The sequence below is a fragment of the Anomalospiza imberbis genome, chromosome 1 (genome assembly GCF_031753505.1).
Source record: "Anomalospiza imberbis isolate Cuckoo-Finch-1a 21T00152 chromosome 1, ASM3175350v1, whole genome shotgun sequence".
NCBI classification, from domain to species: Eukaryota; Metazoa; Chordata; class Aves; order Passeriformes; family Viduidae; genus Anomalospiza; species Anomalospiza imberbis.
The window spans coordinates 44,006,704-44,067,651 of NC_089681.1; the positions used below are offsets into that span (position 1 = coordinate 44,006,704).

The 60,948-nt window shown below is 37.1% G+C and overlaps 3 protein-coding genes across 3 annotated transcripts; 1 reads left to right on the forward strand and 2 right to left on the reverse strand.

Annotated features, from left to right (window-relative positions):
• The first annotated feature begins 10,713 nt into the window (after window positions 1-10,713).
• B4GALT6 (beta-1,4-galactosyltransferase 6) lies at window positions 10,714-40,776 on the forward strand. The gene is made up of 9 exons (XM_068189939.1): window positions 10,714-11,224; window positions 26,298-26,414; window positions 26,768-26,881; window positions 30,973-31,097; window positions 31,632-31,748; window positions 32,532-32,719; window positions 34,890-35,012; window positions 35,814-35,915; window positions 37,178-40,776. The coding sequence occupies exons 1-9, from the start codon at window positions 11,110-11,112 to the stop codon at window positions 37,323-37,325; spliced, it is 1,149 nt and encodes a 382-aa protein (XP_068046040.1). The 5' UTR covers window positions 10,714-11,109; the 3' UTR covers window positions 37,326-40,776.
• A 1,039-nt stretch (window positions 40,777-41,815) lies between these two features.
• LOC137473878 (transthyretin-like) lies at window positions 41,816-48,504 on the reverse strand. The gene is made up of 4 exons (XM_068189949.1): window positions 48,349-48,504; window positions 46,499-46,629; window positions 43,801-43,936; window positions 41,816-42,137 (listed from the first exon to the last, which is right to left on the reverse strand). Exons 1-4 carry the CDS (start codon window positions 48,415-48,417, stop codon window positions 42,030-42,032), a joined length of 444 nt encoding a protein of 147 aa, XP_068046050.1. The 5' UTR covers window positions 48,418-48,504; the 3' UTR covers window positions 41,816-42,029.
• A 1,949-nt stretch (window positions 48,505-50,453) lies between these two features.
• On the reverse strand, window positions 50,454-58,392 carry LOC137473887 (transthyretin). Its single transcript, XM_068189960.1, has 4 exons — window positions 58,218-58,392; window positions 57,304-57,443; window positions 52,602-52,737; window positions 50,454-50,744 (listed from the first exon to the last, which is right to left on the reverse strand). The coding sequence occupies exons 1-4, from the start codon at window positions 58,284-58,286 to the stop codon at window positions 50,637-50,639; spliced, it is 453 nt and encodes a 150-aa protein (XP_068046061.1). The 5' UTR covers window positions 58,287-58,392; the 3' UTR covers window positions 50,454-50,636.
• Window positions 58,393-60,948: the final 2,556 nt, after the last annotated feature.

Below are 60,948 nucleotides of genomic sequence, written 5' to 3' on the forward strand. Positions count from 1 at the left end.
GTAAAACTGAATGTAAAATCTCCATGACTCAATTTTGGCAAGCAGCAGACTGGGAGTTACTATAACCAGAAATTCAGACCAAAACATTGGATATATCAGTAATTATTAAATGTATCTCCTCTGGCTCTCATTACTTTTTCTTAATGTTTAATTTTTCAGTGCATGAAAATATACTTCTTTTTGTGTGCTTTAAACCTGCAGTCTGATCATTTGTTTGGAGGATTCCCAGTTTCTGCATTTGGAGGAAAAAAACAAAAAGGAATAATCACACACTAACTGCCTTCTCCTAGCTGTTAGTTTCCAAAATGAAGTAATCTGACCCATTTAGTTTCCTTCATACAAAAGCCACCCACAGAGCTGCCTATCTTTATTTCACTTCTTGTACTTTTTCAAACTATACCTTTTGAAGGTGCAATTATCAGAACTGCAACCATGAATTTATCTATTAAAAAAGGGAAGCCTTTTCATAAAATACTTAAAAAATATATTTCTGACTTAATTCCTGATCAAGGAAACCTGTGTGCACACAAATGACATAAATTCACTGCAGGACTGCAATAGGAATGCAAATATATTTTCTGGATATTTTCGTCTCCCCCTTTCTGCAAATCTCCTGTGCCTCTAGGATAAAGAGAACAGCCCTGGAAAATTGATAGTTTAGTGTTGACTCAAAGCATTTGGACCATTTAAACTCTTTCTAGACTTAGTTGAAGCTCTAAAATCATCAGCTAGGAATTTTGAACTAACCTAAACCAAATGCAAGAATAACTAAAATGATCATATGATTTTCAGAAAATTAAAACAAGAAAGTATTTTCTGTTGAACCACAAACAATATAAATTAATTTTTTTTTTTTTTTTTTGTTACAGGACTATGTGGTTTCAAATGTTTTTTTTTTTGTTCATCTTTTTTAAACAACTGTCCATATTTGCTAAAAAGACAGTATAGGGAAAAGAAAGATGAAACAAAGAAAACAGAATGGAATAGAAATTTAAGTGACAAACTATGTAAATGTTGGGTAATTGTGTTGATATTGGTTGGTCATTTTGTGCACAGTTTCTCCAATATAAAATTTTTCATGTGAATTTTTGTTTGATTTCCACAGAAGCTGAGTTCCAATTTTTTTCCATTGTTACCTTTATTTTTGCTGTATTTCACTGACAAACTCTGGAAACTTTTGCTTAAGCAATAAGCTGGGAACTCTTGGAAGGGTACCCAAGGTTATAAAAGGGTAGCTGTAGAAATCCTCATGACAGAGAAAGAAAATGCTAACCCCAAAGTAAATAAAATAATAAATTTATCCCCAGTATAATAGAAAAAAGAAGACAAGGATGTTAGTCTTTCAGTGTAGTGCACAGTAACTTAATAAATCTTGCCCTCCTAGTCAAGTCCTATTCTCTACTATCACTAAAACTCAGATTTCTCTTCTAATACATGTTAGAAAATAGATGCTAAGTAAGCTAGAAAGAACACTTACTTACCTATATAGAAGATATTATGAATGAAAAAGCCTCTCCCTATCACAAAACTTATTTTCCAGATTGCCTGTATCTGACTTTATGGGCCTTTGATTCCATGTCACTAATCCTAAATTTAAATATAATTTCATACCTGTTTAATTCTCTCCAAAAGCATTCTGAAATGTAGAACCTATTTTCCTTGCATTTTTTCATTGTCTCTTCATTTCAGTTTGCATTAAATATTTACCATCTATTCTGTCAAAAGATCTTGGGGTAAAAAAGAAGACACTTGGTCAGAAAATGTTCAGATCCAAGGTGCTGTTGATGCTTTGGTGGAATTATTTTTGTTTGTTTGTTTGTGGTTTTGTTTTGGTTTTTGTTTTTTTTTTTTTTATATTTATTTCTAAGTAAATTTAAATATTTAAGACAGTGATTTTGTTATAATGAGATCACAAAAAATAATTTCATAATCACAGCCCATAAGACTTCAATATTTATTACTGGTTTTGCCACAGGCACTTGAAAAAATTACTCTTAACAAGTTTTCAGTTGTGAAAAACTCTCTGAGCAACAATACAGAATTAGAGCCCTTAATTAGATTTTGGCAGACTGATTTCCACAGCAGTTTTCTCTTGTTCTTATTAAGTATATGGAGCTCCATGAACTTCATTTTTGTCTCTGTGTTTCAGATCAAGATAAATTACCAGCATTGAGAAATAAATGAAAATAGTCACATTTTTGCAAGATGTTGACACACAAGCATGTGTCTACATCCCTACAATGGAATCAGCAGGTGCTAAATGTAAAACAGATGTAAATTCCTGATGTAGGGATTATGTTCATTTTTTCATTTATACAGACCATAGGATTTGGGTTCTCTTCTGTGACTGAGATCTTTAGGTACAAATACCAGTAATAAATAATGTGAATAGATGGCTAGCCTAAGGCTGCCTTAGGGAATTGTTCTTTGCTATCTTTGGGGTAGGAAGAGAACTAGCAGGAAAAACCAACTTGTTGGGCTTTGGGGGCCCTCAGATAGTACTACAAACAGTCTCAGTTTGCTGTAGGTTATGCCAAAGGCTATTTTTGCCTTTTTCAGCCTTAATTTTTGTAACTGATGCTATGGCCTGGAGACTGGAAAGAAGGTCTTGTGGCATAATGCATCACATCACCACTAATCCATAAACACACTTGGAAACGTGCTGCAAGGAATGGTACCCGCTGAAGGAAGAAGTTTTTTGCAAACTCTAACAGAGGTAGCCTAAAACTGTGCTTCAAAATCTACTTTAAATCTAGAACTTAATATGATTTTTAAAAACACAAAAAAAGCTAAACCAAGTAAGCAAAAAAATCCAACAACCCTTCAAGGTTAGTATTCATTTTATGCAATCTGGAAAATTCACTAGAATTTGTAACAATTTCTAGAATTTTAGTCTGGGTGTTTTTTGTATCTGGCACAATATAGAAAATATTTTTTCATGCCAGAACATCTTACTTCCCCAAGGAGTAATTGCAATACAGTTATAATATTTAATTTTTTTCTTTTTTTTTTTTTTTGGCCAAACATACATTTACTGTCTGTTCTTGAAATTCTGAGAGGCTGGCGAATTTTTGGTCAGGACAGAATCAGCTGCATTAGCAATAATTGGGAAAGTTTTCATGCCCATGATTGAGAAAACAGATAATATCAAAGGCCACTATTTCTGTTTCAAAATATAGGGAAATTCAGTTAGGACCAAATGGTCTTGCTTTTTTTCTCTCGAGGACAAAGAGAATTTTTTTTTTCCTAGAGAATTTTTTCCTAGGTTTGGGAAAAGCTTATCTTAGGAAAAAACACTTTACACAGAATTTTTTTTTAACTGATCAAATTAATGGTTACTTAAAGGATAGTCAAATAAATGGAAATTTTTGTTGCCAGAAATATAAGCAACAACAATTATGGCAGCATCACTATCTCTACACAGCTGTCACTACATGACCCTCTGCATAAGTAAGGTTGTATACATTAAAATACACTTACTAATTTTTAGCCCTCCCTTATTTTTTTTTTCATAGCATAAGCAGAAAAGTAGGAAGATGACTCAGGAAAACTTTAGATTATTATTTAGGTTTGCAAGACACTGAAGAGTTTTTCTGAGGACAGAAGCATTGCTTCAGCTCTCAAGAAAGTTCAAACTATTTAAACACTATCTCACAAACTAAACAAAGCTGTTACTGAGAACTGAACAAAACAGTGGAAATACAACAACTGTAACCTTTGCTAAAGTTATCTGTGACTTATGCAATTTAAATGAGGCTGTGACAGAAAGCTTAATCAGAAAACATCTGTCTTCTAAGACATAAGATTCTTCATTCTCTGAAGTCTGTTTAACAAACTCTGATTGCTTTTTTCCTAATTGCAGTAGAATGAGTGAGACCAGATTGTTTCTATTTATATATGCAAAGGAATTATCTCTGAGGATAAGATTTTAGCCACGAAAACAAAGCAAAGCAAAAGTCCTCAAGCCTTCCAGAAAATCTTCTATCAATTTATTCCCCCACTGAAGTGATTACCACCCAAACTGCATGATTTAGTTTTGTGCTCTGTTTTTTAAGACTTGAATGACATTTTTAAAAGTGAGGTTAGGGAAGGAGTCCAAGAGTGTAAGCTTATTCTGCAGTCCTCTCTTAGTATTTCTTAGTCACTCTCCATTTCCAAAAATGTTCTAAGGAATAGCTATTAATCCAAATGCAGCAAATAGAGGTTTCAGACTAGTTCTGATGTGAGTGGTTCAGGCCGTAAAAATTCTGATTTCTATAATAAAAGTATTTGATGTTAGTTAATGATGATTATGTCTCCTGCTGCATTTATTTTTCACCTGTACAAGTTACAGTGAAATAAATCCCATGGTTCCCAAAACTACTTTTTTATCAATCCTTTTTTATACTGGACTTACACAGCAATAAAAATAATTTTTACTTGCAACTTATCCTTGCTACGTAGATTCCAAACAACTGTGTGTGCACTGTCTTAAAGGAATAGGAACACAATCTAATGCAAGATATTGTCTTTTCCACATAAGATGCTTACAATAGTATGGTATAGCAAATAGTTATATTCATGACACAGAAAAAATTACAGATTGCCTAATCTCAATATGAGAATTATAGAACCATAGAATCATAGGTTATCCTGAGGTCAGAGGGATTCACAGGGAACACCGGAGCCCAACTTCTGGCCCTGCACATGACAGGCCCAAGAATCACACCATGTGCATGAGAGTGCAATAAATTTCAGATTTGAAGATGTAGTACAAAGGAAAATACCAAACTTTCTCAAAATACTTCCAATCTGACATTTGATTTAATAATGGGATTATAATGGATGTAATGAGGTTAGGTCACATGGCCCAAAACTCAAGTGTGGTGTTATATATTTCATTATTTACTGGTGTGGGTTTTATGTGTTTGTGCTACACACTGAAGAACACTAACTTTCCCAGGGTCTAGATCGCCCTGACAAAACTTGATTTAATCTTTAAACATAATTAATCTTAATCTTTAAAAATCTTACACAGACTGTGCATTTTCTTGGAATTGTCAGGCCCCTTCTCATGCTTCTTATCCTGAGCTTTTTAACTCCAGGGATTTTAACTCCTTGTTGAACTTACAAGAAGGGTTTCTTATAAGTTATTGTGCAGGATCCTGGAATGCTGCTGCCCTGTGTAACAAAGAGCGATTAATAAAAATCATGCTGCTAAATCCAAATAAATGAGAAACCAAAGGTATTTATGAAAAATACCAACAAAGTAATTGCTACACGTAGGATTAATAATGAAACCATGTAACGCTCACTTATCAATTTTTATTATTACAATTAAGGAAATCAGAAAAGGCAAGGAAGAGAGCTGAAGCAGTAATGGCAAAAGATTTAGGAAGCAAAACCACAGGGAATATTTAATGTAATTCTCTGTAGTGAAGAGAAAGCTGATCACAGAATTTTGCCTGTGGCTTCAAAAGACGTTGCTTGGAGCTAAGGGAGGTTTTGCCTTAACTGCAGCTCACTGGGTTTGTTTGGGGGACAGGTGGTGTGAGTAGGAAAGAGCTCTTGTAAAAAATGTGAAAGAATCATTCTGCTTCTTGGGCTGTCAATTACAGCCTAAATAAGGTAGTTGGGCTGGCTTAGCTAAAAGTGAAAATAAAGTGACAGTCAGCAACCAAAAAGCAAATAGACATGACTTGACAGTTCCAGAATGTAAAGGTAGGGTGTAAGAAAGACAGAATGATGTTGGTATTAGTGATTAAACTTGCAGTAAAAAAGAAAAAAATGCAAGATTTTCAAGACTGATATGGTACTTTAGTACTTTATTGCTGATAAAAACTGTTTAGACAGATAAATGACAAAAATTGTCACAAAAACAAGCAACCTTTCTGCCTGAAGGAGGCAGCCAGGTGAAATTTGGCAATGTGTGTAGGAGTACTGATTGGAGGAGAGAATCTTGAGACACATCATTATGGAAGAGATAAAACAACTAGTTAAACAAGAGTTTATGGCAGTTGATTCAAAGACTGGGTACAAGCAATAAAAAAATAATATGAACATGTTGCAGTAGATGACCTGGGGAACAAAATGTGATTTTTTAATTTAGTATTGCAGATTGCAAAACTGGATATTACATAGGCAGCACATTCATATGTGTATTCTTTTAACAGCCAGCTCTAACAAATGATCTAAGCAATGCACCACTCTCTACCTCCCTGAATAGTCTCTGACACAGCCTCAGTGATGCTGGCATCAGGCTCAGTTTTTTCACTTGATGACAGTAGTAGTGTAAGATACTTTTGCTTCCCGCAAGGTCTTCTGGCATTCCTTCCTGCCTGATGTCTTATAGCACTCTATGTCCACAATTATAAAGCTACAACAATGTGAGGTGTCACTCTTTCAAATGGGTTTCAGAAGCGAACCAGATAAAAAATCATTAAACCTCTCCCTCCTCCCCTATCCAAAAAAAAAAGTGCTGTTACTTTTCTTCAAAAGATCAGTTTTTTTAACAGAACATTGTCATGCCCAACTGTGCCCATGCAGTATGGGAAACCTGTTAATTCTGCATATGCAGTTTCTACGGCAGCATTTGTTGGATTTCAGGAAATATATGAACTTTTGAAATGACTGACAAATGTGTTTTTTATAGTAGCTTTGGAGACATTGATGGTTTTGCAGCTGTTGCTCTTATGAGATCTTGTTTGATTTTTTGCTTGCTGATCCATAGAAAATTCACTTTGGGATGCTTAGATTGAAAACAGGAATGAGGAAGGAGTCGTCATCTTCTTCCAAAATAACCTATAATTGTTTAAGAACCTACTGAAAAAATTCCATTGCAAGAGGAAACATAGCAGAGCAATACACATCCAATGGAATTTCCTCTTCTTACAATAATAAGTGAACTGTAATATTGTTGATTACTCAAAGAAGGGATCTACATATTGTGCACTAATCTTTTTACCAAAGAAAGTAATATTTAAAGAAGAGGCTTCAAGTATTATGATCAAAGCAGACACTTGCGCGAAGTCACCTACATAACTAAGTTATGCTGCTGCTTTTGCAGTGTCCTGCCGCCAGAGATTAAATTAAACATGACACTTCTATCTTCCAAAATTCAATTTTTTTATGCTTCCACAAACCGTTCTCATATATATGAGTTAATATACTACTCCACAGGTGGTCTCATGCTCATCATGGTAGTTTCTTAAACTCTTACAAAAGTGCACCTAACAGTCCAAGTGATCAAACCAAAATTCATGTTGAGCTGGAGACACGGCATTTGCCTCTACTTATGCAGAGACAGTGCTGTGCAGGGCACCACTTAATGTTCCTCCACACAAAAGTTAGGTCAGTCTTAAGATTTCTTGTGCCATGGATCTCAGTACTGTATCTGAGAAGATTCTGTGAGTTGTCATCTTCTAATGTCCTTCCCTATGTTTACAGCATAGAAACAGATCTAAAACTGTATCAAAAAGTCTAATAAAAGTGGAATGTGGGAGAAACATGAGCCAATTAATTTTCAGTTATTCCAGTTAGCAGAGTAAATCAATAGCTTTAATACATACAAATAAAGTAGCAATAATGCCACATTACATATAAAATAAATTTTACTTTAATGTGAGATATCAACAAGACATAAAGTATATTTTTACTCCATAAAGCCAAGACAATGTCCTATATTACTGTCAGCTTAAGCTTCAACTTTAAATAATATATGTAAATAACTAACTGTTCATTGTTGTATTCCTATGGCTAGTTTTGCATTCTGCTCAATAAAATAAATGACATATATCAAGTTACATAGCTGTTACTGGCAATTCAGAAACAATTTTGTGACAAAAATACATCACACAATCTATCCCTCTATCTGATACTGTAGCTGCTCAGTCATCTTCCCCACAGCGGGATCCGGGGAAGGAGGGGAGAATTGGAAGTGTGGAAGTCAGAAAATTCCTGGGCTGAGATAGACAGTTTAGTGGGGAAAGCAATTGCTGTGCATACACAATTAGAAAAAAAAAAGAATTGCTTCTGCTTACCCATCATGTAAATGTTACTGAGAAGACAAACACCATCACTCCAAATGTTCCTCACTTCCTTCTTCTTCCCTCAACTTTGTATACTGAGCTTGATGTCATGTGGTCTGGAATACCCCTTTGGTCTTTTGGGGCCACCTGTCCCAGCTGTCTCCTCCCTACCTCCCATATACACCCAGTCCCCTCACCATGGTGGCAGTATGAAAAGCAGAAAAGGCTTTGGCTCTGTGCAAGCCCTGCTCAGTATTAACAAATGTGTATCTGTATTATCAACCCTGTGTTCAGCCCAAATCCAAAACATATTCTCTATGGGCCACTGTGCAGAAGATTAACTCCACCCCAGCTAAAACCTGCACAGATACCCATTGCAATAGCATCCATCAAAATATAACTGACAAGTCTCTGTTTCAGAGCTGAAGGAACAGAATTTCTCTCCCTTCTATAAAAACTCTCACTGGGAAATCCTTGTCTATGCTCTGTCACAGTGATAATAAGGGAAGCCCATGATGTGGCTATAGATTGTTATTGAGTGTACTGTGTTCCACTGTGCAAATAAATATTTGTTTTGCTTTTTTTTTTACTATTGGTTATTTGCATCACTACTTCACTGATTAGCCAAACATTTTGTATTCCTAGCCCTGACGCTTACGTGTCAACTGACTCGAGGTTTTACAATTGTGGTTAAAAAATACTGATATGTTAGCCTGCAGAGTGTTTTGAAGCAGTTTGCCTGTGACTGAAGGAAGTTATACGGTTGCCCTGTCAGTATAAAGGAAAAACTCTACTTGACCATGAGCTGTGCTGGGTGAACAAAATAATTTCTCTGTTACTACTGAAACAAGATGAAGAGCATGTATTGAAAGGACAAGGGGGAATGACCTCAAACTGAAAGAGAACAGGTTTAGATTAGATATTAGAAATATCTAATATTTAATATAAGGGTGGTGAGGCACTGGAAGAGGTTGTGCAGTGAAGTTGTGAATGCTCTATCCCTGGAAGAGTTCAAGGCCAGGCTGGACGGGGCTCTGAGCAACCTGATCTGGTGAAAGATGTCCCTGCCCATGGCAGGACAGTCAAAACTAGATGGTCTTCAAGGTCCCTTCCAACCCAAAACACTCTATGATTTTTTGAAGATTATTGAAACAAGATGAAGCTATTAGTAATATCTATTGCTTAAAAGACATAGTGAAAGTATAGCGACTGAGACAAAATTGTATTGCAGGGAGTGGGGCAATTCTGCATCTCCATTCTTTTTGCCCTGTCTGATTAAACTCCACACACACTAACAACACAGATCTGGATTCTTGTGCAAATGGATCCTGCTGCCACATCAAGTGTGCCCAGACATGACGTGGCCTGCCGCCAATCCCTTGGCACACATCTATCCATGACAGCACTCTTCAGAGGAATAGAGCAATTACTGGCTTAACCCTATCACCCAGCAACTTGTGGCAGCCAAGTTCACTGCCAAAGCAAGAAAGAGCAGAGAATCGATATGGAGCTTCGGTTGCCAACTTTCAAAAAATACCTTTTTAAAGCAATGGCCAATTGGGAGTGAACTGGTAATGGAGTGCATAGATCATCACATTTAAATTCAGCAAATCCTAAAGCACAGGTGTAGCCAAACCTTCAGGCAATTCTTCCTATTCTGCTCTATGGAGAACTGTTGGGTGACAGAAAGACACAATCACATAATTGTTAGTGTTGGGAGGGACCATTTTCCAGGCCAGGGTCACCTAGAACAGGTTACACAAGTTTGCATCCAGGTGGGTTTTAAATCAGTCTCTGAAGAGGGAGACTCCATGACCTCCCTGGGCACCTGTTCCAGCGCTTGGCCACCCTCAATATAAAGAGGTTCTTCCTCTTTTACATGTTGTGGTGACACTTGTGTTTTAGTTTATGGCCATTACTCCTCCCCCTGTTGCTGGGCACCCCTGGGAAGAGGCAGGTACCGTTCTCTTGACAGCCACCCACTCATATGCATTAACGAGTTGCACGCTCAGACCTCTTCTCTAGACTAAGCAGGCCCAGCTCCTGTAGTCTCTCCTCATACGAGAGAAGCTGCCAGCCCTGACTCCCGTTTCCAGCTGTTCTGCATTAAAACAGCTGGAAGCACAACGACATCCACCCGTGGCACAGGGGCAGTGCCGTCTGAAGAAGGGAGGGGAAGGACAGGCACCAGAGCTCGAAAGTGGGCACGGGCAGGTCCAGAACCTGGCCCCGCCGTGTTATGCACGAGGCCGAGGTGCCTGGACACGGCAGAGGTATCCACGCCGACCGGCCGTACACAGCGGGAGCGCCGGGCGGGGCGGGGCGGGACGCGGGGCCCGGCCCAGGCGCCTCACCGCTCCCGCCCCCTCCCGCAACCCGCTGATACCAACGGTGCGCGCGCACCAGCCAATCGGCGGCCGCGGGCTCGCTTCTCCCTCGCCTCCCATTGGTCCGCGGGGGCGCGGGGGCGGGGCAGGCGCGCGCCCGCCCGCCCGCCCGCCGCAGTCCCGCAGTGCCGCCGCCGCGCCGGGGCTCGCGCGCGCCACAACCGCCGCAGCGGCCGCGCGGCTCCTCCCGGTGCGGGGCGACGCGGGAGCCGTGGGGCCGGGCCGGGCCGGGCGCAGCGCGGAGGTGACTCTGCTCGCCCGCAGCGGGGATGCTGCTGCTGCTGCGGCCGCCGCCGCCGCCGCTGCTAGTACGGGGACTGCAGGCGGGAGAGCGGGTGGCCGCGGCGCCCGGCGGCATGTGAGCAGCGACGGGAGCGTTCCCCGACCCCCGCGGCAGCGCTAAGGGGCCCCTCCCTCCGGCGGCGGTTCTGCCCGCCCGGAGGCGCAGCGCGGAGGCGGGCGGGCATCGCCGCTCCAGCCGCCCGCGAGGAGACAGCAGGACCGGCCACAAAGCTCTGCCGCCCGCCGTCCTCCGCACGCCGCGGCGCTGCCCCTGCCAGCCCCGCTCCCGGGGAGGGAGAGCGGGGGCTCCCCTCGCCCCCTCGTCACCTTCTCGCCGCCCGATCCATGGGAGCAGCGGGCCGCCTCCCCCTAGGAAGCGCCGCCGCGGCTCGCCGGGACTGAGCGGAGCGGCCGGCGGCCGGCGCGGCGGGAGGATGCCACTGCTGCGGAAGGCGCTGCGCGTCTCCAACCGCTCCATGCTCGCCTTCATCTTCTTCTTCTCATTTTCCTCGTCCTGCCTCTACTTCATCTATGTGGCCCCCGGGATCGGTGAGTCCGGAGCCGCCCCCTCGGGGAGCGGGGATGAGGGCGGTGGTGGGGGGCGCGCCCGCCTCCCCCGGGCTGTCACCGCGGCGGGGAGGGCACGGGCGGCGCCGGGCTCGGGGCGGCTCGGCTGTCGGAAAGGGATCCCGCCCGCCCGGGAAGGGTCGAGGCGGCCGGCGGGGGCGGTGGTAACGTGCGCGGATCCCGCATCTTTGTTCTGTTGCTTTCAAACGCTCTAGAAGGTTCATCTGCCATCGCGAGGTAGGTGGATGCTGCCCTTGCTTCTCCGGCTGGCAAAGAGGCACCAAAGCGGCTCGGCGTTTCGTCGTGTTACAGCGGTATGAATTGGGAAAGAACTGCAAAACTGCTGGAGTCACTTAAATGTATTAATCTTTCCGATTGTAGTAACTGCATTAATAATAAAGCCCGTGTGAACAAAAATGAAGAACCAGTTTGAATGTTTGTTTTTTACTTCTGTTTTTGGGATCTCTCTCTCTTCACAGGTTTTACAGTTTGGTAACTCTTCCACTTCTGAAGGAACCACTTCAGAGGGAGACAAACCGTTGATTTAGAAGAAGCTTCATAAAATAACTGTGCAAGTTTGTTTCTAAAACAAACCAAAAGAATATGCTGGTTTCCTTAGTTCACTCTTCTGCTGTTACTGGGAGACCATCAGGCTTTTTCTCAGTGGATGATCCTTTTAGAACTGGTTAGCATTACCCCAGAGCTAAGGCCAGTTGTATCCTGTATGGTGCTCTATGGGATTTCCTTGTGTTAGGTGTCCCTTGATAAGGGAATGTTTTCCTTTTTTTCCCCAGGGAACATTGCCACATTTTTCTGCATATCTCCTTGCTTATTGCGTGTTACCTAAATACTTGCAAAATCATCTTTCTCTTCATCCTTAGTGCTTAAAACGTCTCTCTGCAGTCATTACTACAAAATGTCCACACTGATGTGACCACAGAATCATCAGGAATTGTTTCCTGTTGATTGTGTCTTTATGCTGTTTGGCTCCCTCTTGTTCACTATCTTCTGTTTAACTTGTAAACCCTTTCAAGGTGCAGTTGTTGCTTCTATACTTAAATAGTTCTATATATTTCACCTATCATTTTGTGGTTCTCCTTTACTTATGTTCCCTCTTACAATATTGACAAGTCTGGCAATTATTCTTCTAGTTCAAATAAATACAAAAAATATTAGGAATTATATAATATTTATAGGGTTAGAGTTCTGAACTTTGTCTGCTAGTGTTTTCCTGCTGAAAGGGATCTGAAGTAGTCTTCCAAGTGAGAATGTTGCTGATATCCACTTAGACATCTTAGGTCTTTGAGATGCTGGTGAAGGACACATATATAAAGTAGACTTTAATTGCAAGTAATTGATACATGATTTAAATAGCAGAGTGCAGTTTCTACATCTTTATAAGTAAAACTTATAATATCTTATGTAATGTATGCAGCTGTAGTTTTACTTTGTTACTTAAATCTTGCCAATGGGTACTTTCTTAGGAAGAACATTGCCTCACTAAGCAAGGCTTATACAGTACTTTGTTCAGAATCAGAGCCTTTAGTGATGAGACATTTAATTTCTGACTTCATCTTTCTGCTCAGCTATTGGGAATGACATATGTGTTCAGTTTCCTTTGTACCAGGAATGAAATGAAATCGACAGTATGTACCAAAAGTGTTCTTGAGGTAGGTTAATTAGATCTGATCAACCCTGAGGAAAAAAAGAATCGTATTCAAACTAGTCTCTCTTGCTGTCTCAGACACAAATACTTTAGTTGGCTCTTTCAAGATGTGGTTTAACAATGCAAAAATCTTGGGTAGTTACATGAGTTTGTGAGATTACAGCTCTTTCCAGCTACCGATCAATGCTTTGCTGCCCTAACTGTATCCAGTTGTGTTGTGAACTCATCCAGCTTAAGTCAAAACCCTGATAATGAACTTATTCCTTGTCTGTGGCACTTCTTAGGTCCGTCTTGAAATGCTGCTGTGCTGTGCTGGTCTGAAGAATCCTGGGGAAGAGAATATAGAAAATGGTGAAGGGCAGGAGGAAAGTTTTACATCTCAGCCTATGAGCCTGCAGATGTAATGCTGACTTCCCAGGAATTTGCTCCTTAAAATGTTACTGTTTGGAATGGAGAGAAAGAAAGTCAGATATTTTCTAAAAAACCAACAAGCTTCCTGGCAGTATAGTGAAAATATAAGCTGTAAGAACAGAAGATTTTCAAAGCACTTAGGAACACCCAAGTTTACAGGCAGATGATTCATCTAATAATCTTATGTAGTATGCTCATGGCATTTACATATCATGATAGAATAGAATATTTCACTGTGCTTGCACCTTTTTACTGAGTGTAATGAAATAGATGCATCTAAGTCAAGGCTGATTGTGTGTGTGGAGAGGAGGAAGGCTAAAGGTTGCTTATTGAAGCTCAGCCACCTTACCTATTAGCAGCTTTTCATTAAATATATTCTGCACCTAAGTCATAAATGGTTGGAATCTGTTGTAATTTATGTGTGCAGATGTTTTACTGAAGATATTTTAGTTAACCAGAACATTTTGTTCCTCAACAAGCTACAAGGCACAATGTCAGAGAGGAAGAAAATTCTAATTGTGTTGAAGGGAACTGGAGCTCCTCCATGGTTGGTTTCTCTTTGTGGTAGTCAGAGGAACTGAAAAGAGAGGGAGAAGTTGGAGTCCCAAATATTTTATGGAGCAGCAGTGTACTGGAAGGTGGGAGAGGAAAAATGAGTGAGTAATGCAGCAGAATGGTTTTGTGAGATGTGAAAGTCAATTGAAATTTTGAATTCTTATGGGCTAATGAAGTGAGAGTCCCCCCTAGCAAGCAATTAATGGCTTATCAAAGGGAAAAGGCATCTGCATATGTAAGCCCTTATCACTGCAAGGGTTCTCAAAGAGGTCACTATGACATTCATTCTGTTCCTCAAACTATTTAGAAAATAAAGTTACTGCTTTTTTTTTTTTTTTTTAATGAAACTGCAAATTTTGTAACAAATAGAGTTTAGGTCAACTTCAAGTATTGACAATTTGTTTAGAGGAAAGAAATCTTAATTACTTATTTTAAGGTATATAATTATTTGTCTAATTTTTAAAAGTTTTAATTTGCACCATAATTACAGATATTGCCATATTACCATATTACAGATATTGCCAATTATTACCATAATTACATATGTTTTTGTTGTTTTGTTTGTTTTTTGAAGAGACCTCTCGGAATGTTAGTTCTTTGGGAAATAGAAGCTTTTATTATTCCATGTATTTCAGAATATGTGGGGAGGAAAACCACATTTTCATGTTTTCAGACATGGTTCTGTGTTTTGAGATGAAGACATATAGTACTGCAAATAATATAAAAAACTATAGGGTTTAAATGTTTGAGAAGTATTCATACACTATATTGGGATTGTTCATGTGCCTGCTTTTCCCTTTTCTGTAAGCACAGATTGGATTATGTAGAGGTGATTACAACTCTACCTCAGCACCCTGGTAGTTTTTGATAGTCAGAGGAGCTGAAACACAAGAGCAGATTGATTTCTAGCTATTAATTAGAGAAGACAACTATTTTTGCAATTTTAATTTTTCCTATTTAATTCAGTGGATGTTTCAGAGGAAAAACCTTAATGGATAGGATGGTAAGTAAAAATGGTCAAACACATTTCAAATATTTAAAATTTAAAAGTTTGATTTAAATGTTTAATGACACTTCTGTGTGATAGTCTCAAGTATTCAATGAAAGCAGATAAGAGGTGCTGCTTCTCCAGAATGACCACTTTTATGACAGTACTTCATTTTGTTCTCCTCTGGTAAAAGCAGAAACTGAAATTTTTATCTTGAATTTATAGCCTGTGATTCTGAAACTTCACTGAAAGTTGCAAATATTCATGTATTAGTTAAAAGCTGAAGAAGCTAGCCAAGAGCAGGAATATTTGGCACAAACATGGGGATTTTTTCAGTGTTATAGATAAAAGTAGTAATAAAAGGGACTCAAATAATCTATGTCTGGTCCTGACAGCTATCCTGAACCCATATGTAGGTTCGAGTTTACATCATGGAAAGGATCCAAAGATTAGGAGAATAAGACAAATTAACAAGGCAGTAGTGATCAAGGGAGAGCGTTTGCTGGTCTAATTTCACTGCCAAACCAATCTGAGTATTGCAGGAGAAAATTTTTTTCTTGTTTTCCTGTTTTTCCCATTTTTTCAGCATTATAACTGAAATTACATTGGACGACATAACGGATCTCAGAAAATCATCTCTTATTCATCCCTAGGTTATTCCTTTCTGTCTTGTTGCAGCAGAGAACCTTTGCCAGACTGGGAGGAAGAATATCTTAGAGCTCTCCGTATTGTAGTCAATTGCAGTCTAGTTTTTCAGCTAGAGAGTGCTTGAATACTGGAACAGGCTCTCCAGGGAAGAGGTCACAGCATCGGGCCTGACAGAATTCAAGAAGTGTTTGGATAACATTCTCAGGCACATGGTGACGTTCTTAGAGGGTCCTGTGCAGGGTCAGTAGTTGCACTCGATGATCCTGATGGATCCTTTCCAACTCAGCTTATTCTGTGACTCTAGCTTGTCTGCCTTGGATGTAATGACCTATGCAGTTCAAGTAAGAACTGGTTATGAAACAGTGCAGTGATCAAAGAAGATGCAGTCTGCTTTGACATCAGTAACTAAGAATCCTGAAGGGTGAAATGAGTTTGAAGAGGAAACAACAGCTAATGTTTTCTCTCTTGTGGTCTTCTGCTTCTTGCTACTTTTTTAACTTTTTGTCAGTCGTAACCAAAAGGTGGCTGTGCAACCTGCATGGAACTTGGAATCATCTCTATTGGTTTTAGCTCACAATTTTATGTAGATCTGTTTTTTGTTCTGTTACTAGTTTTCCTAATAGGAAGAATGATATCACTCCTTTTTGAACTTGTGCAGAAATAGAGAAGAGTGCTGAAAATGCGATCAGCAAGATAAATGCTTATCATTGCTTTCAGGAGGCCATAAATATGGGCACAACCTTTGTGCTGGTATTCTTTGTTCCTGGCATCTGTGGTAGTTGTGGCATTTCTAAAGACTTACCATTTGATTACAGAATAATTTAGATTGGCAGGGGCACTTGGAAGTCACTTGATCCAACCTCCTGCTGAAAGCAGATCCTACTGGATCGAGTTGCTCAGGGTCGTGTCCACTTGAGTTTTGAATAAATCCAGGGATGAAGATTTTGCTGTTTCTCTGAGAAATCTGTTCCAGTGTCAGACAACTGTGACAAAATTGTAAAATGTAAGCATAATATCCCACCTTATGTTCATCGCCTTGTGTCTTTTCACTGAGTACTTTCAAGTGTTCAATTTAGTCTTTGTACAAGAGTGCTATATTGCTGTAGACAGCAAAAAAAAAAGCATCCTCCTCTTAGCCATTTCTATTTAAGACTGAATAAACTCATTAATTTTAGTTTCTGCTTGTACATAATATGCTCAATTTTGGAAGGTTTCCTCTGGGCTTGTTCTGGTATTAATGTTTGGCTCTTACTGGGATGCCCAAACTGGGCATGGTACCTCAAATATGATTTCACAAGCTGCTGAAGAGACAACAGTTGCTTGTATGGAAGTGCTGGTTATGCTGTTACCAGTACAGGGCAGGATCCTGTTGACTGTGTTTGCCACAATGATAGGTGGCCGGTAATACCTTGTCTGAGGGTGTTGTAATAGAGCCTGTGTATAGGTTTACTGCAGCTCGAGGGCTGCAGTGAAATAGGACTAATACAACTTGCTTGTTTCTCATGCTGTGTGGAAGTATCTGAAAAAAGGCTGATGAGTTTGCAGGGTGTGGTAGATGCTCATGTTTGTATTTTTCTTTCCCTGTTGTTGTCTTCTTTTATTTCTTTCTAGGGAATTATTCTCATGGGTCTCTTACAAGTTTCTTGAGTAAATGAAACTTGTCTGTTCCATTGTTTCATAATTTCTGCAGGGAAATGCCTGTACTACAGAACTGGTTGTTGTTTGGGAGCTACTTTCAGCTATATTCCATTATTAAAGTTCACCTGTTATTAAAGGCTTCATTTGGAGCAGGAGTACTTTCATTAACTGCAGAGGTCTTCTTGCGTGCATTGTGGTTTTTCATGTCACTTCTACAAATTATCATCAAATCCTTTACCAATGAAATTGTAGTTTACTTTCTGATTAATAGGGACTTTCCTTTTTCTCTTGTGCAAAGGGGAAATGGAGGTTTAAACACTCTGCTTGATCTCTGATTTCCAGTGATCTGACGTTCTTCAGCATTCTGACTAAGCGCTTGAGCTCCTTGAACCTACTGAACTTGGGCATTATCGTGGGTATGTTTTCTGCCTTGCTCTGGGAGGTGCAAAGACTTTTCCATTATGCTGGCCCAGCACAGTCATTCCTAGCACCTGATGCTGAATCAGTTATTGTAGTCCTGTCATTCATGACTGTCTTTCACTTTTACCAACAGATTAACTTTGACTAAACATGAATATTTATTTCTGAATCAGTTGTTCTGCATTTTTATTTTATAGTTGTCCTAAAGCCCTTAGGTATTACTTGTTTTTAGTCAGGGAACTTGCCTACATAAGATTTCAATCAGTATTCATTTTGTGATGTTGTTCTTAGTCAGAAAACAGAAAAAACCCAGGTACTTATGGTGTGCAGCTATCTTCACAAGCACAAAGTAATTATGAGACTTCATGTGAAGTGAGTTTTCACTTAAGCCAGCCAGTTATTTGAATGCATTATTCTCATGGGTTGTGAAAGAGAAATTGCATACCCTGGGGACATTTATCTGAACTGTGATGCCTTACTGACAGGGCCAAAGCTTAAACCATTTCCACATCTATCTGTGGTGAAAGACAGTTTATCTGCTGGCTTTTGATTAATAAGACTATTTCTACAAGTGAGTATTTTTGCTTGCTTTTCTATAGCTCTTACTCTTAGGTAATCTTTTGTATTCAAATTGTGCAATCATATTATGGGGAGCAGCATGAAATGATTATGCTTTGTGTGGGATCCAGTGCTAGATTCTTGTGAGCACAGTGCAAAGATTGGTTTCAGGACTTTTGTATTTTTCAGACAAAATATAAAAGATGCTTTTTTGCAAGGTGTTGCCAATGGCCAGTTCACTTTCTCAGATTTGTGCCTGTCCTTTACCTTCAGTTCAATGTGCATTTATAGACTTATTCTACAGCTTACTGTATAATCAACTAATAGCCTGAGAGGATAGAATAGTATCAAATAGTTTAGGCATTTTATTGAACATTGTATCCTTTATCATGCTTAAAACTACTGCTAGGGAAAGAAATTTTGATTTAATTTTTTCACTGTAAATGGAGATCCCCTCATATACTGTCTCCCAATAAACAGTGAACTGACATTTATCCAATTCCTCAGACTTGCAGTCAGAGGACTCATCCATTTGCCATATCCATTGTTGCAGTGAGTATACAGAGGTTGTCTGAAGTATTAAAAAACCAGTTTTGAAGCTACTCAGTTGCAGCTGACAAAGATTTGTCCATCTGCACTGTTTGAATGATCACTGTAAGCCGCCAGAAACACTGGTAGCTTTTGGTTTTTTCAACACATTGAGGTGATTTATGTCTTTCTAAGATCTTTTTCTTATAAGAAGGTATACATATACAGCCTCAAATGCAGTCTCACTATCCCTGTGAAATTAGATTGGATTTATTATTATTTTGCAAATAGTGCAAAACCTCTATTGAATATTAAAAAACAAATAAAATAAAGAATATATTTCAAGGCATACAGTTTTTTCTTTTTTTTAATGCTATTGTATCTGCTTTAAAAACAACTTCTGATTAACAACAAATCTGTTAAAATAAATACAATGCTAAGGAAATTGAACACTTGTAATAGTATTTATTGATGTTTGTTGTAGACTTTTGAATAGGAACCAGTTTACAGCAGTCTTACCTTACTTGAGGTATTGTCCTTCACAGCTAAATTGTTTAGTGGATCAGTTTCACAGACTAAAGTAATTATCCTGCAGAAAATATTCTAGCTCCTAGAATTGTAACTGTGATAGTTCAGAAGCAATTTCAACTGACTTCTATTTACTGTATATTTAGATTAATGATAGAATTTAATCTTTAACACTTCTGTGTTAATTTGCCATGCATGAACACTGCCCATAACATATTTCTAATTCTAGTATTGTGGAGAACAATATCACATAACCTTGAGATAAGACAAGATCCATGTGGGATTGTTCTAGAAATGCCCCCATAAGATGATTCGTCATTTACAATTACTAGTGGAGAACTTTCTGTTAACCTGTTTGAATCCATACCAATTTTTATGCAATATGTTGAATGTGCTTTTCAGAAGTCCTGTGAAAACAGGTGTTGACTAGCAGATGAGTAACTTCAGGGGCAACGGTCATTTGTCAAGACCTATTCTCTGTAAAGCCGTGTTTACTGCATTTGAATCTTGCAGAATCCATGGGTTGTCAATGAAATATTTCCTATCTGAGTTTTTCAGCAATTTTTTTCCCTGGAAAGATAAGTATATAATGTTGCTATAACTGCTCTGATGATAGATCATCTTATTTTTTTTAAGGTCTGGGCATGTTAATTTTTTACTAATTGCCTTGAAAATATTCTTGACATAATGCTTTTTTCCATGTTTTTGGGTTTGTTTGGCCTTGGTTTTCTGGTTTTGCTTTGGCAGAATAAAAGGTGCATTTTAAAATCAAATTTGTGACCTCCAAGTTTATTCACCTTTTGTTCACCACTTAAAAATAATTTTCGGTAATAATTAAGACTTTTCTATGTTTTTGAAGTAATCACATTTCTAACTTTCTAGTCCTGTTCAGAATGTCAGTCATTGATCCAGTTTCAACTTCACTTGTCCTGTTGCATATTTTACTACATTGATTTCTTCTAAGTGTGTGGCATATTTTTTTGGCTTTGCTTTGGTGTACAAGCACATAAAATCATTAATAACTAGTGAGCTATAAAAATTTGAGACAAAAAATGATTCATCTGATACTTTTAATATGTCCTCTGAAATACAGGATGATCCCTTTAATGCCCTAATGCGTGTTATCAGAATGAGTTTTAAATAATGCCCTAAAACCAGGACTTTTGATTACTGACATGTGGCTGTGTGTTCATGATTGCTGATGCAGATCTGGATCAATTGATAGGAAAACTTCATCTGAATTAATTATGAGCTCTGAGCTCACACTTGCAGTTTCTTGAGATGGACCACTGAGTATAGTATTGATTCCAAGATGTACTATATGTGTATGTTGTTTTATATTCCTCATTGCACTTTCCATCTGATTAACCTGTAAACTGTGTGACAGCCTGGATTCTATGTTTCTGGAGCCAGAAATTCTCTTTCTTACTTATTATGAACCATGCACAGTGAAATAAGAAGACTATGAGTAAAATTACTTCTAGGTGGTTACATTGTTAGATATTTTCTTTGGTTATGTGTGAAATTTTGCCTTCCCAGTTTGTGCTTTGCCTTGCACTATGACAGCGATGGTTGGTACAAATACAGAAAGACAAAAGCAGACAAAAAAATCACAGATTAGCTGAGGTTGGAAGGGATCTCTGGAGATTATCTAGTCCAACCTTCCTACTGAACAGGTGCCACCTGGAGCCAGTTGCTCAGGACTGTGTCCAGAAGGCTTTAGAATATTTCTAAGGATATTCTCCACAACCACTGTGAGCAATTTGTGCCAGTGCTCCATCCCTGTCACAGTATAGGAATGCTTCCTGGTGTTCAGGTGGAACATCCTGTGTTTCAGTTTGTGCCCACTGCCTCTGGTTCTGTCCCTGAGCACCACTGAAAAGTGGCTGGCTCTGTCCCTTTTTGCACCTTCCCTTCATATACATTGTGTACATATACATCTGCCTTTTGTACACATTAATGTGACCCCCTGAGCTTACTCTTTTGGGCTCAACAATCCCTGCTCTCTCAGCCGTTCCTCATAGGAGTAATGCTTCAGTCCCTTTGTCTTCTTCATGGCCTAGTGTTGGATGTTCTCCAGGTTGTCCATGTTCTCTGTTCCACTGTGGATCTCAGAACTGGACAGTACACCAGGTGTGGCTTGAACAGAGCTGAGTGAAGGCTGTGAAGGATCACCTTGACCTGCTGGCAGCATTCTTCCTAATGCATCCTAGGATTCTGTAGGCCTTCTTTGCAGGACATTGCTGGCTCGTGTTCCACTTGATGTCCATCACGACCTCCAACAAGCCTCTTCTGTCAAGTTGCTTTCCAGTTGGATGCCCCTAAGCATATTTCGGCATCTGGGGTTGTTCCTCCCCAGATGCAGAAATTTGCACTGTTCCTTGTGAACTTCATGAAGTTCATGTCAGCACATTTCTCCAGCCTGCTGAGGTACCTCTGGATGGCAGCATTGCCCTTTGGCATATCAGCTACTTACCCCATTTTTGTGTCATAAATAAACTTTGTGAGGTTACGTTCTGCCTGTCATCCAGATAATTAATGAAGGTGTTAAACAGGAATGAACCTGGTATTGACCCCTGGGCTACATCACTGGTCACTGACCTCACCCTTTGGGCTTGGTCAGTCAGCTTTTGATCCAGCTCACCATTTGCTTAGCCAGCCTGTACATCAACAGTTTTTCTATGAAAGTCTTATGGGATACATTGTGAAAGGCCTTACTGAAATCCTGGTAGACAATGTCCCCTGTTCTTTCCTCATCTATCTTTCATCCGAGAAGGTTAGCCAGTTGGTTGACTGTTTGTGATGATTTTCTTTTCATTTATGCACCTGAAGAATGGTTTTCATCACCTTCCCTGAGATCAAGCTGAGGCTGATCGGCCTGTACTTCCCTGGGTCTTCCTTCTTGAAGATAGTAGTGACGTTTGCTTTCCTCTAGTCCTCAGGCACTTCTTCCACTCATCATGATCGAGCAAAGATGGTTAGGAGTGGCTGTGCAATGACATCTGCTATCTCCCGTAGCACTTGATACATCCCATAAGGGCCCACAGACTTAACCTGTGCCTGTTTGATTAAGTCTTCCACCAAGGGCAAGAGTACAACTTCCTTGCTCCAGACTGGTCTCAGGGAGTTGGACTTTCTGAAGACTGGTCTTGTTAATAAAGACTGAGAAAAGGTGACATTCAGTATTGCAGACTTATCTCCGTGTGTCTTTCTCATTGAGCAGTGGGTTCATGTTATCCTGAGTTTTCTTCTTGGCACCTTTGTACTTCAGGAAATGCTTCCTGTTGTCTTTGACATCCCTGGCCAGACTCAGTTCCATTTGGGCTTTAAATTTCCTAACTGCATCCCTGGATGCTCAGGTATTTTTTCTGTATTCCTCCTGCATTCCCTGTGGTTGCTTCCTCCTACTTTATTATTTTTGCATTTGATTTTTTTCACAGGAGGTCCTTGTTCATCCATGCAGGCCTCCTGGCATTTTACCTGTTTCAATACTTGTTGAGATGGAGCTCTCGTAAGATTGAAGGTTGAATTGAAGATTATCCCTGAATATTACCCAGCTTTCTTACCCCTACCTTCACTTGAGGGCTTTATCCCATGGGACTCCACCACACAGATACTTGAAGAAGCCAAAGTCTGCTCTCTTGAAGTCCAGGGTTGTGAGCTTTCTTTTACATCTTCCTGCCCCGTGGATCCTCAACTCCACCATCTCAGGATCTCTGCAGCTAAGTCTGCCTTTGATCTTCATATCCCCAGTGAACCCCTCCTCCTTGGTTAGTATGAGATTCTGCAGATCACTTCCCCTCATTGACTCTGGCACTTGTGGCAGGAAGTTACCATCAGGGCACACCAGGAACCTTCTGGAGTTTTATCTGGCTGCCTTCGGCAGTCAGTCATCCCCCACCCCACTGGAAGAAAAGCTGTGTTTCTCTGTTGCTGTTTTGGCCTGTTGAATACTTTGTTGCTGTTGCTGCTGGTTGATGTGATGCGTTAACTGCACTCTTTGTCACAGGTCTTTGCCAACAAGCCTGTGCCAGTAGATGAGATTTATTTTTAGGACTAAATTAATATCTTTGATTTTTGCCTGATGTGTTAGCTTCTGACTTAATTATTTGGCTGCTCAAGCATCTGCTGCTACCTAAGCAGCTGCTGAATGATAGTGGAATAAACTGACCAGATCTGTATTCCTTGTAACTGTGATTGTGCTGGAGAACCAGGTAGTGGGGGAAAAGACTGCCCAGAAAGGAGAATGTTTTATTCCTGATGTGTTTGTGTAGAGTTGGATAGTGAGTTGACAAGCAGCTCAGCAAGAAAGAGGAGGTAGACTACAGGAATTACTTGATAAAAACATGGCAAGGTTGGATCTTCCTGGCAGCAAGAGCAGCTCTTGCATACTTAAGCCAAGATGGCAGCAGATTTTACTTGGTTGCGTTTTTTTCAATTATGTCTTTTCATGATGTATTTTTGAGACAAATGCCTTTTCTAACTTTCACAAAGGTCTTGTGTGTTTGTTCGAATTTTCTCATCTGTGTCAGAAGGGGTAAGTACTTCACTAAAGGGAAGATGTAGGTGCTTTTGCAGAAAATCTTGTTTTTCCAAGGTTTATGTCTACATTATCTGGACTGCAAAAATATTTCCCATAAAAAATTGAGAACTTTCGCATGCCTCTTGGTTTTGTTGTGGACTTGTTTGAAAATTCTTACTCTCAGTTCTTTACTATATCAGCTTACTATGATTTTTGCCCTTCTTATTGTTTCCTCCATTTCACTTCAGGGGAGTGAGCAAGCAACTGGGTGGGGACTTAGCTGTTAGCCACATCAACCTACCACACTTGGTTTATGTGAATTGAGGTTATCCTTCTATAAACCTGCTGAAAGCTGTATAAACCTCCTGCAGAGTTAAAAATTCAAGTGTCTTTAGCTTTTGGTATCACATTAAAAAGAAGAATAAAGCACACAGTCTTCCAGAGATTAGCTCTGAAATCAGTATTTACTAACAGATTTATATTAAAAAACCCACTTTATTTTATTGCTGGAATAGGAAGATATTGAAGAGAAGAGCTGTAGCTTTGGGAGAAAAAAAACCTTATTTGGGGGAAAAGACGATACCAATTTAAAATATATTAAAGTTTGAAGAAATAAACTTTTTGTTAGTTAAGAATTTTTGTCCTATTTGCAAGGCAAATATACACATGGTTTTACTTTTAGGAAAACCTTGAACTTTGAAATTGTTTGTTTGAGGGTAAATAATTGTTCTTGGAGCAACAGATCAAATTGCCTTTATTTTGATTCCAATAAGAGAAGGTTTCTTGAGTAGGTAACTTCATATATGAATTCACAAATTGTACAGATTCCTTGAAATGCTTAGTAAAGGCACCCTAAAAATCCCAGTATCTGAATGAAAAACTACAAATGGAATGAAACAATTAGAACCACGGTGTGTTACTTTATATGAATTTGGTTAAAATTTTGAGAAGTTTTTGTGTAATTTTTGTGTAAGGAAATCTGAATGTTATCTGTTGTCTTGAATCCTGGTAAGAATCTTTCTTCTGGGATTTCCTACCTGTTGACAGGCCAAGGTTGTACCTTTTTTGTTTTGTTTTGCTTCTGTTTTGGTGGCCAGAAAGTGTTGAGACAACTTCAGGATTGTAGCAGCTAAGTAACTTTTACACTTATGTAAACTCTTGTTAACACAAGCAGCTAGTCATGCTGGCCAAGGGTTTGAGAATTACATGCCATGCATGGCACCTGGCATCTTCAGAGCCTCTCTTTTAGCTGTCAATATTCCTTGTTTTAATAAGGAGTTCTTTGAAAACCAGGACAACCCCCCATTCATTTATTTAAAAATGGAGACATTATTGTAGGACTTTGAAATACTATTCCTTGAAAGATTATGCTGGTGTGTTTATCTCTGTAGGTTTTGGTAGTGTTGTTTGCTATTGTGGTGGAATTAATCACTGTGTTTTCTTCTGGAAATGCCCCCAGTCCCTTATACACAGCTCTCTGTAGCTCTGTACTCTCTGTGTCAGGCTATAAGAAGTTATTGGTTGATCTGGAGTTAGTTGTGACATGCCACTGGTGCTGGGTCATCTGATGGAGTTCCTCTGATAATTTTCTAACTTCTCTTTAATCTCTTTGCTTGTTTTTCATCTCTGGTATGTTTAGTTCTTCCCCCCAAAGATGCAGAGCATTTTTTTTTTTTTGTTGTTAGTAGTTACAGGGAGCCAAATATCCCCCAGACAACTGGGTGCTTAATGTGGGTGAAGTGACAGATGATCCCTTTGACCCTCTTTGCTGCCTTCTGTAAAGGAATTTGTCCTTCCCTTTGCAATATTTTTTTAGCTCTTTGAGTCCTCGGTAGACATTTGCTCACTCAGATATAAATGCAGCTTCAATTCTACCTTACTAATGTCTGTTGAATACAAAGAAATGTCTTGAGATCATATTTGGGGCTTTGGGTGCATGATTGAGACAGAGAACTATTTCATGCTGCTGTTGTTCGTGAGTCACTTAATTACTCAGAATGTTGATTTACTCACCCTTGATGCCTATAATAAATATTTCATGTATAATTATAAAACATTACTACTTTGAGATTGGCAGAGATTTGTAAAAGTTGTATAACAAAGCAGCTGTTTGGAGTGAATGAATAACAGTACATTTTGTCTGGAAGTTATGTTAACCAGTGCGTTAAAAAGGGACCATTATGTGGGTCTAAAAGATTTTCTAGACTTTTTTTGTCCTATATTTCAGTGATGTTTTTGTAGCTCTATATATGAGACAGGTATCTACATATGAAATTGTTTTTATTGGTAAATTAAATTTTCTTGTCACTCTCAGTTGCTTTTTGTTAGTTAAAGAGAAATGAAAGTGTCATATAAAATGTCTATTAGTCCGTAGTTTTTGGGTTTGAATAGAGCCATGGTTATGAATCCATTTTATTCTTTTCTATTGTTGCTGCTAGGTTTCACTGTGTGGACCTTCATCTCAAAAAATTACTGTTCACTGACCATGGATTCAGACACAGTAAAAATGTTGAATGCATTGTAGATGTATGTTAGAATAATTTGGAAATACATTATTTTAATACAAATTCAAAATTGCTTTTTGTTTTATCAGCAAACACATATCTCTTTATGGTGCAAGCTCGTGGTATAATGTTGAGAGAAAATGTAAAAACAATAGGACACATGATAAGATTGTACACTAACAAAAATACTACACTGAATGGCACAGGTAAGAATATTTCTTATTTAGTTTTTAAAAGACTTTTTTTTTTTAATTTAAAAAAAAGCCAATCATTAATGACATAGCTTGATTATGAAAACTTAGACCCAAATCCTACTTCTCTGAAATTGGAGTCTAGGCCAAATAGTTAATACTTATCAGTTCACTTCAGTAGGAAGTATTTGTATTAGCTGTAACAATGATACTTGTATTTAATTATTATTTCTCTAGAGCAATAAAATGCTTTTTAAATCATGCTGCTAGAAATTTATTAACTAAAAATTAATGCTCTCACCTGCATGATATGTTACAATTTCAGTGGATAACATAGGTTTTTAAAAAAATCAATTCTTCTTTTTAAGATTATCCTGAAGGAAACAATTCTAGTGACTATGTTGCTCAAACAACAATGTATCTTCCAGAGAACTTCACCTACTCTCCTTACCAGCCTTGTCCAGAGAAGCTGCCTTACATGAGTAAGTTTTAAACTGACCTTAATGTTTATCTAGTAAATTAAATTGTATTTTAAACAAAACAGCTATTTTAATATAAAATATAATTGTAAGTATATAACAGAAATTAATGAATAAAGCACATCTAATAATGCACAATGATGCTTAGCAGAAGTTTGCCTGTTAACTAATGTGTTACTGAAGTTTTGGTCTCTATTAATCAACTTACTAATTTTAAATCAAATAATTGAATTACTGATTTGTAAGAGAGAAAATTGCACATAGTTTCTGAAGTCGTTTGTGATGCATTTCAGAATTCTAACCTCTTGTCTTTTAGACACCTGACTTAATCTGTGGACTGTCATTCAACATGAGCAAATAATTAAATATCTAATACAGAAGTTCAGATTCATATCATAGCCAAAAATGTTGCGGGCAGCTGAACTGAATTCTGATAAATTTTTCTTCAAAGAAAATGAGTGGATTTTATTACGATAATCTCGATTCCATTATAACTTTTTAAAATCTCAACTGATTTTATCTGTTGAAGAAAACAGAAACAGTGCATGTTACCTGTGTTTCTTTTCAATAATGTCAGATTCTAAGCTTTGTTTTATATTTTAAATATGCAGATATGGAGCCAAAAGTATAGATCAGTTGTTGTTGCTTATGAAACTAAATCATATAGAAAACTGTCTTAAGCCAGGTGGTAATTATCCCCATGGTGTGATAGTATCTTTATTTCCACCTCTTTCCCTCCACACATAGGGTTTGACTTTCAAAATCACATTTTTATGTATTATTGAACATCTAAACAAATAAAAGCAAATTATTTCAATAGTAAAATTTGTAGCTACTTTTGGAAACATAAAAAGTTCAACAAATGTGAAATCTGGATAATCAGAGAAACAAGATGTGTTGATTTTGCTGATTGAAAAATGCATATAAATTAGTATAAATTAGTATTTTTAATGTCACTTTCAAGGCATCTGGCAGTTGGAATTCCTTGTTGCTGCTCTCCTTTTACCATCTTTTTCTGTTGGTGGTTTTTTGGTTTTTTGGGGTTTTTTTTTGGTTTGTTGTTTGTTTTGGTTTTTTTTTTTTTTTTTGTTAGCAATTGCTCTGTATTTCTTCTATCCTGTTTAATTCAATAGAGAATAATAATTTTGATAGAAAATAATTCACTGGATAAGTTCCTTTTCAACAAAGGGACATGTGTTTCCCTTTTTGATTCTGTGTCTGCCATTTTAATAATCATCTCTCTTTCTAATTATAATCTAAATAAAACATCTCTGAGGATCTTTTAATTTAATGATATGTTGTATGAAGTGTGAGATAGCACCAGGAAAGAGAGTCTGGAATCGTGTATACTTTGACATGCTTAATTAGTCTAAGGTTATTATGGAAGTCAACATTTCTTCTTTGCATCACCTTTTCAAATTTATATCATGAAAGGGACATGGTAAAGTCATATTTAGTCCCAAGTACATATGCTCTTAAAATAGGAACAGCTATTGCCTTTTTTGTGTGACTCAGTACAACTGGTTGAGCAGTGCTGTTGTAATTGATAAGCAAAACACCTCTTCTTTGAGGTGGAAGCAGTGCAAGAATTTGTCTGTCATTTCCTTTGTATATAAATTGATAATCCCAACCTTTCTAGACAGCATAGTTTCTAAAGTTCTTGTCATTCTTGAATTTTTTGCACCATAGACTGCCTTTGATTTGATTTCTTTCTAAAGCATCATAACTGGCTTAAATCCTGGTTACAAAACAAGTTTGTTTTGGAAAACTTACCTTTTTTTTCATATAGCAGCAGTTAATACATTCCAGGATGAGATTTTCTATTTTTGTACAATTACATTGCATTGGCTCATATTAATATGCAATCCATTATAAACTGTAAAACTATCTTTCTGCATACTGCAGCATAGCCAGGTATTGCTTGTTTTGTTGTGCATGCTTCATTTTTTCCTTCAGTAACAAACCAACTTTTATTATTTTAAATGAATTTTACTTTATTGGTTTCTGTATCTATCTCATTTGTTGAATAATTTTTTCTGATTTCAAAATGTTTTTTGCTTTCTCAACTTTCTTATTTTGGGGGTTGTATAAATATGTTTTGTTGCAGGCTGCTGGACACTGATTGACTAGTGAATAAGAAGCACAGAGATGTTATTTACAGAGATGCTTTCTCCTGCCCCCCACCAGTGACAGGGGAAAAAATGCTGATTTCTATTCACTCATCTCCTGTGTGGTTTTGATAGTACCAATACTTCAGGTTTTACTATAGCTTCTTTTTAAACACTCTGGATGGAATTTCATCATGTCCCATGGAGTTAGAAGCACTTTTATCTAAAGGCTTTATCTAAATACTGTTCTACCATTTGATGTTTTTTTTCTAATTTAAACTCTGTAATCATCTGATCACATCTGAACTTTTCTCAGAATACTGAGGTATCTGAATCACATCATGTGCTATTTCCTTCCCTTTCTGGTGGAGTAATTGACCTTTATTTATCTTTATTTTCCTTTTCGATTCTGTATTTAAACTGAAAGGCTCTTGTTGCTTTTCTGTCTCTTGGTAGTTGAAATTGATTTTTTAAATTTAGTTTTTAATTTTTTTAAATTTATTTTGTACATGTTTATATACTAGTCCTTTGTTGATTGACCTTGATTCTATATTTCATAAGATTTATTTTTTGGATTATTGAAGAGTTTCAGACACAACCATTATGGTAATCTAAGCTTATTTTTAAATAATTATTTTTATTATTGTCTATCCATACAGGTTTTTTAGCAACTGCCAAGTTTCTTTTTTTCCTAAACAAATAAATATGGGTTTCTTTAAATCTTCTCTTGAAATAGCTCCATAGTGTACTGTTATTGATAATTTTTCACCTATGATTTTACATTAAAAAAAGTTACCTTCTTCATTTGCAAGTAGTACTATATTTAATCATATCCTAAACTAAAATAGCTCTTGCAGTATCTTCTTCCTTCTTCTGAAACCAATAATTATTCCTAGTATGTTCAAAAAAATGTCAGTGTTTTCAAAATACTAACTAGTCAATTTAGTGACATAAATAATCTGTTTGGTACAAATAGGATCTTTTGCATATGGACACATGAGAGAAAATGGGAGTGATTTTTGGGCTGACTTTAAACCATTCCTCACCAAGATACTTAACTTTGTAGACAAATAAGAATAAGAAGAATATTTTATGGTGTTTGTCAGAAAGTTCTTGCAAGATTTTTATGTGATGATTTAGAGTGTAGTAGTTGCTGAAGAAAAACTTGAGCTTCTGGTTAATGACTATTACATTAGTCTTCTCCCCAGATTGCCTTGATTCTTTCTATTGCTTTTGGGGGTATTTACTATGATCATTATTTCCAGTTTTGAACTTTTTATTCTTGCTTAAGCTAATGACTGACAACTTTCAGCTGTCAACTAATGTTAATATTTTCTCATAGTAAGTACTAACCTGATTTTTTTCAAATCATACTGTGGTCTTTATTCAATAACTTCATGAGTGTTACTCTTCTGCAAATGCTTTTCCCATTGGGGTCATTAGTTTTACCAATGGTAATTCTCAAATCCAGCCCACTGCTGTGAATTGGTTTGAAGCAAATAGTGGTGAATTAGTGGGTGAAGACTCTACATCAAATGTGCATATCATCTAAAATCTAAATTGAGGAAGTTTGTTGAGTGTAGTGATGATACATTTTCCTTTAATGTGGAAGTGGAGCAGGAAGGCACACAGAATTTGAGTAAAGGTTCAGTAGTGCAGAAGATGTATAATTGGTAACAGTGGCACTTGAAATGAAAGGCAAATTTTCTATAAGAGATGCAGAATTCAAATTACTTTGCTTGTTCTGTGTCCTTTGAAATGAGTATTTTGTTTATAGGTTTTATGGAAGGAATGTTTGTTTTTGGAAACACTAAAACTTCATTCTGTAAGAATTAAATATTAGGAATATAGCATAAATTGTTTCTTTTTTTCCTATAGGTAGTGTAACTACAAATTTCTGATGCCATTTGTCCATTATATTCTTTGTAGCATAAGGTCAATTTTCATAATTGGAATTAATATATAAGTTTTTTTTTCTCTCTTTAGGAGGCCTTATTGATGTTAATATGAGTGAAATTAGTTTTGATGAAATTCAGCGACTGTTTTCAAAAGATTTAGACATTAAACCAGGAGGACACTGGAAACCAAATGACTGTAAGCCACGGTGGAAGGTTAGATGCTGATTTTCTGTTTTATTTTTTCTTGTTGGTATATAAGAATAATTTACCATTGCAAGCACTCAGTCTTTGGTGCTACATATGTAGTATCTTATAGTATTTGTAGTATGCCATCTGTGCTCAAGAAGAAACTTCAGCTAGGAGAAAAATTTGAAATGGATCATCAAGAACTTTTAAATGTTCATTAGCTGTAGTAACTAAACATTTTATCGTATGGATGCAGATTTGTCCTATGAGTCTGTTGCTTGAAGTATAACTAGAAGCAAGTGAACATAAAAGGAAAATCTTATTTATGTTTTAATCAAAATTTTTTTCTTAATTATTTAAGCAAATTTTCAGCACACTTTCCTAGGGGGAGCCAACATGTAAAACACTGAGCCAATTTAAATGTAAAAGTTGAAAAGCCACAGGAAACATGATCTGTATTGAAAAATAAAAATTTTAAAATGCTTCTATAATAGCATTAGGTTCATTAGGTTAATAGCATTAGGTTAAACCTATTAGCATAGCTTTTTTTTTTTCCTGAAGGTGGCTATCCTTATTCCTTTTCGGAATCGTCATGAGCATCTTCCAATTTTTTTCCGTCATCTGATACCTATGTTGCAGAAGCAGCGGCTGGAATTTGCCTTCTATGTTGTTGAACAGGTAACAGCATGTACTTGAAAAGTGACTTTCAAGATTCCTTACTAAAAGGGATTTGATATTCTTACCAAGATTTGGATGAATCCAGAATTTAAAAATTGTTACTCTACTCTTCTACTCCTTTAAAGGAAAAAGGAAAGGTCTGTTTTCATTCCTCAGCTTGAGCAGTGGCCAGATACATGATGCTTTTCTTCAAATATAGGCTGATATTTTGTAGGTAATGAGATGGCCTCTTAGAATCTATTGTAGTTGTAAGTTTTCAAGGCAAAAAAAGTAGGTCAGCAGCAGTGTTCCTCAGGGCTCAGTTCCAGGGCCTTACATTCAGTGGATGCAGGAGCTGAATGCACCATCAGCAAGTTCCTGATGATATCCAGCTTTTAAAGGATGGGATGCCTTGCAGAGGGTTCTAGATAAATTGGAGCACTGGGCAGTGATTAATGGGATGAAATGTAACAAGTCAAAATGTTTGACTCTGCACCTAGGATGGAATAAAGCCAAGCACAAGTGTAAACTGGGAGAGGAGTGCCCTGCACAAAGGGACTGGGGGATGCTGCTTGGCAGCAGGGGCCAGGCTCACTCCTGGCTCACAGGAGTCAGCAATGTGTGCCCTGGCAGCGAGGAGGGCAAACCCCATCCTCGGGTGCAGCTAACCCAGTATGAGGGCCGGTCAAAAGAGGCTTCATTATCAATTTTGTGTGTGTGTGTGTTAAAGTATGTTTTTCTCATAGTATGGAAATTTTTGTCTCCTCTTATTTTTACAATGTCTCCTTTGTTTTCTGTGTGAAGACAGGTACACAACCTTTTAATCGTGCAATGCTCTTTAATGTTGGCTTCAAAGAGGCTATGAAGGATGCTGTCTGGGACTGCATAATATTCCATGATGTGGATCACTTACCTGAAAATGACAGAAATTACTATGGATGTGGAGAAATGCCACGCCATTTTGCAGCAAAGCTGGACAAGTACATGTACATGTAAGTAAATAGTTTTATTTACATTATTTCTTAAATACTCAGAAATATTTAAAAGTATGAATTTTGTGACACTATATATATACAGTAGGTGAAAACAACAAAGCAGCCTCCTACTATGCTATTTACAGAGATGAATAGTTAATAAAATAAAGACTTAAATTTAATTTCTACATTTGATGTGTTACTAATTAGATGATATTATTTATGATTTTCAATGTTGAGCTTGTTCCAGTGAGGTTGATCTCAAAAAAAGAAGGCTTTGTATGTCAAGGAGAAAAATCTTACCCAACTTAATAGAAATATTTTCTGGCTACGTAATCACTTGTGCTGGCTTTTACAAAAGAAAAACCAGTCTTTATTTTCTGATAAATATACACTTTTATTTCTGTTTTATACTGCTTTTTCAACTGAAGATTTCTTACTGCTAGAACATTTTGTATATTGTCTCTCAGTCTCTATTGACATTTAGTGAATGTAGTGGGACCTGCAGTTTTCTTACTTCTTTCTCTTCTGTCAGTTTGCATTAATGATGTGTCACTTGCTTCTTAACACTCTGCTATCTCATGACACTCTTGGAATCATTTCACAGAAAGCTGTAGCTTATTGCTTGCTACATGTATGTATTTGCTATCCTGAACTTTATTGTGAAATTAATCAACTTGACAACCTGGTCAACTAACAGATGAAAAGCAATGCCTTGAAACCATGGCTCTTTGTCTGGACCTCAGGCTGTCAACCAATCAGCAGTTAAATGTTTAAAGATTTCATGTGTGTTTAAAAATAAGTAAATTAGCACCTATGAATAAATAAGGCATTTCATCCATCTTTGTATGTACTTATAAAGCACTTTAAGCATTTATATAATGTCTAAATAGGTAAGTATTTACAAAATTGATAAATTTTGTATAAACAAAACCAGATTTATAAAATAAAAGAATAAAACAACCTCCAAAAGTCCCATTAACTGTCATATTCCAGTTGGTTTTGGTTTTGGTTGGTGGTCTGGTTTTGGGTTGGCAATGTTTTTTTTGTTGGATATTTTGGAGATATGTATGTGAGGTTTTTTGAGAGGCAGGAGGGGGGTTAAAACACCTGCTCGTTCAGTTACATGTTGAAAGGCAAATATAATTGCAACATTCTCCACATGCTATTAAGATTTGGTTGAATCCTGTGTTTCCACAGAGATCAGAAATTACATGATTGTCTATTTCTATTTTCTTTCCTCTTGCATTCTGGAGTTATTCAGTGTGGCAATTGTGTCCTAAGCAATGGTAGATATTTTTGTAGATGGTCTTAACTCCTTGAAGGTTCCAAATTTGGAAGGGTCTCCTGAGAGACTTTCATTTTATGAAATTGTGTGCTGCTTCTGAAAGGAAGTTACTTTACTGTAGCAGCTTCTGGGTTAAGGATGCAAGTTAATATTGATGGAAGTAAATATAGATACTTAAATGTTTTATTTTTTTTTTTAGATTGACAGTGTCTGGAGGACTGGAAATCACATTGTCTGGGGCATAATATGTTATATGGATAGGCTGTTCATGTTGGCCAACGGCTTATTTCTTAATTATATGTGTTAGCAAATACTGTTGCATACTGACAGGAAAGCCTGTAGATACTTTTGATTCAAAAGTTTATCTTTTATAAACTGGAATTTTTTTTTTTAAATCAGCATGCCATTCACTGTTAATATGTACTGTTAAACTGTTTCTCTCAAGTTTTAACAGGTCTGTAGAATGTAGCCATACATTCAACTTATTTAATTGGTGCATTACTGATTTGTAGTTTTTTGGTTGATTAGAGGGGTTTTTTTTCAGTTGAATAGTGTCAACATAAATAGTTTGAGGTCTTCACTTAACACTTCAGCTGTGGGTATAAATCAACTATCTGAAATACCTGGTATACTTTTGTTTCATATGTGTGGTACTAATTGCAGCTACAGTTTAGGAACACCTTTTATGCAAATCAGACACTATACTGCAAACTTTTTGTTCAGCTTGGTGTATGTTACTTAATGCTAGCAATCTGTGAATCAGTTTCCCTAAGTGAATACATTCAGCCTCTGATCATGTCCTTAGCTTGGGGGTCTTGCTTTTTTGGAAAGGTATTGTTCAAAGAGAGGGCTACCTATCAAAGTTCAGCTAACAATATAGAATTTGTCTTTTGTTTCCAGCCTTCCATACAATGAGTTCTTCGGTGGTGTAAGCGGCCTGACAGTGGAACAGTTCAAGAAGATCAATGGTTTTCCAAATGCCTTTTGGGGATGGGGTGGAGAAGATGATGATCTTTGGAACAGGTGAGCTTGAAGTGCTTAGGTCTCTCTGTACCATCCACTCTTTGAGACCAATTACGTGCTTTTTGTTCTGTCACTTGTTACATTTTTGTAATTTGTTTTAAATGGACAAATTCTACAGAGTTTGCCTCAGAAATATCAGAGTATACCATTTGAAGGAATAAGTATGATGTTATTTTTTCTTGGCCTGGGAACAACTAGTAGGTTTTTAAGAGCTAGGTCTTGTAACAGCAGGTATAACAACAGATAACTATACTAAGCATATTGCATCACTCTAGCATTATGAAATACCATCCCACAGACATGTAGTGTAAACATAAGTTTCATATCTTAGGGGCAGTGTTTGAGAGAGAGGTTAATTTGTGAATACATTGATAGTCCCAGACTGGACAACAGACAGCCCTTCTCATGGCATTACCAACTGCTCAGTGAATGAATCTAAGCTGTTCTAACTGAGCTGTTGAAAGTGTCTGCATGAGTTTATAGATAAAGATATAACTTTTAAAGGATGAGCTAGTTTTTATACTATATTTTTTATACTATATTTTTTCTTGCTATTTTCACGCTTTTATGCTGGAACAAGCAGGAAATATTAAATAGGAAATTATTATTATTTTGCACTTAGTTTTGCCAGCTTTTTAAGTTGTTGGGTTTAGAGTGTTGTGGGGTTTTTTTAGGAAGGGAATGTCAGTGAACATAAAAACTTAGCTTTAAAATATTTGATGTGTATTTTTCACTTTTGCTTTATCTCATATGACAAGCAGTAAGAGATGTTTTTGCTAATATTTATGTGTTATACTGCAGAGTTCAATATGCTGGATACAATGTAACAAGACCAGAAGGTGATTTAGGGAAGTACAAATCCATTCCTCATCATCACAGAGGTGAAGTCCAGTTTTTAGGACGGTAAGAAAAACAGAGAAATATTCAAATACTACAGCTAAAGAAGTAAAATTTTTTTCTTGCATCCACACATATGAATAAACAGTTCTTATCAGTGTTATTTCCTCTTTGGTGCTAAAATTTCTATTTTCTTAAACACATTATATTTGCTGTTCAGAGATTTTTTGTTTAACCATGAGAGAGACTAAATTTGCATGTCAGAAGTTACTATCATTATAACCTTTGATCCATAATGTTGTTGTTCCATAGTAGTTTGGGCATTAGTGCTGGCAGGGCTCCATTAGTTGGCTATTTTGGATATTTTGCAAAAGGAAGCAGTGCAACTAGGGCAAAGGACTCCTGCATGAAAACTGACTTTAAAACTCCTCAAGGATTGCTTTCTTCCCCCATAGTTCATTCTTTTCTGAGATACAGGTCTTTTCATTTCCTGTATACATTGATTTAAACCTTTTCTTTTGGGGTTCCTTTCTTTTGCTACAAATATACAAAACACTTAAAGTGGCCAGTAGGTTCTGACTGCCCTAGAATGGAATAGAAACCAGAATGAAGCAGATGAGCTACACATAAAATTTAGAAAGTGAAGCACAAAATAAAGGGTTTATCATATGTGTTTTCAGGTAACTAGAAATACCCCTCAATTCTGTCATCAGTGGATGTCTTTTTCTAGGAACATATCTTTTCTCTTTTATTCATAGTTTTGAATTATGAATAAAATTATAGACATGAACAGTAGAGATTAGTAAACCTGTTATAGGAAACTAAAATATATATATGGATAATCTGGGGGAGGAGAACTTTTTTAAATCACCTGAAATTTAGATGTTTGCAAATGCAGGAGTCTCAAGAGTGACACAAAAATAATTTCAGACATTTAAATGCATAATGAAGAATAGTGAAGATTCCTAAATCTTCCCTGAACTCCTTAGTTTAATTTTATAGCAAAAGAACATGAAGAAATTGAATAATCTTTAAAAATCTATTTAGTTTGTGACCACAAAATGTTTACGTATTGAATGCTTCCTTTGTCATTTAGTCTTAATGTTAACTTGTATATGTGACCACAAAATCTAACTGTATTAAAAATCTTTAAAAGCTTGCTTTTAAACCTAAGGTAGGTTATTTGGTAATTTCAAGGGTCTGAAAAGTAGTTTCAGAATTTAAGGTATACTTGAAAATTAAATGACTGTCACAGTATCATATTTAACATCAACTGAATTGTTTCTCGCAAATCTTTCTCATATTTCTTCTCCCAACTCCTTCTGCAGATACAAACTTCTGAGGTATTCCAGAGAACGTCAATATATTGATGGGTTGAACAATTTAGTATATACTCCTAAAATACTTGTCAGTAGATTGTATAAAAATATAACTGTTAATCTCCTGCCAGAACTTGCTCCTGTTAGAGACTATTGATGGAAGTGGAATGGCAAGATATCCTACCAGAATAAACTTTTAACACTGGAAGCTACTGATAAACACTGTAAAACAAAACAAAACCAACAAACAACAGCTTAGAATTAGAGTTTTTTGACCAACTGATGATGCATATTTGGGATGAGAAGTGATTGTATGTACCATGCGTTTTGATCTGAAAGAGAAGCCAGCAGCTGCCACTCAGATGTTTACAGCATGAGACTACTGTTCAAGCCTTCGTTCTTCACACTCTCTATCTTAACTGGTCAACTAAATAAACTGCAGAAAACAGACTTGTAGCTTCTCTGGAAGTAAGGACAGAGGCCTCTTCCAGGAATTTTTTTCTACTAAACTGCCCCTCCTCATATTTAAATGAATGCTTTTGTTTCTTTTGAAAATGTGTTTTGTAAATATGTGATGTAAATTAATGTGTGTATATTGCTTTTCAAATGTTCAATATTTTATGTTTCAGTATGTATTTGAGTGTATTGTTTGAATTCTATAGAAATGTTTTCATTAGCATGAAAGAACAAGTGTAAAATATAAGTATGCTTATAAAAAGGTTATACCTTATGTGAAATGAAGGAAATATTAATTGTTGGCCAGCTATGACTGTAAACTGTTATACTAGTTTTGAGCTCTAGGCCTTCTGCATATCTATTTAGAAAAATCAAATTCTTATATGAACCTGCTAGAAAGAAAGTTTTTGATTTTATTTATTGCCAGCAAAATTGTATGATACCCTGCCTGCCATCTGAATCGTACTTTTATGCATATTGCATGTGTATTACAGAAAATCTTGCAGTTGTTGCATATTATGATCTACAGGAACTCTTAACTGTTTCCACGTGTGCCACTAGTGTCAATGTCAGGGATTTCAATGCCTAAAATGATGTGTCTGGGTGCGTACAGTATTTTGGTATTCTCTTTTTTTTTTTTTTTTTTTTTTTAAATTCTAGTAAACAGCACTTTTATTCCTCCAAAATCAGAAGAGCCAAAAATGTGTCCTCATCGGAAGAATATTAAAGTTAGATTTTTAAGAGAGTAATATAACATAATTCTCTCAAAGAATAGTTCAAATGCTTGCAGTGTGGGATTCTCAGAAGCACGGTGTTGGTCGCACTGTTCTGCAGATGAGGATGGTGATGACATAAGCAGAACAGAAAGCAGGCCAATCTTAAATGCTTTTTAAAATCCCACTTGTAATATATTATTCAATATAGTTATTTAAGGGCCTATTCTGGTAGAGTGCTGAGTGCTTCTATGATGCACTGAGGATCCTCAAGTCGATGACTGTCAATGAGATTGAGGTTGCACAGTCCCGCTAAGGATTGGTCCTGTCTGTTTCTCTATTTTTAATAGGTGTTAAATGTATGAGTAACTAGCCTCTTTCCTTATCTTCTTATTTTCTCTTTGCTTGTAATGTTATGCTACCTGAAAGTATCCCACTGCTAAGCATTATTCTCTTTCCTAATATTTTTTTACATCCCTTGTTAATACAAAGGAAAAGGACCAGGTCATTTATTTTTTATGTTAATGCAAATATAGTGACCAAGATATACTAAACTGTTTTGTTTGTCACAGTTACTCAACTCTTTAAGAACCAAAGACTGACTTCTGCTCCCATAAAGAATGGAAAGCAGTATATATAATAAGGATTGTTTATCCATAGAGTGTTCTGTAAGAGTGTTGACAAAGAATCCTAACTTTAAGTCTTTACTATATGTTGGTTTCCTGAATTGCTGCCACAGGTGGTGTGGTGCTTTGTATATTTTAAATTTGTTTGCCATAAACACCTTTTATTTCTTTGGCATCCCAGCAGCAAATTTTGCCCTTAGCCATCCTTCAGTAACGTTATGAGCTTAGCTATAGGCATTCCAAATATTTAGTAGAAATATTATTATTTCATTTAGTAGCTGAGAACAATTGTAAGGGATATTTTATACCATACTGGAATTACCTTGATATCTACCAGTTAATCTAATATGCTTTAGGAATGATTTAATACAATGAAAATAAGTAAAAGCATAAAGTGAAGAAAACATCTTTCAAAAGCATGCTTAAGTGGTTTGCTCACCTCCTGATAGATTTTTCTATATCTGGGTGTATAGAGCATTCTGAAGCATAAGGAGAAAGGTGAGATAATACACTGTATGACCAATTATATCTTCAAAATAAAATTACTCTTATTTCATAGCAGACTAATACAGTTCTTTAAGAGCAGTTGAATAAATTTTTAAATCCCTCATGTAATTTTGAAGCGATTTCTGGTTTTCAGTACAAGTTTACTTACAATTTCACACCTATGATTATGAAACATCCTTTGGTACTGTAGGTCTGTACTGTTTTCTGAAGCATGCTTTTGTTCCCATTTCTTAAGCATTCTGTGAAATTTATGTGCAATTAAAAAGTAAGTAAAATTAAAAAGTAAGTGCATATATACTTACATATATACATACTATATTACACATATGCTGTGGCTGAACTAATATAACTTTACAGCTTTATGTGATTGATCATGTATGGTCCTAGAAAAATGTGAATTAAACCAGTATGTGAATGGATTGTGACATATAGCTGAGTTCTTAAAAAGTTTGCATTTTGGTGCCCCAAAATGATGGATATTAAATTATTAATTGTTGACCAACACTCTTCTCTAAATACCTTTTATCACTTTGTTGGGAAGTTTTAGAAGTTGCCATCTTAAATTACATCAAAATAGTATTTATATACTACCTGCTTGAACTCAGTACTCTTCTGTAGTGAATTTTAACATAGACAGTGCCTTCAAACAAAATAAATACAATGCAGAACTAAGAGATGTGCACATTCCTTTTGATAATTTCATGGTTCTTGAAACATGTAGAGAGAAGCCAATCACATTGGCTTTTGTATTGCTGACAAGGCAAATAAGGGATGTCTTCAAGGAGTGAATATGGAGGGAGAAGAATAGAGTATTTCACAAGATTCTGAAGGTCTTGCAAATTAGCAAGTAAAAACATTACAGAAATATTAAGAGTAGAATCTGGTTAATATGCTAAGATGCTCTCAAGCCCATTTTCTATATTTCAAATTTAAGTAGGAGAATATGAAATATAAAGTCAATTTTGCAAATAGGTGGTGTATTGAAAAGCAAGTGCAAAATGTCCTTTTTCTTGGATCTTGCCACTCTATTTTTCTATTGTTATATTTACTAATTGTTGTAGTGGGTTACTAATGAGCCAGCTGTTTAAAAAAATTAGAAGGATCCATTGCATATCAGCAAGCAGAAGTGTACTTAAGGTTATTTTATTTGTAGAGGTATGTAAGATAGGCTTAATGAAAAAATGCACTGAAACAAATGCTGGGAATTTCCTGTGTACTATCATAGTTTTGAGTTTTTTTGTTGTTCATGAAAATGTTTGTACTTTTTTATCATTGTCTTTTATGAAATATAATGTTCTAAAGATTGTGTTGGTTTGTTTATTCTGAGATTCTGTGGAAAATATACTATCTTTGTGTTTTGTTTCTAGACAAAGTGCTCATTTTTCTAGTGCTCAGTACCCCTAAGTAACAGCAAAAAGAAAGGACACACCTGTCCAAATTCATCAGGTTAGGCTGTGATGGGATCAAGACTTAGGGTAGCAATGTGCTTTCTCTTTTTTTGTATTTATAGGCTTTCAGCTTTTGGTTTTATTAGGCTGAGTGACTCAACCTTTTTGCATACTTTTCTAAGACAGGGTTGCTATTCTGTTGAATCCCCTAATGGTTATTTGCTATATAGGAATTACTAGAATGGGAATAGAAGGATTCATCCATATTTCTGCTGGCATTAAATAGGAAACTGATTTTCTCAGGATTAATCAGTTATCCTTATTTTTATTTGCATTTTACAGCTATTATGAAAAAGTCTGATGGTTTGAGGTATGCAAGTAATTCTGGGGAGTACTTTAACTTGGGACAATATTTGCAGAATTTTCTGCAAATACATATATAAGCTTCTTCAGGCAGGTTTGAGTGATATACTTTTCTGGAACACAGGCTTCTGGTCTGTCCTTGAAAATGTCACCAGTTATGATATATTGGAAAACAGGAAAGAAGGCATTTTAAGAATGTGTAGCCTGCTTAGCATCCATAAATGCTGTTCAACCATGCTGTCACGTTTACCTGCTTTCACTTCTATGTCTCCAGAATCAGAATTGAGAGGTGAGTTTATCTGATAATTATGTAGGGCCCTGAGTAAGTAATCCCACGTGACTTCTTCTGTTGTAGGCTTCATTAATAAAACATAAGAGACGGTAGTGGTGGATTGTATTTTCTATCTGCTTGCTTTTCGTGAGTCACCTTTCATAGATGTTTTGTTCAATTCCTTTGCAAGAAGAAATTTAGTTTACCAACTTCATGGAAGACTGATTTATTCTCAGAGTCCCCATAATGGAATTTCAATACATTTTTTCCTGATGTTAATGTGTTTTTTTCGAACCCTAAACTTTTACTCAGAAGAGTAATACTGACAATACAGAAATGCAGAATACTTCCATTCAAAAGAGTATTTGAAAACAAAGGCAATACACTTTCTTCCTAAAGTTAACAAAGTGAATAAAAAACTTACTGTTAATGATTTACTATGAAATCTAAAGCTGTCGATACATTCAGATACTAAGTTCTTATCATTTATGGAAATTTTAATTTACACAACTGAATTTTCATGCCTAATGTCAGCTTCTATTCCACTGGCTCACTAACTACTGCTGTGGTTGAATAAGAGAAGGGACTGAGTACAACAGCAATCTTGTAATGCCGATTACCAGCATCATTAGCTGTGAACACCACCTGTAAAAAGAAAAAACAAACACAAGACAAAATGAGGAGTGATCTCTAGATAAAAGCCTAGATGGAGCCATTGTGATCATTGTATGTAACTTCACATGAAACTTCAGAAATATTCTCCCTCTGAAGTGTAACAGCTTATAACAGTTTTTCTGCTGGTTAAATACCCTCTATTAAATACATAAATGTCACAGTATTTAAGACTTTATTCAATTTATTTATTATCCAAATTGGCATTTCCTTGTTGGTACTCATAAATAGCAATAAGACTTTTTTTCTTGTTTCCTTATGAAGGTCTTCTATGAACCCCATTGATTTTCTTTATTTAAAAACAAAAAAAGCTAGCCCATTTGCCCATTCTTTCAAGTGTTGGAATGCTTTTGTTGCTCTGACCATGTTCTGTACTTCAAGAAAAAGAATTAAACAGTGCTACACTAGTTATCATTAGGACAGAGTATAAAACAATGAGTTTCTTTAGTTCTGATTCAAAATCTGGTAGTTAGAGAAGGACTGCATTAGTTATCTGGCCACAGTCTGATAATAACCTTACATATGAATGATTTATCACAGCCCTATTAACATCTCCCTGACCAGCACATCCTGTCCTTTGATTTCTCACTCCACATAATACATTAATTTGTGTTGTGAGATGAGAGGTGTCAGCTTTTAAAATAGACAGTTTAATAGCATTCTGTGATGCACAGCTTGTGCTCCTTTCAACATTAATAAAAAAGATTAATAATAAACAACCAGTGAACTGAGCAAAATGTGTTCACTATTGAGGCTTATTTTTAAAAAAGAAGGCTCTTGCACTGTGGATTAAATTAATTTCCAGTCAACCATTATCTTGATATACAATCAATTTACTTGCATCCTGTAAATCTTCTTCCCTTTTTTATTTCAGTTCCCACAGAAGGCAAGGCTACCTAGCATTAACCTTCATTATTGTTTAGTATAAGAAGGTAATATTTCATTTTTTTCAGGAAGACAAAGAATTTCATCCAGGTGTTTGCCACCTTTTCTTCATGGAGATAGGGAACAGCTAAGCAGATCTGTCACAATCTAACAAAGAGCTGCTGCTACTGAAAGGTCACAGGAAAGTACTAATGCTGTTGAGGGGAAGGAGACAGTCCCCAAATCCTTCAGCAGTACCTGATTTGGAACATGTTTCTCTAACTAGTTTATTTAATTAAAGAGGCATGTTGTACAATTTTTTTTTCTGTTGTAAACTGGGGCTCCAGGCATTCAGAACGTAGTACATACTTTTGTTTCTATAAAAATCTAAATTACGAACTTTGTCTGTAGCCATACAAATGTTGTCTCTAAAAGACAGATCAATGCTTTTCCCAGGGGACTTCACAGACTACTCCACTTGTCCCTCAAACACTTAGGATAATCACAAAAACAATCATGGACTTAGAGGTAGAAGGATTGAAAACCACTCCATAAATAATGCATCTAGGAGCTTTGAGATTTGTGGGGGAGCTAGTAACTATGTTCTGTCATGACTATGTTCCTACAAAGCTTTGAGACTTTGGATTTTAAATGTTAATGTGAAAATATTTTAAAGTGAGAATTAAATTCAACATACTTAGTAACTGAAGTCCTCACATATTAAGTATCTTTATTCTTTGCAACTGAAATAGAGGAAAAAAGGAATACTCACATCAGCGTGGTGGTAGAAGGGATTCAAGCCCAGACTCTTCCAGTAAGAGGCTGTATCAAGCTCAAGCTTGTATAACCCTCCTACAAATTGTTCTTTAGTTGTAAGCTCTGGGAGGCCTCCTTTGTCATTGGTTTGTCTGTGTAATGGTAGAAGAACACATTTTATAGCTTGGTTAAAAGCCTGAGAAATATGCAGATTTTAGCAATTGAATTTGAGCGGTGTGTGGCTTAAGTAATAGGATGAATACTTCTATTGATCTGGAATGGCTTATGTCCATCTGTATTATGGATGCCTCAGAGCTTATCTTGGCATTTGCTACAGTGACCACAGCAGATGGCTGCCTGCCATCTCACTAACTGCATGGTTTGGGGGCAAGCCAAAAACTGGCATTATTGTTCATAGACTCTTGGCAGAGTCTTGGAGTTCAATTAAATGAACCCACTCAGAAGGAAAACTTCACCACTGCTGTAAGCAACGAGGGAGCTCTATGATTCACTCACTGTACAACTAAGTAGGGTCAACTGTCCTGATTTTTCCATGGGTCTCTTTCTCATTAAATGTATTGAGTTGTTTTATCAGTGTAAATATTCTTTACCGTTGGCTATTAGAAATTTGAGGTCTGCTATTTGAAATGACCATAGGTCAGCTAGCAGGGTAGTGTCATGGAATTATTTGTGATTTGTATTGGCCTCAGCAAACAGGCAGTTTTGTTTGATTTGAAGATATTATCAGTGTTATCTAAAGCCCTGGTACTGGTTTGTAACCATGTATCTTTGAACACCAATCCATTTGGGGGTCCAGAAGCAATATTGAATGCTGTCTCTCAGACATGTCCCTTTTTTGAAACCTTTCACCTTTATTTCACCTTTCTGTGAAATAAATTTTATAATACTAGGGTTTTTTCATATTAGGTAGTTTATCCACAAATATCAGAGCTGCCAATGCCTGACTTTGGTATGTAAAGACCACTGTCTTTTGTTCTAGTTGCCAATTTTTTTCTGAACATATTTTATTCAAATTGCATGCAGAGAAAAGTAATGTAATTGTGCAGTGCATTAGCTAGGACTTGTTTTTTTTTTTTCATGTAGCTTAGAAAATAAAGTATAAACTGCCATTTATATCTTACAAAATGCTCCATAGTCAGTTATCAGAAGTTCATTTGTTCATCTGTTCAATTGTCTCTTTTTCTTCTTTGTCATAGATTGATCATTGCTAGGTTCCTTCTCTAATAAGCTTTTTCAGATAATACCAAATGCATTGATTGAGAACATTTGTTACAGGACCTCTTGCTAGCATTCAATAATTTACAAATTATCAAGGCGGGAGAGTTGATTTAGTATTAGCATGACTTTTGCTTGCCTTATCTTGAGGTTACTTTATTCATTGTTTCAAATGTTAAATGTGTTTTTATGACTTCAGTCAACATCCAGCTGCTATGAGTATCTTTATATAGAGTCTCTAAGCTCAGAAATGAAGATAAGTGAACTGAACACTCTTACTGGAAAATTTCACACATTTACAGTGATAGAATATGTGTGAAATTGTCTTCCTACTTGAGGGAGTGAGGCAATTTAAGCAGGACAACATGAATAGATTGTTTCCCCCACATTGTACAAGGATCTGTGGCCTTCACTGTACCTATATTTTTCAAGGACATATGAGAGTTGCTTGTGCCAGCCCACTGCTCCATGACGTCAAAGAGGCGTATGAACAGTTTCTGCAGAAATTTCTAGAAATGCATCTGAGTCTGGGATTCCACTGTTGAAATTCATGAGCTATGCTAGCTTTAGCCCTTGAGAGCCCTTTTCCACTATTTTTTTAAGGTGTAATAGACTGTTGGTATCCCTGGAAAAGTCTCAGGTGAGACTTTGCAACTATCGTAAGGAGCTTAGTGTGGAAGTGGAATATTGCTTGGTGAATAAAGAATGCTCATTCTATGTATCCCCTAAGATTTTTCCAATTTAATTTCAGGCTATACTTTAAGTAAAAATTGCTTTTTATATTTTTTAAGTGTTAATATATACTAAAATAGAGGGCAATTTTAAAAAGTCATCTGCATCTTAAATTCTGCAATTATGTTTTTCAAAAGACATGGCAATATTTATATATCTGGAGATTCTTTTTTATTTTTGAGGTATGATTGCTTCTCTGTGGGGGAGAAGGTGAGAAAGATTTATCCCCAAATTTTCTCCTTTTGGCTAAGTCTTTTATCTTGAAGAAAAGAAGGCTATCAAATATGATCTGGTATATGTTCAAAACAGTTTCTTTTTAAAACTGTGGTGTTGTAAGAAATGAAAATCCATTTAGAAAGAAGGAAAATGGCCGATAAAGGTAGGATTCTCAACAAGAGTCTTGGTTTCAAAATGTAAGAGTCTATCTGATACTTCTGGTAACAATGCAGCTGTTCATTGCTGAGTACTTAAAGGTAATATAGACCTTTGCAATGAAACTAAAGAGAAGTGATGACTGAATTAAGGGATAGCTTAAAATACTTTCTTGTGTTTCTAAGATTTATAAAGCACTATAAGCCATTTTTTTAGTTGATACTACAGTGCATTTAGAAGACAGTCTGCAGCAAGTTAATTCAATTGTATGTTATCTTTGAGCAAAACAGACATCTCACTTTAGAGAATGTGGAACTGCTCTTTCAACTATTTGGCCTTTCCCATCTTTCACTCATTATTTTAGTGTGACTTACTTTGAATTTAACAGTTCCCAAGATCCATCTGCAGCTTCTTTATATAATTTAACTGCAACATTTGGAGCTGGACTTCCTCGGACGGAATCCACAACTTTTACAAAAAGAGGATGCTTGGCATCAAGAGGGTCCTGCAATAGGAAGAGAGAATTTTTATGTTGCAAGAAGGGTAAGTGACATTGCCTCATAAAACAGTAAGGAATATTTTTCTTCAGATCTACAATAGAAACCATATTTTCCATGAGAATATTGCTGTGTACTGAGGAAACATAATCTGAAGCTTTCTGGGGGCTGGATATGGTAGAGCCAGGAAGGAAGATTTCAGGAGCTGTTTGGCATGTAGCCATGTACACCAAGGAGGCACTGCAGCTGTGAGACCACATTTCTATTTTTTTCTTTGGCATGGCTTAGCTACACATCATCTCCAGCATGAAGTTGTAACTAAATTGTGGCCTCAACAGGAAATAATTACATCCTCAAAGGTAGTAGGAATATTTAAATATCTGCCACCTCTTCCCCTGTATTTTGGACTGGCAATTTGAGCGCAGCTTTCTGGATTTGAGAGCCTCTGATACCTTGTTGCCATAGAGTTATCTCTGTTGCCACAGAGTTACAGTTCTACTGTAAACATGTTAAGACCACATACAGACTCTCTCCTAACAGCATATTGAATCAGATTTGTCAACCCTGGCAGCTACACAAGGACAGGAGAGGAAAACTTTCCTTCAAATACAGGATAGCTATAGTTTTATCCCAATATATTCATCACAAATAGTGATTATGGCCTGATGTTTTACCTTTTCAAAAACAGAGTTAAATCAGGGCTTTGACCTTACCTAATTCTGCAGATGAAGAGTGAGAAGATAGAGCTTTGTAGAAGGTGCTAATCAGGGATGATCTCAAAATAGCAGTCACTGATATCCATTAAATCATTGTAAAATGAGTTGTGATATAGATGGTTAAAAATTGAGAGCCCTCTATTTCATGCCCTCTTACAATCTGGAAATGTTCCATGGGCCAGGAGCCCTGTCTAGTATCATACCAATGTACCAGAATGTATCTATACTGCCTGTATGCCCAGATTCCTCATGCTCCCTTTCTGGAATGCAGGGGCTCCTCACTGGTGTTACTTGTGAGGCCTTGGCAAGGAGGGCTGCACTGCCACCGCTGATTTTCCTGTCTTTTATACCCTGGGAACTCAATGGAAGTCTAATTCCTCAACAACGTTAGTCAGGTATTATTTTCGCAAAGATCAGAGTTGAACGGAAAAATGAGTAGTTGAGGAGAGAGAGACAAGGCTGTTGTAGGAGAATTTCAGGCTGAAGCACCTGAGTCTTTAGCTTGCTTTCCTGGGATAAATGAGCGCTGTGGAAGAAGAATCCTGACTTTAGCTCTGTTCTTTACTTACATGGGATTAAGCTGTAGTGGGTAGACCAGTAAGGCAGAAGTCTAGAGAAGGCCTTTCTCCAGCATGGGTTTTGCAACAGGAGATGAAATTCCTCATGACACAGCTTGTTCATTATGTTATGAATGCTCAAGGTTTTTTGTCTAGTGAATACGATAGTTTTTCCGTTCTTGTTTTATGTTGTTTTTCATGTAGTTGCTGTGTCTAATGACAAGTGCTACTTCTCTACCCATAAAGTCCTCTCACTAATCACTAGAGAAGGAGAAAGAAGGACCAGAAAAGAACAGCAGCAGAGAAGTACAATCAGTACATACTGTAAAATCAAAATTAGAATTAAAAAATTGAATATTCTAATGTGTTTTTTTGCTTATGCAAAATAAAAAACAGTAAAAGAAAAAAAACTGGGACTGCATCAGTAGAAGGATTTCAGTCCTGAGACACTTACCAATGGTGAAGCTTCGGTGCAAAGTGCCAGGCCAGCTAAGAAAACCAGAAATACAGAATGAAAAGCCATTTTGCCTACCACTTGGAAGTCTGTGTCAGCAAGCAGAAAATGGTGAGAGCTGTGATTTTTATATCAAGACCTCTGAAATGAAGCTACTTATCAGAAAATCCCTATGACTTTCAACACGTAGATTCATACTATTTACTTAGTAAACAATGAGAAAATAAGTAACCCATACAAACATGAACCTTGTCTGTGAAAATAAGTATTTTCTATCCTTGTCTGTGGAAATATTGTGAAAATTGCCTAGTTCAACTACTGTGTCAATTGTCTTGGAAGAAATATCTATTCTGTATTTTTCTCTTTTTATTGAGGAATAATGTTGTATTGACCTCATATAACTGAGAGAAATATAAATTTTATGTCAATTTGGCAATTTCAGTAAGAAATTCTCTGTGGTTATGGCTTGATTTAACTGAGTCACACATGCTCCTGTATAAAGAGATTTCTCTCTGTGTTGCTCTCCTCCCCACGTCTAATAAAAGATAGGTGGATAGTCTGTGGCCTACTTCGTTATCTTGCTCATTCCCTAGGAAGAAAAATATATTAATTTTGGCTTTCAGCATGGCATCAAGATACCTACACACCAACTTCTGAAGCACATTTTGACAGTATTTTAAGTTGTGTCTCTTGTCCCTTAGATTCAGTACAAGCTCAGGACTTTCCCCCTACAACTGCAAGTCAACTCCTACCAGAAGCATCATTGATGCTGGTTCAGTTGAGGGAAATGTGGCTTCTTGAAATTCAACTTTGTGTTTCTGATCTTTGGTCAGACATATGCACGTACACTCTTTACTAGGTTTATCCTCTCATCAGATGGATGACTACAAGCAGAGTAGTTTTTTTCTCTTTGTTTAGGTTTTTTTTTTTTTCCCCGAGTATATCTATATGAGAAAATTTAAGTCCTATTTTGAGGGCTTAGCATAACACACTTCAAATGAAGCCTACCGGTTTTCAAGCTCCAGGAACATCAGGATCCCATGAAATCTCCATACTTTATGATGGGTGCTGTTTTGAAACTGCACAGCTTACAAGAGTTGTGTAACTATGCTAGCATCTAGAAATCTGTGAAAAAGTAACCAGTGAAACATTAAAAGCAAGCTTTTGTAACTTGTGAATTCACTTGCCATGCTGTCATCCCAGCAGGCTCTGGGTATAAACTCCAAGGTCAGTGGCAAATGAGTGCTGCAGGTTTCTGGCTGGCATGATTTCAGTTTCTTTCTCTCTAATTTATGTAATCCAGTTAAAACCAATTCCTCTCCTTCAGGATATTGTAAATACAATTGGCCATAGGTTTACAGAAATCACTGCTAAAGCTCTCAAATTCTTTAGTCAGGTTATCAGCAACTTTATTTGATTCACAATCACTCTAAGCTTACCTTTTTCCTATTTCTAAAAATATGAAGAGAATATTAAGATGACACTTCTCTTTTTGGACTTCTTTTTAATGATGGCTATAGATTTGACTTATTAGGGATTTCACTGGAATCCACCTATACAGGGTAGCCAGCTGTGTGATGTCAAATAATTACTTTAATCAAAGATGTTTAAAAAAGTGCTAATTGAAATTACCTCAGTACTTAGATTGATTGAGTAGCCAACTTTCCTCTTGAAACATCAATATGTTGAGGTTTACCTGAAGTTTTAAGTAAAGGTACACAGATTTTAACTCTTTCAGCTCTCTGGACATACTAATTTCAATGGTTTCTGCATTGTTTTTTCTGCTGCTAGGTATTCAGAATTTCACCTATTCACCCTCTGACCTGATTGATAGTGGGACCATATTTTCTGTGTGTAAACTTGGAGTAGCACAGATTACTTTCTTATTTTGAGTACATTTATTTGGTAATTTTTTTACGGTAACAAAACTATATGAATTTCTTGGTTTGAGCCAATGTATTTGGTGAGACTTCTTTAAGGCAGTGGAGGAAGATAACAAAACTAAATCAAGTGTCATTCCATGTGAGTTTTTCAGATGAACTTTGCACTTTAATGCAGATCATAATACTTTAGAAAACAATAAAATTCCACTAATTGAGTCAAAATTGTTTTAAAGAAGTAATATTTTATTGACTTGTCTGAAGTTTGCCAGGTTACAAAATGGAAAAAACCGACTAATGTAGCAAAAAGTTATGCATTAGCAGTAGGAAAAACCTTCCTCCCATAAAAGCCTAGTGGAACTCCCATAAAAGTTCTAGTGGAGGAAAGTGTGAAAAGACAGTACATGTTTATTCCTGGGGATCAGTGACAACAGCAGTGGTTGAGTAGGAGAAAGGGCTGAGGAGAGCGGCGATGGTGTAGTGGCGGTGACCGGAATCATTAGCAGTGAACACCACCTGGAAAAGGGAAAACTTGTGGTCATGATGAACAGCAATACAGCCAAAGTTACCTTATTCACAACTAGGCAGCACACCCTACTTCATCTGCAGAGCACTTTTCTGGTTCTGCTCAATGTTTTTACCCCTCTGAAGGGTAATGCTTCCCGTTACTTTGTGATTGCCAGGGGCTGAGATATTTGCGATATTTGGGCCGAGGTCCACAGAGAGCCTCAGATGCAGTGAAGCTGGATGGAAATACCCACACCTGAGCCAGGCAAACTGCTTTGTGAAGTGGAATAGGAGGCTAAGGGGGAGGTATCTCAAATGACCAGTAAGAAAGACAGGAGTGAAATTCCACCTAGGGAATTTAAATACAACTCCTGTGTGATGTGGCCAAACAAGGCAGGCAGCTGGAGCCCAAAGCTATTTTCTGTACTTCAGTGCCCCCTCCTGTTTTTAAGACAACTGCTGATGGGTCAGTTTTTGCATTAAGAACTGAGTGGCTAGATTTGCCAGAACAAGGAGAGACCCTTACCCTAAGAAAATTAAAATCTGATGCTCTTCAAATTAGTCCAATGGGACTTGGGACACCCAATTCCCAGGAAAGTATTGTCACCTGGGTTAAATTCCAGCTTTCTTTAGCCTACTATTTGATCTATTTTCTAAACCATGAGGCACTTTCTATAAGTATACTAGAGAGTTCTCTCCTACGACCAAAGTCTAAGCTTCTGAGGACTGTAGGCTTCAGTTACCCTGTACACAGTCAGTCCTTGAACTCTTCCCACTTCCCAGGCTAGCTTGTTGGCCTATAGGCTATTATGTCAAGGAAAAGCTTCTCCAGCCTAGCTGGAACAATCTCAGTCAGGCACTTTTAAGCACCTCCTGAGGTGTAGCCCTTACAACTTTCAGATATCCAAATGGTTAGGGAATACTTTTGAGGTTTCATTTTTTGACCTAAATCACCCAAATGGCACCTCAGACTTTATGGACCCGGGACTCAGTAGTTTGTTTTAGTCTTTCACTAGAGCTCCATGAACTTGTGGTATTAAATGTTCTACAACACCACCAGTAGCTGTTCCAGACTACTTAAATTTGGGAAACATACATTTAATGACAGATTAAGCCTGAAGAATTTAAACAGATTTTTGGATGTGCTAAGTAAATGTAGTAGAATAGAGTACACAATAAATCAGTGTAGGACTGAAAGCCAAGGGAGAGACAGAACATTATCACATCGCTGGCCTGCTTGTGAAATTTGAGTATCAACAAAATAGTCAACTTTTCCTTTCCCACTATGGTTATTTCTTTACTTTTTTTTAATACCTTCTTTATTTTTTATTTGTATATTTTGATACTTAACATCATTTTTAAAAAAGGCACACCAGAAAGAATTGGTTTTCTTCTGTAATTACATGTCATATTAGAATTCAGGGATTTTCATGTGACTGATATGGGTGAAATACCTCTGATTTAAGCATAGCTTATTTCCTATGAAATTAGGGTTTCCAAATCTCTCCATTACTTCAGCATCAGTAAAAGCAGTCTCTTTTTTTTTTTTCTTGCTTGTTTTTATAAAAAATGTCTACTATTGAATAATGTATCTCTTTTCAAGCAAGATTCCCTACTGGTATGAGTGGGTGAATGGGCACAGCTACATTTTGAAAGAGCTGTGTCAGCATTTGCAGGGAATTTGGCTGCTTCCCGTGGCTTAGCTGTATATTTACTGCCTTTATTTGCCCAGTACTGTGTGGCAGTGAACCACTTCACTGTGTGCTGCTGCTCCTTCAGTATTAAAAGGCTGTGTTTGCTTTTTCCAGCTGATGCCACTACACAGGCAGTGTGTACTGGTTATCAAGGGTATTTGCCACTACTCACATCAGCGTATTCATGGAATGCAGAAAGCCCGAGCGCCTTCCAGTAGGAGCTGGTTTCAAACTTCACCATGTATTTTCCCTCTACAAACTGTTCTTCTGTTGTGAGCTCGTGAATCTCCCCATACTCTGTGGTTTTCCTGTAATTATTAAATACCTATATAAATATTTTATACTATCATTTAGATGCTAAACAGAAATGGTGTGGAATATTAAATAGCAGAGGTGCCAAATTCTACATTGAGCAGCCTAATCATCTGAAATAATTCCTTCCCTCTATGTAGTGTATGTTTCCATACATTTCAGAGTCTGTCCTTGCTACCAACTCACCCATATACATCACAAATCAAAGCTGGGTGGTTTAAGGTCCTTCTTTTACTATCATGTTTAACTCGTACCAAATGTCCTCTGGAACCAAAGGTTACTGCTTTAGGAGAAGGAATGTCATGATGAAAGGCAAGATGCCAAATCTCAAAACTAAGGAGGGAAGTGAAATTTTATTGGAAAATTATTTTGTTCTCTAGTTATTAGCACTGAGGCTCTGGAGTTTATTCCTATACACTGATGTGATTTTATGTGACCCTTAGTGGTAATGTCTTGGAAAAGCAATTTAGTGTCATAAGATTTTAATAATTTGAATTACAATGCCTTGGTCAAAGAGCAGGGGCCTCTTCCACTGAGTACCATAAAAATGAGCAATAGGAATTTCCAGCTCAGAGCTTATGTGCTCAGCTCAGAACAAAAAAACTGTGGATGAAGAAACTCCAGCAGTAAGAAGGAAGTATAGCTGGCATTGCATCCTATTTGTTTGAAAAGGAGGCTTTTCAAGCTTTGTATGACAGCTGTTTAAATATTTACATACTTATCTTCTAAACCCCATTTATCTCTTTTCCCTCCTTTTACTTAGTTTCTTGATTTTTTAACCTTTTGTGTTTGTTTGTTTTTGTTTGCATCTTTTTCTGCTGAAAATATTTATTTTATATTTATAGCACTTCATAGCCACATGATTTAGTTGAAGGAAAAATGAAGAAAGCCTTGACTGGGAGAACTAGTGGAACTTTCCTGTCTTATGGCAAGGAGTAACTGCCTAGGCAGAAAACAAACTTGAGGAGGAAAGGAAGTGGAGAAAGCAGTGACATGCTGCTTATCTGGGACAGAATCAGTTGTGCTATTGGGCTTTTCTTTCCCAGTCTCTTTCTCCTCCTTCACCTTATTTGTAATCTTTGGTTAATGGTGGTAAATAAAAAAGACTGAACAACAGAGATTTTGCTTAAATTAAGAGGTAGCAGAATTGAAAATACCATGCTAATTTTCATTTTTCTTATTTGTCAAGACTGACAAAATCTCACTGGTCCAATACAAGTGTAATCAAGCATATCCAGGGCAGATCAAACCTGCAGAGAATCAAAGTCCTATTTGAAACAATTATCACAGTCAGTTTGTAAAATGAATGCATCTGTTTTCTTTTAGTTTGATTAGTAATTCCTGGTTTGATTTATATTGCTTTAATAAAAGAAGAAAAAATTCATTCGTGAGTGTCCTTGAAGCTGTGAAACAGAATTACTGAGATCCTGCAGAAGAGAGAAGTCAGCAATCCACATACTTCTGCCTATAATCTGGATAGTCCAGACAAACAATTAAAAGGAAAAATGGTGTCTGCCTCAAAATCTTTGTTCAGAAAAACGAATTAGTTTTAGTTTGAGAAAAGTGTGAATGGAGCTGGAATGGTGCTTTCCTTAAGGGGTACTGCTCCAGAGTGTCAGATGTTAACCATCCAGAACAGCTGGGAAACTTGGAAACAAGAGCCCACTTGAAAAGGCATGCCCACTACCAGAAGTTAATGGCACTTTCTTTATTTTAATTTTTCAGTGGTAGCCATTCAGTGCAACTGGTCTCACAATGAAACCCTTCAGCATTACTGCTGCACTGACAGCCAATAGGACAGTGTGTCATTCAGAGCCTGGAGGGGATTAGCACAAGGCAGAGGATGCTCAGCATTCAGCACTGGTAGCAAAATGCTGTGATTGCTTCTGAACAGCACTTGTATTTCTGTCTGAATGGGGGACTAAATATAACATGGTTCCTTACTCTTAACAGGATGTGGACTGCCAGCATCTGCTGTAGGATTGACAGTTAAATTAAAAATCTGTGTTTTCCCAGTAAAGTTACTACAGTGCCAGCCCATACTGTGATCCTGATCCTCTTCTTGACTATCTGGACCTTAGTTGTATATTGTGGCCAGGTTAATTCTACACTGTCTTTACAATGATGTTTATGAACTCTTAGGACATAGTGCACTGAGATAAACTGTGCTCTCAGATGAAGACTGATTAGGAAATATCTCAGGAACACAAGCTCTTATTTTGGAGTTTAACAAAAAAAAAAAAAAAAAAAGAGGGTTGGGGAATCACTTCAAATACACAGAAGTCTTTTCTTTCATGACTTGTAACCCAGGTCACATGAAAACTGTGTTTGCTGACTGCAACTCTTGAACCACGTGATAAGAATAGATTTTCAAAAACTTGTGAGGAGTCAGAAGATCAAAGCTAGTCATAGGAGGAACTCATATAGAATCCAAATCACCTCTTCTGTGCCCTAAACCCTTCCCCAGTATGTGTTAGCTCAAGTTATCTCTTGCATATTTTTAGCTAGAGTCATTTTGAAATAAGCCTCTTAATAAAGTCAGCTCCTACTATTATAACTCCCCCACTGCCCCTTAAAACCATTACTCAAATTCAACAGTTGCTAAGTATCTTTGCTTCATTCCATGAAGTGTGCTTGCAAAGTAAAAATAAGAAAACAAAATGGTAAAAACATAACTACAACAGACATTTGTACAAAATGTAACTTTACCGTATGTATCTGCTAGGTATTGTAACTTCAAAATGTTATTCACCTGACAGGAGTATCTACAGATTATGTTCCTGGACTTCATTTATATTTTCAACTGTTTTAACACAGGGAAACTCTGGCTTCCCTAAAAGTATAAAATTTTAATTGCATATGAAAACTTGGGTCAAACAACTGTCATCACCTAAAGTCAATGGTATCACTGAAATCAGCCTTGGTTATGATGCAAGTCAAGAAAAATGTCAAAATCTTTACCTGCAGTAGAAGTTGTAATTTAATGTTCATTCACCACCATCGCCCAGCAAAATGATTCACTTGCCTAGGGTTAATCTTCTCAATTTATGTTTAAGAAGATGTGATTAGATTTTCTTAAGTGTAGTAACCGAAAGTGTCAGCAGAGGTTGCCTAAGAACTACAGGATTTGTCTCCATAGGCTTGTTGAGAGCAGGGTTGCAAACTGAAGAAGAAAACACTGTTATGCCCCAGAAGTGAGGGCATTTAATAATGACATTACATTTCTCTTATTCTTCTGTAAATTGTATTTTGTATTAGCTGTTAAACAATACTTGATGAAACATTTGAAATAATTTGGTTTTCTAATAACGAAAGGAATGCTCACTAGGGATAAGATGTTATCCTTGTCTTTGCTTTCCTTGAAAAAAATGTGTCACTTTTCATGGAGTTTTTCTGTTCATTAAAGTATATAAATCCATTTTAGGAGTAATTTATTCTTAGGTTAACACTCAGCACTTGGGAGTGGAGTTGCTTGTTTTTTTCACTCTTGTAAACTTTCTTGCTACTTTTCAATGGGGAAAAGTTTTTTGGTTTTTGTTTTCAATATATAAAAAGTAACCATTCAGATGGAGAGAAAGTTATCTCTCCTTACAGTCTTCTTCTCGTTTTTTTTCCTGCTGCTTATATGTAAATCATGCTATAAAAAAATGCTATAAAAAATCCTAGTAATAGACAGTTAAGTGTACAGTTGACTCCTGTCCATTCTTGTGCCTATCATTCTGTGCCTATCATTCTGTGCTTGAATATTCTGCTGCTACTGGACACTTCTGAGTTATTTAAAAATCTGATTCAAGAAATTCTTGCAATGAAAGTAAAATGTCTGAATACCTCAGCTATTTGAATTTTAGTAAACTGTGTTCTTCTGTTACTCATACACCTGTCACAGACTGAAGGTATTATTGTCTGAACCTCTGTGATGTCCTAAGGTATTTGTAAGGATGCTAGGTAAATGTTGGTATTGGTCTGTCACTCTAAAAAAAGACATTCAGAGCTAGAGAAATGGCCTCAAACTGCTGAGATTTTGCTTCTGTGTTATGTTACAATAGGACTCTTTAAAACTTTCTGGTCAAGGAGTTTCTTCCAACCAGCACATTTGGTACACAGCAGAAGATGAATAATGCAATTATTATTTGCATGTGTGCAGACAAAGCTTACAGAGAGGATTTTGCATGTGACTGCTGCAAATAAAGCTCTATATCCATTGCATATGAAGATAGGTTAGTCTGGATTACCTACAAAATGCTTGTAAATAGGTTTTTTTTTCTTTCTATAGAAAGGAAAGATAATACTGAAGCTAGGAGAAAAAAAAAGTATTAAAACTAGTTCCTTACAAAGATAAGATGAGCATCTGACCATATTTTTGCAATTAGCATTTCAGTCACGGATAAGTTCCACTTAAATCTAATGGATTTGAGATCAGAATTCAAGTGCTGTGAACACTGATAATGTGGTACACATGTCAGAAAACATATTTCTGTTTTGATCAGAGCTCCGTTCCATTAACTACTCAATTGCTTGCCCAAGGCACCTTGAAAATGACTCCAGAAGACCACACAACTTACCCAACAGCAAAGTCCTGCCAGCTTCCATCTTCAGCCTGTTTAAAAACTTTAACAGTTACATCAGATGCAGGGCTTCCTCTGACTGCATCCAGCACTTTCACCATAAGAGGGCATTTGGAATCAACAGAGCCATGGGAGACCTTGGGAAAAGGAGGAGAAGTTGCATAGGAACTGTTCACCAAGCCTGCAAAAAACTTCTCCCAAAGAATAGATGGATTCTAATTGCAGAATTGCCATTCACTTAAAAACAAGTTCTCTGACAAATGCCATTGAAAGCTAATTTCCAAACATCTATTTCTTAAGCAGAATATCTTAGAGCTTTATACTGATACTTTATTACAAACACACTGATTGCTTGATTAATATTTAGAATTGCTCTAAATGGCTCTAGGAAAATGGTATAATGTTATACCTTTATAATGAGATCACATATATGAAAATAGTAAATTCATTTAAGTGCAGACAAAGTATGTTATCTAGGGAAACCAACAAAGAAATACATACAACATCCTAAGGCTGATATCCCTCTCTTAGGCTCCATTACATTATATGGAATCCTTAGTCATACCTCAAAAATATTTTTAGTGCTTTAAAGAAGCGCTTGTTTGGTGAAGCTGCCTCTTAATTGAGGATATAGGATGTGAGTCATGAACAGATAGAAACAAAGGAAAATAAAAGGTCACAACACTTAGATCCCTGACCCTTCCATAATACCTTAAAAAAGGTAGGTAAATGGCAAGAAAAGAAAAAAGTTTCAAAAAATTCTGAAGATGCTACTATAAAAAAACCCCAGAAATAGCATTCTGACAAAGCCCAATAGTTACAGAATTTCATGGATGAGGAGGATGCTAGTCATCTAGAAAATCTAGATTATCATTCTTGTAATGACTGTGTTTGAATACAAAGAAACTCACCAGTGGTGCAGCTTCAGAGAAAAATACCAGTCCAGCTAAGAAAACAAAGAGTGCAGACTGAAAGGCCATTCTGCTTGCTGTTAGTGAGCCTTGGTGCCAGCAGCCAGGAGCTGAGGGGATTTGGGATTTTATAGCCAATCCAACGACTAAACAGGCTGCTTATTGGGTGCCCATATGACTCCAAAACTGCTGATTCTGATTATTTGCTTAGTAAATAGCCCAATCCTAGAGTCAGTCCATTGCTTCATGGCACTGCCATTGAAGTCAATGGAAGGACTGCAGGATCACTAGAGAAAAGAAAATAAGTAATGGAAACAAACATGACCCTTGCCTGGGGAGATTACACTCATAGAAAGCCCTCTACAAAATAACACAAATGACCTTTTTTTGTCCAGAAATCCAACCAGTTCTAGGAGAACTTCTTTATCTTGCCCTCAGGTTGTTAATGATAATGCCCCAATGCTTTCTCTGCATCTGCCTTATGTTTCTTCTACGTATATTCAGTGCTTTCTGAGGATCAGATCCCACACACAGATGCAGACTTAGTACATGGGTGATGGAGTTTGTTCTTTGTCTGGCTCAAGCAGTGCTGGATTTCCAATCAGTCTCCCTGCTTGTTGGAAAGGAGCAATGTCTCTGTTTTGAGACACAAACAGGATCTGACACAACCTGTCACCCACAAGAAGTTTGCAATGATTCATCTTGCCCAACCTTCAGGGAGACACTGAGGTCTCCTCTTAATCACTGGGAAAAGATCTCAAGAGAGATGTCCCCCTGGGAAGCTAAAGGTCTCAGAAAAGTGAAATGAGTCTTCTCTTGCACCATGTACCCCAGAAGGAGCCAGGGCAGCCAGCAAAGACCAGTAGCTTTTGTTAAAATCTGATGAAGATTCTAGCTGCCAAATCTTTATTATGCTGGGAATGTTATTGTTACATGTATGTTTGTACATTTCCACATTTGTAAGTGTACAAATGTGCATTTCAGAGGTTTTCCAGGGGTGTACTCAGCCCCAGCCTAAGCTGGGAGAAGTCATCTGGGAGAGTTGGCATGGTATAGCTGGTTTTGTTCAGCTGCATCACATAAACTGTCCATACCGTACCTTGTGATAGTTGAGAGGCAAATAAACTGCCCTGTTTAGCAATTCCTTTTCCCCACGTCCTAAACAACCCTGAGTCTACACTTTTCAGGAGCTGGCACTCATTTTTTACTGATTTCACAGTATTCTAACAAAAAGCAGTTTTCTTGAACAGGATTATGATGGAAGTCTTAGAGAGAAATCATGGATGGTATTCTCCAGAGACTTTCATGCCTTCAGGCTGCTTTAGGCAGTTTTTCTCTCTTGGCAAAGTTGATTTGTGAGAAAAAAATCTATAATACAGTAATCTCATGCACTGGGATCAAAGTGCCCTTTGTCCTTACAGCAAAGCAGGCTGATACGTAGGTAACATTCTACACACAATTTTGCCTGCACGTAAAAATCAGTGCAAGGTGCCCAGCAGTAACAAACCATGCTGCAATCTAATGCCTGGGGGTTGTATTCAAATCTAGTAAAGTTAAATGCTACTCCTAGATCTGTTCAAAAGCATATTACCTCATTATTCTGTTCTCATTATTTGTGAATATTTCTCTGAAGCAATGAAGCTTTGTATGTCTGGAAGAGAAATTATCTGTATTCTAGGGCAAGTAGGCTGTCTTGTATTTTGCTGTCAGCTGTTCTGCAAGGAGATAATGCCAAGAAGTTAATTATATTGGTACTTTTCTGCATGAGAAATTGCTCTCCTATGTGACAATTACCTAAAAAATAATTATTTTTCTTCTAGGTTTTCCTGCAAAGTAGCAGTTTCTGAAAAATCAGGAGTACAGGGATAGTACATTTCAGCTATCCATATTATTTTGCTTCCCTCTTTTATAACATTGATTGACCTTTTGGCAGCTGCTTCTTAGAGTGAATAATGAACATGAAAAATTCTAAACCCAATATGATTTTTATTCCTTGTCCTTCATTTGCTGTTTTTTTCAACTCTCAACATCCCATACATAACCCAGACAGGGATTCTTTGACTACTAGCAGGGACACCAGTCTGAGTGGAAATTAGACTTTGTATGTTTGTGAATCTCCATTCACACATTTCACACAACTAGATCATTTCTATAAGTTCTAACATACAGGTGGACTCAGTGAGATGCCAAAAAAAGAGTATCTACTGTATCTCTGATCACGAAGCATCCAGAATTTATACAGAATTCTATTAAAATCCATGTGAATCTAATTTAAAATTCCTATAGCTTAGTGAAAGCAATGCTAGGTTGATCTTCCCTCTTCCATTGTCAGCCTCAACTTAGTACCACAATGTGGTAATATTTTCCATAAAATGCATGTGAAGGCTCAGGGATTTGGAACAGCTGGCAGAGAAGGATGGTTCTTCCTTGGTAGAGAATCAAAACATGATTGTGGGAGGGAAAAGGAGAAAGAGGATGGGTAACTGCTGGGCATCCAGCAGGTGCTGATTTACTGTTGTCTGTCTGTTGTTAAATGTTCTTAAACATTTTCTGTGCAACAGGATTCTGAAACTTACATACTGAATAACTTGTCCCAGATAAAAAACAAGAGAAGGTGAAATGAAAAGGGGCTGAGTTCTGAGTTGTAAGTGGGGCTGGCAAACTCTGGGCCTTCTGAAGGAAGAGGGAAGCTACCATGAAGAGCAAGAAAGAGGGCGGCTCCAGGAGACTG

Excerpts from the sequence above, each read along its gene's own strand:
- B4GALT6 (XM_068189939.1), top strand. The coding sequence starts at position 11,110 with ATGCCACTGCTGCGGAAGGCGCTGCGCGTCTCCAACCGCTCCATGCTC. Across the intron at positions 11,225-26,297 it reads CTATGTGGCCCCCGGGATCG|CAAACACATATCTCTTTATG; the intron begins GTGAGTCCGGAG and ends TTGTTTTATCAG. Across the intron at positions 26,415-26,767 it reads TACTACACTGAATGGCACAG|ATTATCCTGAAGGAAACAAT; the intron begins GTAAGAATATTT and ends CTTCTTTTTAAG.
- LOC137473878 (XM_068189949.1), bottom strand. The coding sequence starts at position 48,417 with ATGGCTTTTCATTCTGTATTTCTGGTTTTCTTAGCTGGCCTGGCACTT. Across the intron at positions 46,630-48,348 it reads GCACCGAAGCTTCACCATTG|GACCCTCTTGATGCCAAGCA; the intron begins GTAAGTGTCTCA and ends TTCCTATTGCAG. Across the intron at positions 42,138-43,800 it reads CCTTCTACCACCACGCTGAT|GTGGTGTTCACAGCTAATGA; the intron begins GTGAGTATTCCT and ends TTCTTTTTACAG.
- LOC137473887 (XM_068189960.1), bottom strand. The coding sequence starts at position 58,286 with ATGGCCTTTCAGTCTGCACTCTTTGTTTTCTTAGCTGGACTGGTATTT. Across the intron at positions 52,738-57,303 it reads TGGCAGGACTTTGCTGTTGG|GAAAACCACAGAGTATGGGG; the intron begins GTAAGTTGTGTG and ends TAATAATTACAG. Across the intron at positions 50,745-52,601 it reads CATTCCATGAATACGCTGAT|GTGGTGTTCACTGCTAATGA; the intron begins GTGAGTAGTGGC and ends TCCCTTTTCCAG.